The 70677-nt window shown below is 36.1% G+C and overlaps 11 protein-coding genes across 11 annotated transcripts; 6 read left to right on the top strand and 5 right to left on the bottom strand.

The window, feature by feature from the left end:
• Nucleotides 1–10187: 10187 nt before the first annotated feature.
• On the bottom strand, nucleotides 10188–10466 carry MONOS_16276 (uncharacterized protein; the record flags this gene model as incomplete). Its single annotated transcript, XM_067869189.1, has 1 exon — nucleotides 10188–10466. The coding sequence occupies one exon, from the start codon at nucleotides 10464–10466 to the stop codon at nucleotides 10188–10190; it is 279 nt and encodes a 92-aa protein (XP_067735774.1).
• Nucleotides 10467–17734: 7268 nt separating this feature from the next.
• MONOS_16275c2 (uncharacterized protein) lies at nucleotides 17735–18181 on the bottom strand (the record flags this gene model as incomplete). The annotated part of the gene is made up of 1 exon (XM_067869188.1): nucleotides 17735–18181. One exon carries the CDS (start codon nucleotides 18179–18181, stop codon nucleotides 17735–17737), a length of 447 nt encoding a protein of 148 aa, XP_067735773.1.
• A 7962-nt stretch (nucleotides 18182–26143) lies between these two features.
• MONOS_16389 (uncharacterized protein) lies at nucleotides 26144–28247 on the top strand (the record flags this gene model as incomplete). The annotated part of the gene is made up of 2 exons (XM_067869295.1): nucleotides 26144–27363; nucleotides 27761–28247. 2 exons carry the CDS (start codon nucleotides 26144–26146, stop codon nucleotides 28245–28247), a joined length of 1707 nt encoding a protein of 568 aa, XP_067735772.1.
• A 4991-nt stretch (nucleotides 28248–33238) lies between these two features.
• On the top strand, nucleotides 33239–34794 carry MONOS_9374p1 (putative rho GTPase-activating protein 27). The gene is made up of 3 exons (XM_067879868.1): nucleotides 33239–33361; nucleotides 33414–33748; nucleotides 33838–34794. Exons 1-3 carry the CDS (start codon nucleotides 33252–33254, stop codon nucleotides 34620–34622), a joined length of 1230 nt encoding a protein of 409 aa, XP_067735771.1. The 5' UTR covers nucleotides 33239–33251; the 3' UTR covers nucleotides 34623–34794.
• On the top strand, nucleotides 34793–36497 carry MONOS_9374p2 (putative RsmE family RNA methyltransferase). Its single transcript, XM_067879869.1, has 2 exons — nucleotides 34793–35680; nucleotides 35783–36497. The coding sequence occupies exons 1-2, from the start codon at nucleotides 34850–34852 to the stop codon at nucleotides 36401–36403; spliced, it is 1452 nt and encodes a 483-aa protein (XP_067735770.1). The 5' UTR covers nucleotides 34793–34849; the 3' UTR covers nucleotides 36404–36497.
• A 152-nt stretch (nucleotides 36498–36649) lies between these two features.
• On the top strand, nucleotides 36650–39147 carry MONOS_9374p3 (putative nuclear polyadenylated RNA-binding protein NAB2). The gene is made up of 4 exons (XM_067879870.1): nucleotides 36650–36800; nucleotides 36870–36977; nucleotides 37080–38271; nucleotides 38514–39147. Exons 1-4 carry the CDS (start codon nucleotides 36684–36686, stop codon nucleotides 39029–39031), a joined length of 1935 nt encoding a protein of 644 aa, XP_067735769.1. The 5' UTR covers nucleotides 36650–36683; the 3' UTR covers nucleotides 39032–39147.
• Nucleotides 39148–39176: 29 nt separating this feature from the next.
• Nucleotides 39177–39833, top strand: MONOS_9375 (putative 60S ribosomal protein L32-2). Its single transcript, XM_067879871.1, has 3 exons — nucleotides 39177–39207; nucleotides 39269–39337; nucleotides 39430–39833. The coding sequence occupies exons 1-3, from the start codon at nucleotides 39196–39198 to the stop codon at nucleotides 39739–39741; spliced, it is 393 nt and encodes a 130-aa protein (XP_067735768.1). The 5' UTR covers nucleotides 39177–39195; the 3' UTR covers nucleotides 39742–39833.
• A 140-nt stretch (nucleotides 39834–39973) lies between these two features.
• MONOS_9376 (uncharacterized protein) lies at nucleotides 39974–48139 on the bottom strand (the record flags this gene model as incomplete). The annotated part of the gene is made up of 8 exons (XM_067879872.1): nucleotides 39974–42918; nucleotides 43028–43623; nucleotides 43725–44173; nucleotides 44275–46123; nucleotides 46290–47627; nucleotides 47684–47738; nucleotides 47802–47938; nucleotides 48028–48139. The coding sequence occupies 8 exons, from the start codon at nucleotides 48137–48139 to the stop codon at nucleotides 40234–40236; spliced, it is 7221 nt and encodes a 2406-aa protein (XP_067735767.1). The 3' UTR covers nucleotides 39974–40233.
• Nucleotides 48140–49939: 1800 nt separating this feature from the next.
• On the bottom strand, nucleotides 49940–51055 carry MONOS_9377 (uncharacterized protein; the record flags this gene model as incomplete). The annotated part of the gene is made up of 1 exon (XM_067879873.1): nucleotides 49940–51055. The coding sequence occupies one exon, from the start codon at nucleotides 51053–51055 to the stop codon at nucleotides 49940–49942; it is 1116 nt and encodes a 371-aa protein (XP_067735766.1).
• A 4250-nt stretch (nucleotides 51056–55305) lies between these two features.
• MONOS_9378 (uncharacterized protein) lies at nucleotides 55306–55569 on the top strand (the record flags this gene model as incomplete). Its single annotated transcript, XM_067879874.1, has 1 exon — nucleotides 55306–55569. One exon carries the CDS (start codon nucleotides 55306–55308, stop codon nucleotides 55567–55569), a length of 264 nt encoding a protein of 87 aa, XP_067735765.1.
• A 5721-nt stretch (nucleotides 55570–61290) lies between these two features.
• Nucleotides 61291–69687, bottom strand: MONOS_9379 (uncharacterized protein; the record flags this gene model as incomplete). The annotated part of the gene is made up of 3 exons (XM_067879875.1): nucleotides 61291–65006; nucleotides 65103–67299; nucleotides 67354–69687. 3 exons carry the CDS (start codon nucleotides 69685–69687, stop codon nucleotides 61291–61293), a joined length of 8247 nt encoding a protein of 2748 aa, XP_067735764.1.
• Nucleotides 69688–70677: the final 990 nt, after the last annotated feature.

Raw genomic sequence — 70677 nt, 5'->3', positions numbered from 1 at the left:
TGAAACTGCTGATGGAAAAACCGAAGACTTTTATTTTATAATGATATTTGTCAACTGTGAAAAAACAATAGACATTACAAATAACAAAAGCTCATCATTGTTGATACCAAGAAAAGTGGAAAAATCACAGGAACAAGCAAAATCACTTGACTTTTTCACTGAAATAATTGTTTTTTTTTTCATTAGAATATAACATGACTTCTTGTCGTTGAGATATTGCCTCTCCTCGCTGAGTTTTTCACGCGGATCTTCCCCTCACCATCAATCCTTATTATCTATCTCTTTATTTACAGACGCAAATCTTTGTTCTAACTCATTTGACACTATCAACAACACCAAATCAATTGATCCCTCGTTTTCTTTGTCCAATTCGCAGATGGAATTATTTCTGTCGAAGGCCAACTCGCTGAATTCTATCACAAACATCTCCATGTTGATCTGCTTGGCAATCGATCGGTGGATAATGAAAAGATCCTTATCTGCTTTAGATCCGTTAAAGAAAACCGGACTAGGCGAAGAGAAATTTGCAGCGCCTTTTCCTTCTCCGACGACGGAGCATCTGAATGTTTTGGATCGTCCAGGCAGCTCAATGCAATTGCGCCTACTCTGTCTTCACTCGTTGAGCACGTACAGGCATATATCAACGATGAAACAAACGAAAATACTGAATTTTGTTTAATAAATTCAATCAATTATATAATTTGCATACAACAGCGAGCTTTTGACAATTGATTATTTTCTGATGTTCTTTGAATTTTGCTCATTTTTTTGTGCTCATATTAACATATACGAAAGAAAAAACTCAATTGCGATTGTTACGTTCGAAAAAACATGAAATAAATGTGAAAATGAAACCTGTCTGTATTTCTCATAACATGAACACAACAAAAACAAGCATGTGAAAAGATTTCAAGCGAATGACAATGAAAAAAACAAAGAATAAAAAACAATGATTGTTTCAAAATATTTATGGAATAGATCAAATAAAAAAATAGAAAGTTTTGAACATTGCATTTTCGACAAATAAAACTAATTTTTAATAAATTAATATAACGTTTTCTTTCGTTCCAAATATGAAAAGAATTTTTTATCGATGGTCCATATGCTTGGAACTTGCCCAAGTTTCAGTTCTTTTATCTAACCAAACAATTGTTCGAATTCGTGATGTGCAAAACATGGTTTGCAATATTTTTTTCATGTTTTTTTTAACTTTTTTGAATGTTTCAGTGTGTGGATCTGATTGAAAATGAGCCAAAATCAAAGAATGAATTGAAAATGATCAATAAAAAATATGCATACAAATTAATTAAACGAAGCGAAATATTGAAAGCCGCTATCGCAAGACCAACAGATGTTGCAAAAATCAAAGCACAGTCACCAGATAATATTAGCAGATGGTTTACTGAACTTTCAAACATAATATCAGACTATAACATTACATCATCCGACATTTTCAATTTCGACGAAACTTCAATCACTTGCGGGGAATCTTCATCAAAATTGGTTGTTTGCTTCAAAGATCAAACTCCTCCAGCTGTTCCAGCACCTCCAAAAGTGCCGAATGCCACAATTTGCCTCTGTGTCTGCGCCGACGGATCTTCATTGCCTCGTTTTCTTCTTTATCCTAAGAAAACACTCCCAAAAGAGTTACGTTCTCTATCATCATTTGATATCAGATATATTAATTCCTCTTTTGGGTGGATTACGAAGGAAATCTTCAGACATATCATGATCAATTGTTGGATTCCATTTAATACAGAGAAAGAAAAACCAACCAGTTCCCATCGCGCCCTTCTGTTGATAGATAATCATTCAACACATAACGATGAATCTGTAATTGAAGCCGCAGAAAAAAACAACATCATTTTGAAACGATTCCCACCCAACATGACACACTTACTTCAACCATGTGATTCCTGTATCTTTTCTCGACTAAAATCTTCATTGAACAACAAATTTATCATTCCATCTCCATTCTCCCTCCCTTCTTATAGAACACAACTCGCAGAAGTTCTTCCTGAAGCCTTGGCAGCTGCTTATACACATTCAACAATAAAAGCAGCATTCATAAAGACAGGGGTTTGCCAGTTGCAGCAGCTCCTGTGCTCTCTAGAGTGGCAGGAGCACCTATGGAAACATCTGCATTGAAAGAAGATCTTCATTATTCGTCTCAAGATTGGCGTGAAGAACTATTTGGTGACTATTCTCCACAAAAAAGACAAAGCGTTTCTGCTTCATCAAAATCATTAGATATTCATTCTGCAGATAAAGCAAACTCAACAAAATCAACTTCGCCGAACGAATCGATCTGTTCTTCTCCGTCCAATGATCACAAATTAAATCCTACAACAGTTATTGAAAATTTGGACATCTTTGAATTGAAAAAGCAACTTGAAGATGCTGAAAAGCATCTTGCATTTCTTCGATCTTTATATGAAAAAATTGAAAATTCAAAAGCTTCTTCGACTTCTTCAACTTTGAAAACAAAGCATTCTCGAAAAGAATTTAACATTCTTTTGTCAAGCTCTTCTTCAAATGAAGATGAAAGAGAAAGAAAACAGAAAAAGAAAAAGAAAATTTATGAAATTATAGACGATGATGTTAGTGGAGGGAGCGACTCAGAGAAAGGAAGAAAAATGGAAAATGAAAAATCAATTCAAACAGCAGTTTCCCCGGCTTTTAGTAAAAAAGAAATTGAATTACGCAAAAAATATTTTTCTTCTTTGTCGTCGCAGTTTCTTTCTTTCTATCTTTCTTTTTATAATAAAAAAGTTTGGAAACGCGAAATGTTGAGATCAATAAAGAAAAACAAGTGAATAATGTTTTTGCTGTTCTCACTTCTAGCAACAATGGAGAATACTTTGTTCATAGTTATTTGAAGATGGATATTTAATTATTTTTAAACTTTTGCAGAACATTTTAATAATGTCATTTCATTTCAATCATATATTCCTTCTCTTTTTTTGAAGCGAACATGAAGAAATCTGTAGAAATAATAACCAAAATATATGTGTTTAGCAAAAATCTGAGGGGGCGGGTTTGGCACCAGGGTGCGGGTTAAGCACCAATGGTATATTAATTTTTCCAAGTTGAAAAAACTGAAAAAATACTGAATGAACAATTTGTTTAAAAAAAAAGTCATGCACATTTGTGTGAAAAATAGTCAGTGACAAAACCTGGGACATTTTTGTTGAACATTAATATTTCAGATGTGAATACAATTCGCAAATTAATAGGAAATTAATCTTTAAAACATACTTCACTTGCATTCTTAGAAAGGTTTTTTTAAATCATGCTCATCTCCAATTGACAAACATTATTATTTTATTTGATTGATTTTCCATTTAATAAATGAAAAAACACAAATTTTATCACCTCCTTCCAAAAAGCTGTCACCAATAAAGGCCAAAGCAGAATTCAGCAGTTTGGCAAATGGGTGATGATTTTTGAAATCATATCTTTTTTCGGGGTGTTGATTTTTCAAAAATTGAAAGTTTATTGAAAGAAAATATTAATTCAAAAGAGAAAAAGCATGATAATTGTTTTAATATACAAACGTTTTAGTTAAATAAAAGATAAAAATATTTTGAATAAGTCTTATCACTTTTCAATTTTTGTTTATTGATACAGTTATCGCATAAAATACCGGACATCGCACAAAATACCGGACAAGATCGATATCTCAACAACTGCAAGAAGAAAAATTCTGTTAATTTTCCTCAAAATATATCTCATTGATACAAACTCAATTGATGAACGAGACATACAAAACTTACTCGTTTGTGCTCAGAGCAAATTATTTTTTCAATCTCGGAGAAATAGGATTTTGAGTATCTCCGAGATTTCGATATTTATTTTTTCTGAGCACAAACGAGAAAGTTTTGTTTGTCTCGTTTATCAATTGAGTTTGTATCAATGAGATATATTTTGAGGAAAATTAACAGAATTTTTCTTCTTGTGGTTATTGATATATCGATCTTGTTTGGTATTTTGTGCGATAACTGTATTCAAGAAAAATTTTAGCACAGAAAATTTAGTGTGAAACAATATGTTTTCAAAAACAATCACCCAAATATTTTCGAATTTCAATTATATCAATCAATAATTTCTGTTCCGATTTTGTATAGAATGTTAACAAAAACTGACATCGATAATGTTTTCACCATTGTATAATGATATTGTGAATTTATCATCAAAGATACCGGTTTTTTAAAACAATTATTTTTCATTTTTCTTTTGAATGAATATCTTTTTACAAAAGAATAAACCTTTTTGAAAAATCAACACCACTAAAAAAGTTATGATTTGGAAAATTTTTCACAAAATTTATCAACAAAGGCTTTCAAAATTGATTATCTGTAAAAACAAAATGGATGTATGCCTTCTGATTTAGTTAGTGAAAAAGCCATTTCTCATTTATTAATTTTCCGAAACATTGCTTCAATAACAGCAGAAAGAGTTCCTCATCATATGGTGGAAAATACGTCCTTTCAAGCTTTTTTGTTCAAAGCATTGAAAAATTGCTTCGCTCATAACTTTATTTCACTTTCTCAGATTTCAAAATAAGTTCGATTTTCAGATCCGTAAACAGGCATCGTAGAAATCAAAACAAATAGTTTTCCAACATTTCACGAATGACAATAAATGGTCACATTTTTCTTGTGTTTTTTGAAATAAAAAGTTAATGGATAGTGCATAATTTTTCTATGAAAATGCCTGAAATGAAAAATTATGTCCCATATAAGCAGTTCAAGATTTTAAAAAAAGGAAGTGATGGAAAAAATTAAGAATTGTTCAACTGCTCATTTATCTTCCACAAAAAATTATAACTGTTTCAGATATCATTTTATTGATGCACAATTAATTAATTTTGCATATCAGTCTGTTTATATTTTATCACACAGAAAAAGTTATAATGAAAAAAACAATGAATGCACGCACACTTTTGAGTGTTGCAAAATAAGAACAAGACTGGTACGCATATTAATAGAGAAATCAAGTTTACAGATATTTATTAAACCAACATATTTTGTTCAACGTCGACTTCAGTCTTCAACTATTGAAAATATGAGAAGTTGGTTCTCTTTGTTGAAAAAAGTTATAGACAACAATCAAATTTCTTCGCACTTGATCATCAATATGGATGAAACAAGCGTTTCAATTAGGCAGTCGGTTGATGAAATTATTGTTAGAAAAGAAACACAGCATGCTCTGCTTCCAGAAACCCAACGAAGAAAAAATGAAACATAATTAAATACTGTTTGTTAACGAAACATCTTTGGATCCAATCATGTTGCAGCCATTTCAGACGCTTTCAGAAAATATAAAGGAATTGAAGTTCTTCCGATTAAACTGGATGGCTAACGGGAATGACCGGAGGAAAAAAAATGTTTTTGAAAAGATGATAAAAAAAAATTATTAGCCAAAAATTTTCGTTCAAAGAGTCGAACTGCAAAGACTGTCTTCTCCAACTTTGAAAATACTCGATGGCCATTCGTCTCTCCTTTATTTTCCTGTAATTTCTTGGAACAAGGAACAGACAAATTATGTGTTAAAAATGTGACACCATACATCATATTTGACACTGCTTCTGGAAAATTTTGTATTAGAACATTTAGAGAATTGCTTGAAAAGGATATTCAAAGTTCCTTTATATATTTCTATTTTTCTTATCAAAATGCATCTATTCCTGTAGTTTCAAATGGAGTTATTGATTCTTTTTGTTCGATAATTGTCAGAAAATCATTTGCTGTATGTGGAATTTATCCATTTTCACCATTCTTCCGTTAATCAGTGTCTTTAACAGAACACTGAAACTTTTTCAATTATTGAAAAAGTGACATTCTTTTCTTTATTTTCAAGCAACACCAGCAAGTAATTAATGACAGGAGATAATTTTTTCGATAGCTATTCCATTCAATTGGAGAAAAATAAGAAAAGTGTTCCAAACAGCTCAGTTTAAAAACAAGTTGTTTTTAAAATCAGATGTAAAGAAATCATCTGATGTTAAGGACAAAAGCTCCAATATTTCTTTTCCGGTTGAAATCATCGATTTTCAAAACCATGGAAGAAAAACAATTTTACTCGATGATGTTTCTTTCGAACTATCTGATGTTTTTAAAGGATCGAAAAGCGCAACCGAATGCATCAGAAGAAGAGATTATATTACCCAGTGAGAAAAGAAACGAAAAGCACACATCAGAAAGCGAATGGGGATCAATCTTCGATTCCAGTTAACAATATCTTTCGTGAGAAGAAAATTATTCGTTTATTGCATCTTTCAACATGATTCAACGTTATAAAAACAGTGTATTGTTTTCTGTTGCTTCTTAGATGTCTTACATTTTTTTCTGATATTTTAATTGCATTTTTAAGGAAAAGCATTTCATTTTGCTTGTTCTATTGCCAAAAATACACGAATAACTCGATAATCAGTTTATTTTTTCATTTAAAAAAGTGTTGAATTGTCTCAAAAAAGCTGAATGGATTATCCCAGGTTTTGTCCTTGAAAAGTTTTGTCACTTTCTTCATGGTTTGCGCTGTGCTGAAGAAGAAGAGGATGCGAAACATATATGAAGAAAGATAGAAATCCGATTGCTTAAAGGGGAAACAAAAACTATAACACATAAATATCTTTTGAAAAAAAATGATAATCAATATTGAAAATCTGATAAAACGAACAGATGGTTCATTGAAAAGAATTTGTTTGAAATCATTAATCATCTGAAACACTCAATTTCAGCGAATAATCAACAAAATGTGAATTGGAATGAAAAAAAAGTTATTATAATAATTAACATTTTATTCATGAAGGTGCCCAATTTCAAAACAGAACATTTATGAAATATGTGAAGTTGAAAAGATGGGAATTCCACAGATGATAAGAAGCAAACAAAATTGTTTATGATTCTTTGAATCTCATATTTTTTCCATGTATTTGTATTTCAAACAGATTGGCAAATATCATTTCAGGGTTGTCTGAATCGAAACCAAAGGAAGCATATGAAAATAGAAAATGACTTCTTTTTCTTGACAACAGAGTGTCTAATTATCTTCTTCATTATCTTCATTCCCATCAGATTGATTGTTCTTTATATTTTCAAGTTTTCTGAACGTTCTCAATCACAGTGATTTGAAACGAAATTGAAAATGCAAAATTTGCGTTCCTTTATTTTCAAAAACACTTCTCTCAATGAACCTGCATAGATGTTAATGAACACTCGTTAAAAAATTCATTTCTCCGTTATGCAGACTCAAACTCTTTCATTGATCTCTTGTCCATTTGAAACTATCAACACTTGATTCAAAGCCTCTCAATTTTCATCTTTAAGCACTTTTGTATTTGTTTTTCATCAATTTATTCACTTTTCATGTTTATTTACAAAGCATGATTCCTTTTTATTAAACGAGCTTCACATAAACTATATGCAATTAAAAAATCATCGAATTGCATTTTAATCATCGGATATAATCGATAAGTTTATAATGCGTTCTCCAAAGCAATTACAAAGCATTTTCCGTTGTGGATTCTATTTTTCATTATTTCTTTTGTTTTTGTACACATTTTTTGGAGGGATTTTCAATGAAACTTCAATCATCGATTTATCATCACAAGTGAAAAAATTCAAATGTATCTTATATTCGGAATTGGAAAAGTCACTTTTTATAATTGTTAAACTCTTTCACATGTGTGCTCGATTGCCTTTGTATCCAAGAAATATATGAGTTGATTAGGTTGGGCTTTGGCAAATTTGCTATACTGCTTTTTGAATCCAGAAAAAAAAACCATTGGAATCAAAGCCTGGACATTTCGCGAAACCCTGAACCATTCACAATTCAGAAATAAATAACCATCACAGGCAACTATTATTTCCACTTGAAAAAAACATAACACAATTTTGAATGAAAAATACTCGAAGGATAAATTAAATTTTAATCAAGCCATTTTTATTAATTGAAATTATTTCTCACATGAAAAACATTATAAAATTTCCTGATATTTGAGAAATAACAAAAGAATTATTGACGAAACAAAAACACACAGTGGAAAATCAAAAAAGAAATAATTTTACAAATTATTTATCTTGATTTTCCTTTGTGTTTTTTCAAAACAGATTTTTTATTGTTTTTAGTATTTCCATAACGCATCATAGAAATAGCTCAAACAAACATATACAAGTTGCAAAAAATTATAGAAAAATTTTGTTAAAGAACAATTTAAACAAGATCGCAAAAACTTTTTGAAGCAAAGAAAGAAATACCAATTACATTCAAAGAAGCTATTAAAGCGCAATTGATTTCAAAATTATCTTTTAACCGTGCAAATAAGCAGAAAATGAAGGGCTTAAAACAAAAAGGATTGGAATGGAACCTGCTATTTCAGATTCAGAATTGGAAATAATAAAGAATCAGGTTTTATCAAAATTATCTGAGCATGAAATTGTGAGAGTTTCAGATGCCCAATCAATTGTATTTCTGTTTTTTTTGTTTGTATTTTTTTTTGACTTTTGAATTTTCAGTATGTTGAGTTGAAACAAAAAAGTGGGGAGAACACAAACAAAGAGGGAACCATTGTTAAGAAATACGCTTTCGAATTGTTGAAAAGAAGTGAAATACTTCACACTGCTGAAGCGAAACCGTTGGAAGCTGCAAAGATTATTGCGCAATCATAAGAATCCATCAGAACATGGTTTGCAGATTTGTCTGAATTAGAAAAAAAATACAATATCGTTGGATCAGCGGTTTACAATTTTGACGAAACTTCTGTGAGATGTGGACAAGAAGCGTCAAAACTTGTTGTTTGCTTGAAGGATCAGCTTCCTCCTTCACCTCCTGCTCCACAAAAGGTCTCGAATGCAACAATGTGTTTCTGTGTGTGTGCTGATGGCTCATGTTTGAATCATTATTTGCTCTGGACAAACAGGTTGATCACTTCCGAGTTTTAGTATTTTTTCTTCATTTTTTATCAAAGATCTCAACGCTAGCTCCAGATAAATCACAAACTATTAATTCATGACTATTATTATCAATGATTAGTTATTTCAAACAAAAGAGAAGATGAAGCCAACTCGCTTGCGGAGAGCATTAATTCTGATGGATTATCTTGTTACGCATTTCTGCCCTGAAGTGATTATAGCTGCAATAAATTCCAATATGGGTGATTTTTTTTGATATCATAAAAATTTACGAAGTTTGATCAAAATATTTTTTCATTAAGGGTGGGGTTGATTGGAAAATTGAAAATGATGATCATGATAATTGATTGCTTTAAAAATAATAATTATTATTTGTTTGTTGATAAAAATTTGTTTCTCATTATTTTTATTACAAATTTAGAAAAAAACATATAATTCTAATTCAAAAAATATCAAAACTGAAGCAAACAGAACAAAATACTCGTTCAAACGTTATTAAAACATGATAATAATTAGAACAATACGTAATTTATCAATTTCTTATAAAAATTAGTTTTATGATGTTATTACAAAAAAAATTTCAAATTGATATTGAAGATCTTAAAACATTTGTTAAAAATTTACAATATCAAAAACACAAATGGAAAAACAAAATAGAAACACATTATATTTATCAGATATACAACGGTTTGGTTTGTTTTTGTTTAGAAACAAAAAATTCTTTAAATTAGTTATTCTTATAAATTGATCAAACAAAGATATAGAAAAATAACAAAGAGAATAATAAAAATTGAATAGAAATTTGTTTATATTTGTTTTTAACACTAAAAATGCTTTTGTCACACGAACATCTTCATTTTATTTTCCTCCCTTCGTTTCTCCGTTGATTCTCCACATTTCTTCCTCGTCTCTTATCCTTCATCCAGATATCCACACCTGATGCTCCTCTCCTTTTGTCGCGACGCTCCTTTTCCATACGGGCTTAACAAAAAAGCTTTTCGAATGCAATGGTTGATGTAGCAGAAGAGCGTACGTCTCTCGAAAGCTACTCCCTCGCCTCTTCATCATTATCGCATCCTTTTCTGCATCCACTTCAGCTAAACTTGAATTCCTCTCAGTCTCAACCTCTTGGCTCCCTAGCAATTCCCTCGTGGCTATCTGCCCATCTGCTCTGGATGGCTCCGCTTCTCTGGCTGGCTTGTCTGCCCCAGATCAAAGTACAATAATCGGTTTTCACTCCTCCAATAATACCAACATTGTGCGCTCATCCAACTAAGCAGCTCTTGTGTTAATTTGGTAAGGTGATGTGCCTTTGACTGCGCTTCTGAGGCGTACGTGTTCACCAGTTATGTGAGCGAAGAGTCTTCCGAGGGCAGAGTTGCAATGGTGTTCCTCAACTGCGAGAAGTTGTGGCTGCACTTGTCCGAATGCATCCTCAACTTCAACTTCGTCTTGAATCATGTATTCAGGGGAAAGGAACTCTTTCTCCGACACTCCTCCATCCCCGCCCAAATCAACGAGTCCCTCTTTCCCTTCGGCTTCACTCAGCATTCTTTCGCTTGAAACACATCAATCTGCGAGTTTGACTTCTCCCACACAGACCCCAACCCCGATCTCGACTTCAACAAAGTCACCTTCATCATATTCTACAACGCCTACCATATATTTGTCAATCAAGACATCGGCTCCTCTGCGCACCATTACAGCTCCCCGCTTTCACCCTGTTCCTTCATCTTCACAACAGTGATTGAAAATGACAGCCAGAATTGCCTTTCCAACATAGGAGTTGGATCTATCTTGTGAAGTCTTGTTCCTGTTCACTTCGTCACCACCATCTCATTGTTGTTGCATTTCGCAACTTTTGCACCCTTTCATACTGCCACATCTCCTTCCATTAATTCTTCGTGTATTTCCAGTCTTCATTTTTCTGCCTTTTCAACGAATCTTTTGCTGTGTCCTCCTCTCTCCTTTCTCCTTCCGACAAGCATCTTCACCTCAACCACATACTTCTTTGTGCTTGAAGAGGATATCTGAGCCTCTTCCAATCAGATCTTCGTGCTCTTCCCAATTCCTGCGTCTTTCTCTCCAACATCAACATCTCTGCACAAAACGCTGCTTCAATCGAATTCGCTTTTGATGATGAATCCAATAGTTCAGTACATCATCTTATCTCAACGTATATCGCAATTGAAAGCAGTATAATTGTTCTTATTTATCTTTTTGGAATTGAAATATCAGAAAGTCCCTTCAGCTTGATGCACTCCGTCTTAACTTCCATCTTGATTGGAAACCTTATCAGCAACATTTATGACTGAAACAGCAGCATGGCTTTAGTGTATCTCAAACTGCACCATTCTCCAAAACGGAACTTCTACATCCTTTGGGAGTGCAGTCGCGTTTATCCATTAACCTTTAGCTGTACTCGAGACATGCTCAATAAATGGATTCACTCGGCAGCTACAACAAGTATCAATTGGACACTGTATCTGATTCATAAGAAAGTGTCTGTGAATGAAGAGCCTTTCTGATTCATTACAAAAGAAGAACAGCCGAACATAGTCTCCACAGAAACACGTGCTTGTATCAACTGCTGTAAGTTCACTAATAGCCCCGTCTTCCCAAATAATTAATCCGCTTGCTAAAACTTCACCTCCTTCTCGCTGTTCTCTCATTATTGCCTTTCCCTGGAGAGGTAATGGCATGCTCTCCCGCACCTCCTCGTGGCTTCTCAGCCGCGAATGTTCCCTCAACTGTATCACATCTCAGCGCACTTCCACATTCTTCGTATCTGCGCTCCATAACGCTCATGAAAAAGAAGCAACAGATAGAATGATTCAGATATTCAACGTATTCCTTCCTGACACATTGTTTCTTGTTCTGGTTCATCATCTTCTTCTCCTCCAACTTCTCCCCATTTCCATTTGACTTCCTCATTTTTTAAAATCTCAGCAATTTTCACTTACCAATTTCCATTCATCATATCCTGTCAAAACGAATTCTTCTATCTCTTCATCTTTATTCTCTTCATTGACTTTTCAATCTTCTTCTCATTTTCAACTGTTTTTTTTTCTTCAGAAATACCCTTCTTCTTTCTTTCTGTAATCATCCCATATAAAGATGAGGAAAAAAAAAGAAGAAATCCAATCATATGAAATATGTGCTGACAATGATAAAGCAATGTGATATGATGTTTAAGTGCATGAAAAAGAAGAGGAAGAAGCGAGAGAAGAATGAGAAGAAAAAAGAAAAAAGAAGAGGAAGAAGAGGAAGAAGTAGAAGATTATGAAGATTATGAAGAAGAAGAAACAGAAGAGGAGGAAGAGGAGGAGGACGATGAAGAAGAAGAAGAAGAAGAAGAAGAAAAAAGATTGGTGGCAGTCAAAAGAGCATTTGTAATGAAAGTGATCGAAGTTGCATTTGAACATGTTTCATCTTCTGCTTCTTTCTCCACATCCGAAGAAGAGGTAGCAAAAGAGCAAGATATTTGGACATAGCAACATTCAGTTGCCTCACAATCAACTGGCCGTGATGACGATTAGAAGGAAGATGATATAAAAGAAGACAAAATTTTTGCTGCTCCGTTCTTTCAGCAGCCGCTCCTTCAAATTAATCAGATTTGGACGAATAAATTTGGTCATCAAATGGTCCTTCTAAAGATTCTGAGGTTTTCGTGTTTGCGTATCCTTCTCAGCATCTTCTTCCTTCTCTTTCACTCTCACTCTCTTCTTCTTCGTTTTCTTTTCTGACTTTTACAAGTTCTTTGTTAATTTCTTTTCTAATTTCCTTTTATAACCTCCTTTCATCTGCTTTGATGGCAATTCACCTCAATCTCCCTCATTTCCTCGACCTCCTTCATCTTCCAAATCATCATTTCACCTCTTCATTTTCTCCTCTTTCTGTCCCTTTCAATCTGAGCACTCAACAAAATGAATCAGTATTCTTTTGATAAAAAAAAATTCATTTTTCCCTTTTGCCTCTGGCTCAACAGAACTCTTCATCTGATGGCCAGCCCTTCTTCTGTGTGGATGAAGACATGTAGAATAGGAAGAAAGCAAACCAAGTGGAAAAGCAGAGGAAGGAGGAAGAGAAGAAGAATGAGTATGTTGCTGTTTATTCTGTGCCTGTGAATGAATACGGAGTTGCAGTTGAGAATAGCAGAAGAGGCAAAATGAACTTCTGGAGGCTGAGCAAAGTCGCCTTTCCTGCCAAGCACTATCTGAAAGTTGCTGAATTCTTCTGATTGAGTCGCAGAATCAAGTTTATTGTTATCACTCAAGTTGCCAAGCTGACTCATCCCATTCGTTTCTCCATCGCATTTAACTTTTGAAATAAAATTATCAAAAGAGGAAGCTATTTCTTCTGCGCTCAGCATCTTCTCCTCTTTCACCTGTTCTTTGCATCTCCTTCTTCAAAACGCGTTCTGTTCCGCCATGTTGCTTTCTCCTACTCCTGCTCCACGTCTGCCTGCTCATTATTATTCTCCACAAGTTCACATCTCACCAGCTCTTTTAACCAGTGCACAAAACGTGTCAAGTTTTACTGCTCGACCACATGCAGCGTCCGCACACTCATCACATACGCAAGTCGGTTGATCAGACGAAGACGATGGTCTGCATAATGAGGGAGGAGAAGAAAGAGAATGAGAAGAAGAAGAAGAAGAAAAAAGTATGATTTTGAGATTTGTGTGAATGTTTTTTTTTGGATTTTGAGATGATTCTAATTCTTTGTTCTTTTCTTCTTCAACGCTTTCATTAAATGAAGATACTTCAGAATCATCTTCCATCAATTGGTGATGTGTTCTCCTTATCGAAGAAACAGCTCCTCCCAAAATGTTTATGCTGTGATAGAATCGTTTGGGATGGTTGCTGAATGAAGAGAGCAGACGCGCCAAGTCATTTGTGGTAAAATATGTGTGTGGAGAACAGGCTGTATAGATCACTTCGCTGGATGAAGAATAAGAATACGAAAAAGAAGATTTTTCGCTTTTATTTGTGTCAGATTTATCGAAACTTGCAAGTGATGATGATGTTGACGTACATCTTTTGTTGTATATTTTGTGATAAAAAGGCACTCTCTGTTTTTTTGCATTCTCATCCCTTGTGCTCCCTTTGGAGTTCGACAAGTCAGTCCTTTTTCTGTTTTTCCTTCATTTTCCTCCTCTCTATCTCCTTCTTCTCCGTCTCTTCCTCTTCCTCTCCATACGGAACATATCCAATCTGCGAAGCACATACCACAAAGTTGTATATTGCAAACTCACTTGGCTGCATCATCAGCGCTTGTCGCACTTGATTCGCTCTGAAGACGCAGGATGAGCCAAAATCCATTCGAACATCTCGTTCTGCTGATTTCCTTGCATGTTATGGATAATCTGAGCCATCTGTAGTGTCGTTTGCTTCGTTGTTTCCTTCGTCTTTTTCATCTTCGCTCACTTCGAAGAAGGAGACTGAATAAGAAGATCGATTGTGAGAATTGCTGTGTGGAGAAAAAGAAGAAGATAATGATGGTGTATTCCGATGATTTCTTGTATCTATGTCCTGCGCTCGTGACGAATTCTGTTTGTGCTCCTTTTGCTTTGCCTTCTTTTCGGTATTTTGTTCTCTTTCATCATTAAGCCTATTTTCCACAGTGTCTTTGATCACCTGCTCTCGAAAGTGGCTCGATTCACACTCGTAAAAATTATCTTTTTGCAGCTTGCCCAGTTCTTCCTTCTCTTCTTTCTATATCTTCCGTTTTGCACTTTCTTCGTATCTTCGCTTTTTGGGTTCTGAATCACCCATTACTCCTTCTTCCTCTTAATATTTATCTCATCTCCCTCTATCTTCCTCCTCTTCCTCTCCATTTCCATCTCCCTCTTTTCTTCTCTTTCTCTTTCTCGCTCTTCTCATCTGTTTCCCTGCCATTTCTCTTCACTGCTGCTTGTTCTGAAAGATGCCGTGCTTTCCCACTGCCACGATGCCTTCAAGGATGCCAACAACCACTCCGTTCATGAAACATTCGGAGGAAAAATGAGAAGTCGAATCGAAGCTCATCTCCGGCTCCTTCTTCATCACGCTCATCGCTTCTGACCGAGAGTCGGTGGTGGATTTGGAAGAAGAAGAAGAAGAAGAAGAAGAAGAAGAAGAAGAAGAAGAAGAAAAAGAAGAAGAAGAAAAAGAAGAAGAAGAAGAAGAAGAAGAAGAAGAAGAAGAAGAAGAAGAAGAAGAAGAAGAAGAAGAAGAAGAAGAAGAAGATAAGGAAGAAGGAGAAGGCATGTGATGTGGTTTTGCCTCGTCTGTTGAAAAAGGAGAAGTGTAATTATGAGGTTTTTGAAGATCGAAGATTTTGAAGATTAATGCAAATTATAATTAATGGAGAAATTCAATGAAATGATAATTCTTTTTTTCTTCTTCCATTTTTTTTGTTCTTCTTGTAACACTGTTCACCAAATTCATCATTAATTCTTCTTTATCTTCTTTCTCTCGCTGATGCAAATAATAAACATGTGACAATTCCTTTTTTCCTCTTTTTGATTTCATCTTTCAAGCTTTCAATTCCCCTTCTTTCACAAAAAATCATCTTTTCTCAAAAACTATTCTTCGCCAAAGCCCAATTCCAGGCATCTTCGAAATTTCTTGAATTTCATTTGTTCGTCTTTATTTGTTCTTCCCCACTTTTCTTCTTCTTCTTCAAAGCCATATAATCCTTCGCTTTTTCAACATCCTGAATGAAAAAATAATAATCACTTCAAAAAATATTCAACAAACCTTCTAAACATTTTTATATGGAATTTTCTGTTTTATATTCCATTGCACACTGTTTCCCTCCAATAAAAATTCTTTATTCCTTCCATTTTCAAATATTTCTTTTCTGATTTTCTAATCGTCCTTTCCGGAAGTCATTTTCCCATCAAATGCATCGATTTCCCTCTCTTCTGAAAAATGTGAAACTTATGTATTTTCTTCAATTTCATCTTTCTCATTGAAAAATATCCTTGTTTCTCGTCTGAAAATATCATTCCAAATTCCTTCCCAATCCCTTCACCCTGGGCACTTTCCATATGAATTCGCTCTCCCAACTTTATGGTCACCCTGCACAACGAGATATCCCGCCTTCATTCATTTTCATTCATTTCTGCCTCCTGCCCTGAAAGAAAGAATAAAAACGGTCAATAAAAAATAATCATATATAGAAATAATAAATAAATACCAAACTTCCTTCTCTGCCTTTTATTAGCAATTATTCTTTGGCATATCAATCATATAAATATTTTCATTAAAAACAAAAGAAAGAACACCTATTGATTGTCTATGAAAAAGATTTGTTTAAAAAACATGTGTTTTCCTCATATGATAACAAATAACAAACCTCGATGCAACGTCAATGTGAGAAAAATTGTTGAAAGAACATTTTGAAATAAAGTTATGGAATTTTTTCTCATTGAAAAAAGTTCTAAACACACATTTTTTTTAATCATTTTTAATGAATATTGTTGTTTTAATAATTATGAAGCGTATGAACACTAATAGAATATAAGCATTTTCTCGTTCTTGAAAGAACAAAAAAGCGAAAAATTTTCATAGATTTTTGATCTGAAAATTTGAGATACATTTTTCGAAAAAGAGGTCACACCTTGGTACCCCTTTTTTTGACATATTTCACACACAGTCATTCTAACAAATCGATTCATGCGAAAAAAATGCCACCCAAGGTGTGACCCTCGTGGGATACCTTAAAAATATTTTTTCCTTATGATCAGATCCATAATTATTTGGATTTGCATGAAATTTCCTTTTTTTTTTTTTTAAGAAATTTTTGTGTTTTATATATATATTTTTTAATTTAATCTGTTCGTTGATGAGATGATAATTTTTCGTTTCGTTTATTTTTAATGGATAAGAATTCTTAGCTGTATATTCACTCTTAATTGCAATATAAATTTTTTCATTGTTTTTTCAAATCCTTGATGAAATCAGTTGATTTGATTTTTTCACATTATTGTTGTTCATTATTGTTAACAAAAACATTTCAAATAATAAAATTAGTTCGCTGTGCACAATGTTAAAAATATTTCGAAATAAATGAGTTGGTTCTTTGAAACAACAACAAACAAACATAAAAACTGAAACACTTGAAAAACAAAACAAAACAAATAAAAACAATTTCAAAAAACTTTTCGCAACATCAAACGATAAACAAAATAAACAATATTAACGTCTTGTTCATTCAAGCTAACACAAACTTATTCACTTTCAATTTCATTCTCTCGAAATTCTCACTCATCATTATCAAATAACCAAAAATTCTGAACAAAAAAAGATTCAATAAAAAGCATTACTATATCAACAAATTCATGGTATCAAAGACAATTCCTAACAAAAAAGAAAACTTATACAAAAAGTTCAAAAACTAACTTGTCTATTTTCCCTCTGTTTTCCATCCACTCTGCACTTTCTGATATTTCTCTCACTTTGACTCAAAAAGATCAAATCCAACATTGAAAAAAGACAGACACAATGATAAGCCAACATTTCACACTTTCAACAACTCTCCCTTCCAAAAACCTCAGTCAAAGATCAATGAATTCCTTCACAACACTCTCTATTAATGAATCTCGATAAATACATATATAAGCGGGACAATAACCAAGAAATAAATAGGGACAATATTGGGACAATAACCAAAAGAAAACAATCGGATTCTAACTATTGTGTACCTGGGAGGCTGTTCGTCGTATCCAGGTCCGGATAAAGCAGCCCGAAGGCTGCAATATCTAATACGAACAGTCATGTCCAGCACCCTTCCGATCGAGTGCCAGCTGAGCATACACAACAACTAGTTTCTTAATAGGGAACACCATTAATACAATTTTGAGATTCATTAAAAGAAGAAGAGTCAAGAAGAAGCTCAAATCTCCTTGAAAGAAGATCTTGAGAAGATTGAGAAAGAAGAGAAGAGTTAGATGATGTGTTACCAGAGTTGAAGGTCTTTCTTGAACGTTGCACTTTTTCTTTAATTGTCGAAGATTCGAGGGCAACCAGAGAGCGTTGAGGAAGATATCCAACAGCTGAAGCACAGACAAATGAGCCCTTGCGCTCAAAATACAAGTAGTCCTTCATGTGAGGGACTGACAGAGATGGCCATGAAATTTGCTGAGATGGTACATACTCTTCAAAGTACCTCTCATGCACAGAGTTATTGACAGTTGATGTTGATGGAGAAGAATTGGTTGAGGATGATTCAAAAATGTCTTGTTGTGATGTCGAAGAAGCAGATGTTGAAACATTCATATTGTTGTCGAAGAAGTTGATTAAGTCATGAAGTGTGGTGATGTGTTCAGTTGATATGTTGTTGTTGATTGTGTTCACAAGTGCACCAAATTCACTATCGCAAATATTTTTTCCATGGTGCTCAGCGAAGAAGTTGAGTTGAGTGTTTTTCTTTTTCAAAAGTTTTGATTGTTTGGATAGGATGAAGTGAAGAAGGAAGCGATTTCGGTTGTGTGGACCTGAATCGCAGAAGAACTTAAAAGTATGAGTGTCTGAGAAGAAGTGTCTTTTGATCACAGATTCCAGACACTCAATAACAAATCTGTGATCATTTGAAAGGCAGTCGGAGAAGAAGTTGAAAGTTCTTTTAATTTGTTGATTATTTATTTTTTGAAGAGAAATGATTGTGAATTGAGAGACTTGTTGGTAATTAAAGAATTCCTGTTGAAGTTGGTTCTTTCCGATAGGGAGTTTCCATTTCTCTTTGAAGTCGAAGACGAAGACTGCTTCTCCCTCTTTCAGATTGTCGACAGTTGATTGATAATGTTTTCGTTGCATTTCTGCAACAAGTCGATGTTGACGAAGTAATTTTAGTGTATGAAACTCAGCAGAAGAAAGTCCATTTTTGTTTTGAGATGACTTTAATTTGTTTTCCAGATAGTTGAGTTTCTCACACATGCCACAGAGATCTGTGCGCCTTTTCGCTTTCGAGAAGTTAGTAGTGAGTTTGTAGAAATGTGACAGAGAAACTTTGATGTTTGTTTCTTCTGTGAACTCACTCCATAATTTCGTCTTGGGCTTGAAGATTAATCTCTTTTCATTGGGAGAAAAGATGCCCGTTTTCTTTCTTTTATCTTTCAAAGCTTCCAATCCATATCTTGTTGAAATTGACGAAGAAAGTGGAGGAATGAAAGTTGAACGATGAGGTGGAGTGATGAATGGAGACGATGACGACGACGACGACGACGACGATGATGATGATGATGATGATGATGATGATGATGATGATGATGATGATGACGAAGACGACGATGTTGTTGTTGTTGATGATGATGTGTTATTTAAATAGTTTAAATCTAATGTTTCTGAAGAAGAAGAAAAAGAACCACCAAATTGAATTGATGAAAAAGTTGGTTTGGTTTTTTCTTTGAAATAGAATGAGAGCGAAGGAGTGAAACCTTGAGCATAAAGATCCTTCCATTCCTTTGTCCAGTTTTCTTTGTCCAATTCAAGTACATCAGAATCGTTGCAAATATTCCACAGTGCCTCTCTTCCTGCCTTCCTTTTCACAACTGCAATGTAATGCCCATTTTGTTGATCCAGACGCTGAAAAAGAATTTGCCCAACAAGATGATATATGATGATTTCATTATTGTTCTTTTGGAGATGTTGAATACTTTCTGTTAAAAACCCTTTGATAAATGTTCGCTTGTAAACACGATCTGTTTCAATCAGAAGAGTTCGCGAAGGAGCAGAGCTAGCAGAATCAGTGCATTCGTGACAGAGGGCCAGCACGTCTGGAAATGCAGCCATTTCCTCCCATCTCGCAGCACAGCATTTCTCTTTGCAATCGTTGCAATAGACAGCATTTTTTCCGTTCAATATCTCAGTTGAAAAGATAGAAGATAGACCTTTATGAGGAGATGATGAATTAATGATAACATTACTGCAGGCTTCATTGAAATGATTAGAAACTTTTTGACATTTTTGACATTTGAAATGAGTAATGAGCACAGGATTGAAGGTATCCTTTTCTAATATCTTATTAATTTGAAGAAGTTGATGAAGATTTTCAAATGCTTCTATCACATTCTGTTGCTGCCTGCAGCCATAGTTGCAATATTTTTCCCATTTATTAATAAGCGATGGGACCCACGAACGAATTTCATTTCCATCTTTGGATAGTTGATTGCATACACTTAAAACACGAGAAGATATGCTCTTTGTTGTTGATCGTTTTTGAATAAAGATGGTTTTTGTGACATTACAGAAGAGAAGCATTGAAGAAGAGAAGCAAAATAGCAGGTGTTTCCCAAATTCGGTAATCCTTTTGACAGTTTTGATAATGTTTTTGAAGAATCATAAGAATGAGAAGAAGACAGAGAGATGAAAGGAGATTGAATTGCAGGAAGAACATCCATTGCATTGCTGTTTGACATGGTTTGTGCAAAATTATCACAAAGCGATAAATCACTATCATCTGTTTGTGTATTATGTTGAGAAGATGAAGTGTTGATTTCTTTTGAAAATAACGAAAGAAGATTTTGGAATGCTTGAGGAGGAATAAGAGTGGGTGAAGTGGCATATTCGACTAATTGATCACTCACCCACACATCATCGTTGCGAAAGGATATTGAAGATTTTTCGATGTGAGAAGAATTTTTTGATTCTTCTTGTTGCTTTTTGGAAGATGAGGAGGATGAGGAGGATGAGGGGGATGAGGGGGATGAGGAGGATGAGGAGGATGAGGAAGAAGAGGAAGAAGAGGAAGAAGAGGAAGAAGAGGAAGAAGAGGAAGAAGAGGAAGAAGAGGAATATGTTGATTTTTTTGTTTTGAAAAGTTTGTGAATTGGAATTGGTGAAGGAGATGAATGACGTTTATGCTGTGATTTATTTGTTTTTATTTTTGTTGAACCCCTTTCTCTCCTAATTGGAGTACTGATTGGAGCATCAACAGCTTGAGAAGAAGTTGAATTTGAAGATGGAGAATTATTTTCTGAAATGGGATTCGATTTTTTATTTTGTTGAGATGATGTTGAAGAAGAAGAAGATTGTTTTTTATTTGAAGAAGAATTTTCCGTAATTATTTCTTCATCCCACGCTGCTTCGTCAATAAATCTTGAGTAATCTGGCTCAGCTCGCTGCTTTTTTTTTGCTGACTGAAGCGAAGTTGAAGCTTCAGTTGAATGGGCCAACATCCAGTTGTTGCCCTTTTCCCAATCCTGTTCATTTAAGCCTTAGGAAAAAAGAGAACATTATTTAAAATAATTTAAATAAATACAAACCACTTTTGCAAGACGGAAGATGAGGTTTTTGAGGCGGAATAATAAATCCTTGGTTTTTCTTCAGTGTTTGCTTCGCGTAAATAAATTTTCCCTCTGTGACATCATATCCGTAGTCCAGTAAATCGGACAATGATGTGTTGCGGGAAAGCGCTTGCAGCATTGTTGTCTGAGTGTGCAACGGAGCGTTGTTGTACACCACAGACAGGTCTTCCAGCAGCTTTATATGATATTCTGTTTATAAATAAAAATAATTAGCAAATAAATAAGAAAATGACAACAATGACAGTCCATAAATTTTACAATATAAAACTTAACTAAAAAATAATCAAACCGTTTATTGACTTCAACAAATCGTTAATTACTGAAGATGATTGCCTGTAGTTGTAAAATAGATAGACAAGCAATGAATCAATATCATCTCCACCGATGCGTTCAATTTCTTTCCAAAGAATTTTCGATCTAGAGTTAAGAGTTGATTGAGGTTTCAAAAAGACATTTTTGAGAAATATTTAATTTATAATGGTATTTTCAGTATGAAAAAATCATAAAAATTCCGAAGTCATTCACTGTTTTTTTATTTTTATTTTTATTTATTGAAATTCTTTTTTTCTTTCTCACAATTTAATTTTCTCAAAAGACACATAGCAATCCAAAAAGCTCATTAATGAAATCATAAAATCATAAAAAATAAATAAATAAATAAATAAATACAAAAAATTTGATAATCAACAATATTAAATGTCAAACTGATTTTCTTTTTCTTTTTTTAAAATAAATATTGAGTTGTTTTATTTCAGCATAAAATATGTTTTTTCAAAAAAAAAATTTAATCAGAGATGAAAGTTTAGTAAAACATTTTGATTTTTTTATTTTTACTAAATGGACAAAATTGTTAATATATGAATGGATGACTAATTAAAATATTTTGAATTACAGATTAAAATATTTTTTTTACAAATACAACCTTGAAGAAATTATATATTTTTTCGATTTATTCGTTCAAAATTAAATGCGGAAATAATTTTATTTGAACAATAATGATGAAACATTTTTTATTCAATTATTAAACTTTTGGGAAACTACTTAAGATCATTTATTCTTTATTTTTTATATTTATTATTTTTTGAATTTGAAGATTCTTAAAAAAGAAAAAGAAATTCATTTCAAAAACTTTCAACATCACAAATATAAAAATTTCATCCATAAAAACGACTAAACAACAAAATACTACACAAAATAATGTCAGAATGTTAAAATTTTGTGCAAATAACAAATGGAGAATAATCGTCTCACAACACAAAAGTCAGACAATTTTATGCATATTCAAATAATTATGGATCTGATCATAAGGAAAAAATATTTTTAAGGTATCCCACGAGGGTCACACCTTGGGTGGCATTTTTTTCGCATGAATCGATTTGTTAGAATGACTGTGTGTGAAATATGTCAAAAAAAGGGGTACCAAGGTGTGACCTCTTTTTCGAAAAATGTATCTCAAATTTTCAGATCAAAAATCTATGAAAATTTTTCGCTTTTTTGTTCTTTCAAGAACGAGAAAATGCTTATATTCTATTAGTGTTCATACGCTTCATAATTATTAAAACAACAATATTCATTAAAAATGATTAAAAAAAATGTGTGTTTAGAACTTTTTTCAATGAGAAAAAATTCCATAACTTTATTTCAAAATGTTCTTTCAACAATTTTTCTCACATTGACGTTGCATCGAGGTTTGTTATTTGTTATCATATGAGGAAAACACATGTTTTTTAAACAAATCTTTTTCATAGACAATCAATAGGTGTTCTTTCTTTTGTTTTTAATGAAAATATTTATATGATTGATATGCCAAAGAATAATTGCTAATAAAAGGCAGAGAAGGAAGTTTGGTATTTATTTATTATTTCTATATATGATTATTTTTTATTGACCGTTTTTATTCTTTCTTTCAGGGCAGGAGGCAGAAATGAATGAAAATGAATGAAGGCGGGATATCTCGTTGTGCAGGGTGACCATAAAGTTGGGAGAGCGAATTCATATGGAAAGTGCCCAGGGTGAAGGGATTGGGAAGGAATTTGGAATGATATTTTCAGACGAGAAACAAGGATATTTTTCAATGAGAAAGATGAAATTGAAGAAAATACATAAGTTTCACATTTTTCAGAAGAGAGGGAAATCGATGCATTTGATGGGAAAATGACTTCCGGAAAGGACGATTAGAAAATCAGAAAAGAAATATTTGAAAATGGAAGGAATAAAGAATTTTTATTGGAGGGAAACAGTGTGCAATGGAATATAAAACAGAAAATTCCATATAAAAATGTTTAGAAGGTTTGTTGAATATTTTTTGAAGTGATTATTATTTTTCATTCAGGATGTTGAAAAAGCGAAGGATTATATGGCTTTGAAGAAGAAGAAGAAAAGTGGGGAAGAACAAATAAAGACGAACAAATGAAATTCAAGAAATTTCGAAGATGCCTGGAATTGGGCTTTGGCGAAGAATAGTTTTTGAGAAAAGATGATTTTTTGTGAAAGAAGGGGAATTGAAAGCTTGAAAGATGAAATCAAAAGAGATTGACGCATGCTTTGTATTTTTAGTTTGAGAGAGAGAAAGAGGATTGAGCTGAAAGTGAAAAGGATTCAGAGGCTATTATTTGCCAGAAAAAACAAAATCCTGAAGAAGAGAATTTTATTGAATTTCTCAGTTGATGTGAATTGACACTCATCTTCTTTATTTCCAACAATTAATCATCTCATGCCATTTATTCATCATCTTCTTTTTCTTCTTTATCATATATATCAATAACATATCATACAATTTCTTCTTGTTTTTTTCTCTTTCTCCACCTCATCCTTTTCTTCCTCCTAATCCTTTTCTTTCATTCAATACACCTTTCATTCACCGCCTTCTCTCAACCAACAGATCTTCCCTTGTTCCTTCTTCATTAGCTCTTCAATATTCTCCTCTTTCTCATCTTTCATCTTCTTTCAATTTCCATTTCGCCACTCAACTCTTTTCTCCTTCTTCTACCTCTATTCATCATCTGTGTCCAACGTACATTTACTCATTTAACACATCGTGCACTTCTTCTTCTTTTAATTTTTCTTATTCATGTTCTTTTTCATTTCTCGTTCTCGTCATCAACATCAGCATCTTAATCAACAACCACAACTTAGCTTCAAAACATCCCTCAAACCTTCTTCTTTCTCTTCTGTTATTCGTTCTTTATCAACTCCTTCCATCTCCACTTCTTCTTTATCGTCTTCCCTTTCTTCACTTTCTCCTTCTTTCCCTTCTTTCCCTTCTCTCTCTTCTCTCTCACACATCCCTTCTCTCCTTCATTCTTTTCTCACTCAATAGCTTCTTTCTCATTCAACTTCACCTGATTTTCCTCCTCCTCCGCTGCCTCTTTTTGATGAAGACAACGAATTTTCAAACATTCGCGCAAGAAAACTTCAATTGAGACAGAACAGACTGAGATGGGGGCAGAAAAACAAACAGATGTCGAACAAAGAGCAGAGGATGATGGCTATTTTCACTGGAATGTATGAGAATGGGAATGGTGGGAAAGATGGAAAGGGAAAAAGAGAAAATGCTGTGAGAGGAATAACACGAATAACAGCAATGAGGGAGAGAGAGAAGGAGAAGTGGAAGGAAAAACTCAAAGAGAGAGAAAGAGGGAAAGGAAAAGAGAAAGAGAAACGAGAGAAATTTCCTGGTTTTAGACTGTTAGGCGATTGGGTAGAGCATCTTGACACAGACGAGGCAGTCGATGAATGTGGAGTCAATCCATTGACACTCGAAAACTACTCATCCTTTAACACAATCAACACATTTGGCTTTCCTGGCTATGCAACCAATCTCATTGACGATTTCCTCTTTGAGCAAGTGCTGAACAACGGAGATGGCATTCTGCGAAGAAGATTCGGTTCGCTTGCAAACAGCCTCATTTCGAGCAGAGAATTGTCCGTTTTTCAGTCAGATGCGATCTGAATCCATCTTATGTGCCTCGAAGACAAAGACAAAGAAAAAGCAATCAGAATTCAACACAAACATTTTTGACTCATTCAATTGCTGGCATTGGCACAGGCACAGGCACATCTCCTTCTTCATTACCCAATGAATCTTTTCTTTCTCTTCCTCAATCATCTTCTTCTCCCTCTCCTTCATCTTCCTCATCTTCTCCAGCAGTAACTGACCTCTCTCTCCATCCCAAACCACCTCATCGTTCTGAGATTGCCATGATGAGCCGCATAAGAACAATGCACTGTCTACTCCACCGGAGCTATCTCAACCGCTGTGCACAAGTTGCTTCTGCTTCATGTCCACCGTGCTCTTCTTAATCTACTTCTTCCTCCTCGTTGCTTTGCTCTTCCAGAAACAGATTTCTGACAAGCGAAGAGCAGCAGATAAAGAGGATGAAGCAACAGCTCAGAGGAAGAAGGAAAAGACAATATTTTGTTCTCCCTCCCGATGTATTTGATGCAATACAGCTGTTTGCAGAGTTTCGGATGATGGAGCGATATGCAGAGAATCTGGAGAAGAGGAAGAGAGAAAGAGAGAGAGCGAAAGAGAGAAGCAAGGAACGAGAGGAGAGAGGAGAGAAGAAAAAGAGAAAAAATAAAGTTGAGGAAGGAATTAAAGCATGCAAGTGATAGGGATAATAGCTTCAATGAAAATGAATATAAAGCAAAAGCAGAAGAAAACGAGAGTATATCATTGATTAGAAGAAATTCTCTGAAGAAAACATAAAAAAATGAAGAAAGTGAATTCCTTTCCGACAGCTCCATCATCAGTGATGAAGAAGAGCGAAGAGAGAAGTGTCACAAGCAGAGAGAGAAACAGAGGCTGATGCGAAGGTATTACCAGGCGCTTGAGCTTCAACGAGATTCTGTTGTGAATGAAGTGCTTTTGAAGGTCAGACCAAACCTTCTGCTTTCTCCGACGCCGATTGATGAATCGATAAAAAGACCAGGAATGAGTGTGAATGCTACAAAAAGTGAGGGGGATGGCAAAGAAGACGGAAAAGAAGAGAAAGAAGTGATTAATTCTTTGAATGAAAATGGAAACAAAGAAGAAGTTGAAGGCGATGAAGATAGCACGAAAGATGAGGAAGAAGAAGATGATGATGACTCGAACAACGACGAAAACGAAGAAGTGATTTTGGAGGATTCAATGAACAAACCCAAATCAGTTGTTTCAAAAGAAAAGAAAATAAAACATTTATCAAAATCCAAAAATAATTATAACAAAATGAAGAATAAGAAGAAAACAGAAGCTTGCAACTTGACTGGAATAAACGAAGACGAAGAAGACGACATTCGAGAGAAGAAGCTGCGGGAGATTCTGACAGCGTTCCGAAGAAGAGAAGAAGAGTTTGACAACGACGACTGGTGGGGAATAAGCTCAGGGGATGGATGGCTGTATGAAGAGGACAATGCAGACGATGAGAGTATTCTGAAGCTGATGAGCTATGAGAATGTGGTGAATGTTGGGGGAATTCTATCAGATGACGAATCAACTGATAGTTTGGAGAGCGATGCGAGTGAAAAGGAAGGAGCATATGATGATGATGCAAATGATACTGAAACAAAACAAAGTGCTTCGATGAAAAAGAAAGGAAATGAAAACAATGAAGCTCAGGAAAGTGTTGAAATACTTCAAAAGAAAGACTATCAAACAGAAGCAGAAAAGAATGCAAAAGCGAAAGAATCAATTCAAAACGGCAAAAAAGACGAAACGCATTCAGATGAGCCAAAGCCAGAGCCTCTTTCATCGCAAGCTCAGCAGAAACAGCAGCAACAACCACAACAACAGAACACAACAGCAAATACCTCTCCAACACCATCACCTTCTCCACAGCCTAAGCAATATACTTCAGGACGAGGCGCCTTTGGAACGATACACTTTACGCGAGGGAAGCGAATGGACGGAGGATGGAGAGGAGTTGGAGGGAGAGCGTTGATTGTGTACAGCCAAGAGATGGAAATGGTGAGAGGAGCTGTTTGTGCACCAACAACGCAGCTGTCACATACCGTTGGAGGAGGTGGAGGTGGAGGAGGAATTGGAGGAGGAGGAGGAGGGGCGACGTTGGGTGTGATGGAGATGAAGGATTTGAACAAAGAAGTGACAAGGGCGATGCAAGATGAGTTTCAGAATGAGAAAGGGAAAGTGGACGATGAAGAGGCGAAAATCACGTTTAATTCATTGGAATCAGATGATCAGAGAGAGAAACTGCTTCGGCTGATGAAACTGCAGGAGATGCAGAAGAAGAAAAAGGAGAAAGAAGAGCAAGAGCGAAGAAAAATGGAGAAAATGGCGAAGAAGATAAAGGAAAGAGACAAAAATCTGTTTAGCAGTATCCAAGGAGTATTATAACCACATCTTGAGACAGGCACGCCGACCAACCAGAAAGAGAACAAAATGTCCAGCGAGGCCCAACAAGAGGCGAAAGAAAGCCAAACGCCATCTTTGACAAGAGAGCGGAAATTGGACTGCACGCTGAATGATTAAGCTTATTCTGTCTTTGAAGATTTGAGCGATGAATTGGATGTGCCCCGCCGTTATGTGCGTATCAAAAGCGAAAAAAAACAGGCAATTTGTGTGGAAGATGCGAAAATTGCCTGTGTGTGCAGCAGTCGACGCGAGGCAGACGAGAACAAGACTGGATCTAATGAGTGCGCTGAAGATCGTTCTTAAGCAAAGACGTGCGGAACTGCAAAGAGGAAGCATAAGTGACACACAGAAAGGGAAGGAAAGGAGAAGGGAAAAGATAACCGCAACTGTTTCAGAAGGAGAAAGGGATAAGAACATTCAGCTAGAACAACGTGCCTGGAAGAAGAGATGCGCTTTCATTCTCAAAATTGGTATCTTTCTCCGCTTTGCAGAATTCAACTGCGGCGGATTCGATGAAGAATATCCTTCACTCAATTTGGTAGCGCCTTTTAATTCAGCTGCTGATCTTGCTGCAAGTCCAAACATTGCTCTTCATCCTCTTTCTCATTGTACTTCATCACTTGTCAATTCGTCCTTGTTTATGAACATCCAACAACTATCTTCTCCTTCTCTCAGAACATCTTAATCTCCTTCACTGCAATTCCAAGCAAAACTTCTTTCTTCTTCTAATTCAGCTATTCCAACCCCACTTCCGCTATCACTTCCTGCCTTAACTTCTTCTTCTTCTTTTCTTTCATTCAACTCCCCTCGAATTCATCGTCAGGCCTCATCTTTCATTTCTATTCAGAAGCACAGATAATTATTTATTCTAACACAGAATATCAGCAGAAATTATGTGATAAAGAAGACAGTGTTTCGTTGATCCAAGAAAAGCGTATCTGATGGAGTACAATCAGAAAAGGAGGAAGATTTTGCCATTTTTATTTGGAAGCTGAAGCATTTGCAGTGAAAACAGAAAGAACATTGAAGCTATTGTTTTATGAAATGGATGGGCTCCTAAATAGCCTTCGGAAGATTTCACAGCAGCGAAACCAAGGCGAATTGTTGCAAATGAAGCGAGGAAGAAAAGGAATTGAGAGGAAAAGACATATTTGAAGAGAAATTATATGAGACACTTGCTCTAATTGGATACGAAAAAGTTGAAATCGGAAAGTTGAGGAAATAAATGTTTTTGAAAATCTTTCTGATTTGATTGAAGAAATGCTATTTGAAGAGAAGAAATAGATGATTCCTTAAGCAACGAGCTTTATTTTCATTTGATGAAGAAGCCAAATCAAATGGAAAATGGCAAAGTTAGATTTTTTTCGGAACTTAGTTAAACTTCTCGAATAATTAGTGATGATATATGCTCTTGTTGAAAAAGCAATGAAGGCACAAAGATTTTTCGATGATATGGAAAATTTAAAAAATTAATGAATGGAAGAAATTTTAATGAAATTAGAAAATGTCAATTGTTATCAATGATTTTTGCATCAGCTGCGCTGAAGGTGAGTGTTTGAAGAGGAACAAATGTTGAGCTGAGGAGGGTGAGGGAGGAGTCTTGGAGGAGGAAAATGAAGCCAGTGAGGGAATACTCGATTGTGGCACATGGTATCTGTCCTTATCTTCCACAGACATCGACATCAGTTCCATTGTTGAAATCGGATTTATCCAATGTTCCACGATTTTGTTTAACGTTTGATGAAGTTGATGAAAAGAATAAAAGGAATGGAGATTTGTTGGCTGTGCAAAGGTGAAGAAAAAATAAAAAGAAAAATAACTCTTAATAATAAATTGGTTTCAATAATTTTGTTTTCTTCTTTTCTGTTCTTATTTTTAATTTTTTCTTTTCAATGTTTTGTTTTTTCCAATTATGAATTTGCAATTTTTTTTGAAGTTTTATTCGTTTGTTTTAGTAAATATTTATAAAACTTGATCAAAAAAATTCTTTTCCACAAAAAAAGTGAAAAAGGTATGTCTTTTGGGGGGGGGGGGAATAAAACAAATTTATATTACAGAAATTAATGCTAAATGCTTGCAAAAAAACAATTTAACTCTTTGATCAATTAATACCACAATAGAATTTATATTTTCGATTTTTGATCTTTTTTTATGATGTCAAAAAAAATCACCCATATAATAATTAATTATTTCCCTCCGAATATGACTCAGTTACTACAACCTTGTAACAGTTGCATTTCTTCCACATTTAAATTAGTGCAAAACAACTTGCTTCATACACCATATCCATTTCAATTGCAAACATACAGGTTTTCCTTTTCTCGATTTCCATGAGATATAACAGCAGCAACAGTTCAGCCTTCCACAATCAGAACTGTTTTTTGAAAACAGGCGTTTGTCCTATTGCATCAACTGAAGTTCTATCACGAGTTTGTGAATCTTCAAAACAAATCTCTGGAGAAAAGAAAGTTATCAAGTCATCTACAGATCTTCAATCAGAATTGTACAGAAAAATTTTTCCGACAAAGAAAATGGATAAAAAAACGAATATTGATGAAAAGTCTGCAATAACACAACCTAGTTGTCCCAAATGCACTGAGTGCCTTCAAAGAGAGCTGGATATCTTATGCAAACGTGTTGCACAAACAAGGAAGCAATTGGAAGATGCAAGAGATTCAAAGGATGATGAGGATGAAGGCATGAACGTCATGAAAAAAGTGAAAGTGACAATTGTGAAGGAAGAAGACTCAATTTCTGATATGAAGAAATCAGAAAAAAGAAGAAAGCTAGACATTCTTCAAAATGATTAAGAAACATTTGAGGAAGAGGAATAAAAAGAATCAATCATCAAAATCAAGGGAAAAGCAAAACTTTTAACAGCTTCAAGGGTTAGACAAATTGGCATGATAACAAGATGCTTATCTCCAACAATCACTCAAAAAGAAAAGGAGGCTCGAGAAAACTACTTCTTGAAAAAGAAAATACAAGAAGAAAAAGATGAATAATGAAGTGAAAAGTGATTCATCATTTGTTAAATTAGTTGTGAGTGTATCTTTATTGTTGTTAAGAAGTGTTTTTAGGTGCAAAGAAACAATTTATTAGGTTTTTCAATAACGTTGAATGGTTTTTCTATCATTTCATCAGTTTTGAAACCGTTTGAAAACAAACATGTCAGAATTTCATTAATTTATTGTTTAACAAAGGAGAATTTCAAAAATAATTCCAAAAATTGAAAAAAAAAAATAAATGTTTTGTTTCATTTAAAGTTCTGGGTTTCGAGAAAGGTTCAGGTTTTCACACCAATGGTAAAGAAGGAATTGAAAAAGATGGACGGATAGAACACCAAATGGAAAAACGGATGAGTGAGATATTTGATAAAAATTCAAAGCTGGAAGAATAGGAATTAGAGAAGAAGAAGATAAATAGAGAAATCAAAAGCTCAAACAATAAATACTGATAAAATTAATTGATGAAAGAAAAATGAAAATTTATGAAATATGAGAAAAGATGCACCAAATGCAATGTTAAGAAAATGGAAGAAAAACAGTTAAACCCACTTTTTAACACTTTTGATTCACATATCCGAAGAGGCGTGAATGTTTATTACCATTTGAAATATCCAATTTCTTCTTTACTGTGAAGGCAACAGAAAAGAATAAGCGAAAAGAAAGATAATGTCTAAAATGGCGATGAAAAAACACTTATAAAAAGACTAAGGAAATATCAAAGAGGAAAAAGGAGATAATGAAACAACTATACGAATGAAAAATTGACGCATTCATAAAGAAAAATTTTGAAAATGCGATGACGAGATTGTTCAATTATGAACTATGAAGAAAGATAGCATATAGAAAATTTTGGATCAGAAAATTCAACGCTACTGACCGAATCGAGAAATTTGTAAAAACGAATCATAAATGAATCATGAGTTCATGATTTTTTTGTAAATGAAAAACAACCGTTAAGAATCCAATACACAAAGGAAGAATTGATAAATGATAGTAGAGAAACAGATTGCAGTTCTCAATAACAATGGTGTTTATTTAACATTTATCAAACGAAAAGAAATCAATATTTTATTTACAAAACACTTTTGAAGTATTTTCATTTGCAACATTGATATTTCTCTTCGTGAGGAAAATGGTATCAGACAAATCTGTAAAGAAGACAATAGATATTTATAAAAGATTAATAAAGAAAATATTTCAAAAGTAATAACGACATTTTTGCGTTTGGTAGTGAAACATTTACAGACCATTTGATTAACATTCAGATAACATCGCATGGGATTTTATGGAGTACGAAAAACAAATTCTGTTGAAAATTTCAAAGAATAGAAAATGCACGTCAGCGAGATGAGTGGATAAGTGATAAATTTTCATTCGATTCTAAAAATTGAGTTGGATATAAAGCTCGCAGTATTGTAAAAGAAAGAGATGATAGAAATGAAGAAACAGTGAAAGCGGGAAATTTTGATTTGCACTTATTCATTCAGCTTCAAATGTTGCGAAAACCATAAAAAAAAACAATTGTTGCACGATATTCAGTGACTTATTTTAATAAAGCTTTGCCGAACAACTGATCCCTTCAATAACAAATAAACTGTTTCTATTTGTTTGAACTGGATGAACTTCTTCTCTTCTCGAAACGATTTATAAATCAAATTCGTTTGAAATAATTGAATATACACATAAATATATGTGTAACTTCCTTTGTGAAGGTTTCATAAATGTGTTTCAGCTTTTTTCCAGTGAAAAACGGCAATATTCACTAGTTATTTATTTAAAAGGAATAACTCCATTAACAAAATGGAAAAGAAAATTATAAATAGAAATTACATACAAAAATGATTCACCACAAACATGATTCAAGTTGGGTGTTCATTACTCTCGATATTATTTACTTATGAATTCCTTTAAAAATCTTCTCAAAAGAAAAAAAGTTCGATGACGTTTCAAATTTTCGAATTAAAATTGAAGTTAAAATATCTGTTGAAAATTCAAAAATAATAAATACAATGAATCTGAAACGAATAAATTTAAAAGAATCCAAACTCAAAAATAAAAATAACCAATTCATTGATCAAAAATTCCCATCATATAATAATTAAATCTGACAAAGGATGGCAGATTCTTTTTCGAGTGGAACTGAAGGAGATTCTTTTTCAATTTTTATTAGAACAGTTGCAGGAGAAATGCTTAATGTTTCTGTTCAGCCAGATACAGATATACTTGCCATTAAATCATATTTGCAGGGAGAAACTGGAGTTGAAGTTTCAAACTGTTCTCTAACATGCAATGCTCAAGATCTTGAAAATAGCAAAACATTTCAGGATTATCATATAGTTGAAGGTTCAACATTAGTTCAGTCCATCACTTTGCCAGGAGGAAAATGCGTCTATTGATAAGTTCATATGTTGCTGAAATTTCGAAATCATTTCTCACAAATAAATGAAAAATTCAAGTTATTTTAAATCATTGGCTTTTTTTGAATCGATTAAACGATTTTCAGGATATTTCTATTCTATTCTTTTCTTTTTAACATCTCATTGCTTTTAAACATGTGCTATTTTTGTTTCATTTTCCAATTAAATGTATTTATTTTTAAAAGCAAAACTCCTTAGAATCATTATTATGTGAAAACAACACCTTATGATAATCAATGATCAATAACCATAAGTTACTTAAATATGACAGCTCATGTTAGAATCAGCTATGATTATCAAGCAGCTGACGAACATCAACTTTCTGTTGTTGAAGGAGAAATATTAGAAGTCGTTGAGCCAGATAATGAAGGATGGTTTACTCATAGTACAATGTTTGATGTTCATATTATTTTTTCCAATTCGCAGGATGATGGCTAAAAATAACCAAGGGAAAGTTGGATGGGTACCTACTTCTTATTGCGAAGAATGCGACTCAACTGCTTCTCCTGGAAAACCTCTTCAAGTTAACACACAATCAACTCATGAAGAAACCTCCAAGTTATCGACTCAACCAGCAAATACTGCACAGATTCAGAGCGAAAACGTACAGAATTCACAAAAAGTTCAATCACATTCTTCAACTGCTGTTACTTCTTCTGCAAAAGCTGCTGCGACCCTTGCAATGATTCAGTCACAAACAAAAAGGGCAGAAACGACTATTGCACCGAAAATTGAGAAAGCTCCAATTATTTCTTGGAAGGGTGTGCTTTTAATTAAAAATTAAATAATAAAATCGTTAATTTTTTATGAAAATATATGCAATATTCCCTGTTTTTTTGGTTTTAATCAGGAAAATATTCGATGACAACAAAATTTTTTGGCACAATGCTTTCTGACTTTGTCGAAGCAGAAATGACGCAAGTTCCAACATTTTTCTGGAATGCCACCAATTTTATTGAAAACAAAGCAATAAATCAAGAAGGGATATATAGACTGTCTCCTGCTGTTGACAAATTAAATATTATGATCGAACAACTAACCAAGACTCCTGATATGATGTTTCCTCCATCAACAAATGCGAATGTTGTTTCTCAATTGGTTAAAAGATTTCTCAGGGAACTTCCAGATCCACTTATACCATATCGCTTTTATGATTCATTCATTGAAATAGATAGCATTTCTGATCCTGAAGCAAAAGGAGAGGCCATTTTATCAGCAATAGCCTCTTTTCCAACTTGCCATCGAGATCTCCTCATCGTCTTGTTCAACCACATTGCAATCGTCGCGAAACACGAGCATGAAAATAAAATGGGATTAGCTAATCTTTCAACTATTTTTTGTCCATGCATATTTCGCTCACTCTCCATGACTCCCACATCCCTTTTGGCTGGCGCAAAATCGCAAAACGGACTATTTGAGTGGATGGCACTGAATGTTTCACGTATCGTAGAGCGCTTTGGAATGCCACTACCACCAATTACTGTTTCATTTGTCGGTCCATCGTTGTATGCTCCTCCTTTAAAGGATATATTGAATGCAGCAAAAAAGAAAGCGGAACAAGAAAATGGTTTTGTTTCTATTCTATTTCCTTCTCCACCAACCTCCATACCTGAACCAAGAAAAAAAATTGCTTAATATTTGAAGATTCAAGCACATTAAAAATTTTTCCTTTTCAAATTCACTTCGTTGCTTCTATTACTTATTCCATCTTTTGAAATATTTTCGTTTCGTTTATTATTGACGTTTTGTTAAACGTTTCAGTTCCAAAAATTATTGATCAAAAATAAATCAATAACGGAAAGATCAAAATTTTCTGTCCGTTTTTCTTCATTCTTAAAGAAAGTTATATTCTGACTTAATAAATGTCAGAAAGTATTTCACTTGTTCCTTCGGTTCATAAACATGAAGAAACCGAAAAGCATACATTTTCAATTTATTATCCACAATTAACTTCAGCTCTTCCTGCAGAAATTTTGAAAAGATTATTTCCAACAACAAAAGATTCTTTGAAATCTCTTAATAGATCGGAATTAAAAAAAGAAATGAATAAAGAATTAAAAAAAGAAGAAGAGGAAAAGAAAAAGAAAAAGGCAGAATTGAAAAAAGCAAGACGACAATTTGCTGCAGAGCAAAAACGTTTGCATAGAGCCAAAGGAAAACATGGAAAGGTTTCTTCCACTATTGATGCTGATACTTCGCTCCAAAAAAAGGATGTATGTGACGATAAAGATGAAGAATGTTCTGAAAACGATTCTGTTTCTTCCAGTCTCGACGATAGCTCACTTGAAACGGATAATGAAGAAACACTAAAGGAAAAAAGTGAAAAGTGCATCCAATTTACTGAAATTCCTCAAGCCCAATCTTCGTCTTTGCTTGAAAAAGGTGATGAACAGAAAGAGTTAACAAGTAAAACTTCACAATCTTCTGAATTAAATTCCACAACGTCTGAAACTCAATTTGTCATTTCATTTCCTGATGCAATTTTGTGGCATCGAGCGGTTAATGTTCTTCGATTCACTGTTGGTACACCTTTGATATTATTCAATAAACATGTAACAGTCACATGTTTATTGCATGATAAAACGTTTCAAAGCAAAAATACTGTGGCTGTTCTCGTTCAACAAGTGGAAGTTACAAAACCCATTTCACCAAAGATAACACTATTCCCTGCACTCGTTAAGAGAGAGACAATGGTGTGACTAATCATATTTTTTCTTGTTTTTGAAAATGTAATAATTATATATATATTTTTGCATTATTGTTGTGTCCGTAAATACGCACACGCTTTTAAAAAGGAAACGATTGCGTACTATTGTGCTCAGATGGGATGCCGCACTGTGCAACCAATTATTTCTCTGAAAACACATCGTTCCTGGGGAGGCACGAAGGAAAAGCGAAGACTTGAACTTCTGGGTGTGTCTGCGTGCGAACAGAGTAAAAGCTTTTATCCTCCTTCGATTAAACAACCCATCCATTTCCATCAACTGCTTGCTTCAATCGACTTTGCTGCTCATCCAAAAGGGGATTGTGCTGACCAATCACCAAAAGCCGAAGGTGCACGCGATAATTCTGCGAAGCAGTCCTCTTCTACCAAGCCAAGTTCTTCTACACATCAGCCTGCAATGCCTCCTCCTTCTTTGGTTCCTCCTGATTCTGTGTGTCTGTTTTTTGAGCCGGAAGGTTGCCCTCTATTGGAAGCTCTTATTGCTCTTCATCGGCGTAAGCCAAAGCATATCTCACTCCTATTTGGTCCTGAAGGAGGACTTGTTGATGAAGAGCAAAATGCATTGATGGCACGCGGTTGGGTTAGGGTTGCTCTGACTCCAACAATTCTTCGTTCCCAAGAAGCTGTTGCAGTGGCATTGGGAGCTGTTAGATCTGTTTTTAATGATAAGGCTCAAAAAACTATTCCGTAACATCTTGAATATTTTCTTAAGTTCCTAATTAATCATTTCATAAAGTGTTATGGATATAGCATTATGAGTCAAAAAAAAAATGTTGTTTAACAAAGTTTATATTGTTGAAATAAATGAACAAATGAATAAATAAACTTGAACTGGAATCGATTCTTCAACGTAGGTGAAAATCTTTCCATTTAAAAATAAAACAAAAAGAATTTATGTTCAATTACACTATTCTTTCGAAAAAAAATTACTGCCCATATATTATATTTCAATTGTGGTGTTGACGATCATTATGTCCTCAGAGACAATCACACCTCGTCCGCTTACGGACGCTGAGATTTTGGAGCTAACGGAGCGAGTCAAAGCAGTTCAGAAAGATTATTATATGGATGGGGATACTGATTTTTTAGTTTGGCGTCAGTGTTTTTTTCTTGTTACTTTGCCAATTCTTTTGTGATTGCTCATATTTTTATGAAAGGACTACGTTATAACTATGGTACAATTAAATAAAACCATTGAAAGCCTCCACGAAAGCTTGGAAAGTGCAATGGAAGGAGATCATCTTCAGTTTGCTGCATGGCTGCAGGTTGTTGACACTTTAATTATAATGCACAGAGCCTGACAACTGCCTACACATTATCGTTTTTTCAACAAAAACAAATTTATTATTTAACTTTTTTAAAATTAGAGCACAATAATCGATATCATTTCTTCTGAGCAACCTCAAAATTCAAAACAAAAAACTTCACAACCTCAAGAATGCGCATCAAAAATTGATGAAAGTGCAAAATGCTGTGAGCACGCAGATGCTTCGCGTGATGAGGCCATTACCGATAAAAATTCTCAATCTATAACCCTTTCTTCTTCTTCGAACACTTCACCAAAAGAATCTGAGCAAGTCACACATTCATACACAAAAACCACTTCACAAATCACCAGCGAATTACCAAAAGAATCCAGTCTTTATTCGAAAGAAACCAAGGCGCCAACCACACCTCCTCCACTGAAAGAATCAATATCTTTAACTGAAACAACAGAGAGTATCGCAAAAACTCCTTCACGCACACTTCAGCTCACACAAGTTTCTTCGCCAGAAAGCGAAATTGAAAAGAGAAAAAGAAGATTTAACATCGAAACAAAGAGTTCAACTTCTGATGCACCAATGACAAACTCCAATCAAGGAGCTTTGCTGAACATGCCTAAAAAAAGGCTTCTTGGGTTAAATTCAGCACATCAAAAAAGAGAAGGAGAAGGCGAAGAAGAGCAGGATGGAGAAGCAGACAATGCTTCAAGCAATTCCCAATACATGCCTCAGAAAAGGATAAGGCAAGAAGGTATGCTGCTGAAGCAGTTGCCATCGCCTCCTGCTAACATGACGTCTGCACAGCCAGGGCAGGCCGGCCAAGCCACGCAATACCAACACCAGCCGTTGCGTTCGCAGTACCCTTACTCCTCACCGCCACCGCAGCAGCCTGCGTCACATCCACCGCAGACGATTTCTCTGCCTCCGTATCGGCAGAGCCAGCCTCTGTTCCAGGACCACTTCCCAACACAAGTCCCGCGCAAAGGAACAACTTCGATGCAGCTGCCACAGAACACCCAGATGCGCACAAGCACAAACTCTGCTTTTCATCCACAGCCAGCTGCTCCTTCGACTGCTGCTGCACAGACAACAGCTGGTGCTCTGCCTGCGCTGCCTACTCAAACTGCTCAGACTGCTCAAGCTGCTGCATCACAGGCAAGTCCCCAGATGCAGCACACTCAACAGCATCAGGCCACGTATCAACAGCAGCCGCTGATAAATTCAGCGCAAAAACAGCCTCTTCAAACATATCAACAAACGGCGCCGGCTCATCAGCAGTATCAGCCTGTTCAGAAATGTTTGTGAAATTTCTTGTTTTTTTTTATTTTTTTATTTTTTTTTATTCATTATGCTTTTTTCTCTCAATCAATTTTTTTTCCATGTTCTATTCAATTTATGCTCATCTTCAATATCAATACACTATTTTATTTCCTTCACATCAATATATATTCTTTCAATAAAATAAATCCCTCCCCCTCCTCCTCCCTTTTTTCCCTTCCCTCTCTCCACTTCCCCTCCCCCCCCCCCCCCTCTCATCAGCCTCTTCATACTGCCCCCGGGGAGCCTCGTGTCGTGTGCCTGGCTGTCCAATGGTCCATCCAATTCCTCCCTGTCGCTATCAGGACATGTGCACCAACCCCAACTGCTCTTTCAACCACAACCCGCCCTGCCGCCTCGGCGCCTCCTGCACTGTGCCGTTCTGCCTGTTTTCGCACTACGCGACGATGGAGGAGAGGCCTCTGTGTTATTATGGCATCAACTGCACAAATCCGAAATGCACGTTTCGCCACCCGCCTGGCCATACTGCTCTTGCTGCCTCGTGGAAGCAGCCACACTACCAGATGCAGAATCAGCAACAAGCCAGTCAGAACGCACAGCCGGCAAAGCAGATGCCTTCTACGACACAATCTTTTACAGACCAGCAACAGACTAGTTCGACAAATAATCAACCTGCCTCGTCAGCTCAAACATACGATGCTTCTTCTTATCAATCTCCAGTTCAGTATCAACAATCATTACAACATCCTATATCAGCTGCCCAGCAACAAAGCTCATGAAACAACACATCACCACAATCAAATCACTTTACATATATGAAAAATTAAAGAGATATATCTTTCTATTTTTAGTTTTGTTTGTTTTTCGAAAAATTTAACATATTATGATCAATCCCATCACATTATTTATTTCGAAATCCCCTATTATTTTTATTTGATCAAATATGGCAAGAAAAGTTCGAATTTCTCAATAAATAAAATCAAAAGATTAATTCTTTTTTAATTGCCTTTTTTTAGCTCAAAATTGTAAAAAAAAAGAGAAACCACTTCCCCCGCTTTGAGTCTGATAAGCTGAAAACAGTGAAGGTATTTTGTTGAAATATTATTTCATCAACATTCAGCGAAATTGCAATTTGATATTTTTTATTCTTTAACGAATATATTGATTAAATTTTTAGCCAAGTTGGAGAAAACCACGTGGTATCGATAACTCTTGCCGAAGAAAGTATCGTGGCTCACTTCTCATGCCAAAGATTGGCTATGGAAGTGCCAGAAAGACAAGATATAGACTTCCAGATGGACATTACAAGTTTGTTGTTAACAATGCACACGAACTCGAGATGATCATGATGCACTCAAAGAAATATGCAGCTGAAATTGCTCATGGATGCTCTGTTCGTACGCGCAAACTCATTCGTCAACGTGCAGCAGAGTTAGGAATTCATCTTACCAATGGAACCGCACGCCTTCGTAAACAAGAGGCTCATTAAACACTTCCCTGTTCACTTCAGTCAATTGTTTATTCAAAAAATAATAAACTACATTTTTTTTTGTTAAAAACAAATTGTGGAATGCAAATTAGGAAAATAATGCAAAAAAATTTTTGAAGTAATATAATTGGTACATCATCCTTTTATGAAACGTTGGAAAGTTAGCGTCTTGAATCGTTCTTGATTGGAGAAAGTCAGTTTAAAATAGAGTTGCTTTAAGAAAAATCGGCTATTTTTCAGTGAAATCCATGTTTCATTTACGATAATTCCAAAGTGACTGTTAACTTGAAAAGATAATACAAGAATGAAATCAAAGAATAATAGAAGAATTCAACATAATTAACCAAATATTTCAAGAAAAAGAAATCTGAGTTGCTTGATAGCGATATGAAAGTTAAGAAAGTGAAATGAAAATTTAAAAGAAATGAAAATATTTGACGTGAAAGTGTACGAAAAGCTTTTCGTTGCAAAATATTCGTAATCAGGCTCGTTTTAATTCTCTTCAATCAAAACTCCACATTTTTCGCTTCTCTCTGCAACAAATTTTACTCGAATCTTCCACCATGCCTCTAAGCCGTCATCATCAGACCCATCACTTCCGCAAATAAACACAGAACCTTCTTCAGCTCCTTCTTCAAAATGAGTAACAATTTGTAATGTAAGCACAATTGCCTGTTTCCCCTCCAGCCGAATGCTCATTGCAGGAAGAATGAACAAACCAGTAGAATCAGTGGTAATTCGGAATTCCTTAGTAATTGAATATGGGTTCTGAAATTCCATGCGAATCCACTCTTGGTGCATTATTTCAATACTTGTACTGAATCTTCGAAGTTTATCTTTTCTGCTTTCAACATTTGTTGAAGTATGGATCAGATATGATCTTCGAACAATTCCACTTTGAGTGTCAATAAGATTCGCTAAGCTTGTTCGCTTCCCTGGAAGATATGTCATAATCCCATACATCGGCTGCACTTGTACACGTGGATGAAAAGAGGAGTAATCGCTTGGTGATAGAGCAGTGCTATTATCAAGAGATGTATCAATTGGGGAAGGAGGTGGAGACAATTCTTGGATCACAGCAGCGTAATTTGAGGGTGATGTAATGTGCTCTGTCATCATCACCTCCTTAATCAATTCGCAAACAGCTGCTTTTGAATCGAAATCACTACCTGTATTATCGATGCGAGATCGTCGATGCTTGCCAGCACCTCCATCCTCAAGCATCAAATCTCTTTCCCTCCTTCGTTGCCTTTCTCTCTCTTCTTTGATCAGCATTGCTTCAAGTCCCATCTTTCCGAGAATATCAGTAAATTCTCCCATTTCCACTTCAACAGAAATTGATGGCACGGAATACACAATTATTTCCCAAACTTCGAACAATGACCCGCACAAATCATCATCAAATACAGCAAGTTCAAATCGATACGGACGGAACGATGATGGCATATGTTGTTGTTGAGCCGATAGATCCTCCCGTTCAGCTCCACTTTGTTTTTGCTGATTCTTTTTCACCGAGCAGAACGAGAAGAAAGATGGAGAAGGACAATTCAAAAGAAGAATTTGTCGTGCAAGCAGCTGAGTTGCGCTTGATGTTGACTGAATGCCTGAAGCAGTGCGGCTTGATCCGGAACTTGCCATTGCCATAGTTACAGCATCTCGTTCAAGCCCACTTCCAGCTGTGCTCATGAATGAACTCTGGGAAATAACATCACTCTGTCCTCTAATCTCAATTGATGTTCCAAAGTGATCAGGAATCTTGCACAAAACTGCTTTTTTGAATTGAGGAGGTCTTTGACTGAATTGAACTGTTCGAGTGCTCCGGCCAGCATTTCCTGCTGTCGAAAATGAGACTACTCCTCTGTCACCTCTGTTCATATCAACATCGGTCTTGTAAGAAGGAACGGAAGTCATTGGTGAACTTGCCTGAGAAGAGAAAGAGCCAGAAGATGTGAAAGGAGGTGGCAAAATGATTCGCACATCGGCAGATTTTCCTTCTTGTGCATAAACTCTAACTGTCTTATCAACTGCGTGACCTGAAGGCAGTACAAGTACATGACACTTTGTGATAGTGTGCCTTGTTTTTTGTTCAGTAACTGTAATTTCAATAATACGTGGTCGAATACGAGGAGAGACACAAATTGGCTCTCCAAATGGATCTTGAGTTGTTCCAAGAGTCACAAACGGCTGCTTTGCGATATCTTCAACATTTCTTTCATCGAAATCGTCATCGCTTTGATTGTCATCGGTGTCGCTATCTTCATTATCGCTATTTGAATCGTCGTCTTCATTATTTTCGTCCCATTCTCCGTTTTTCTTTCCTTTCCGATTCAATGACATTTGTATCTTTGGCTCTGAGAGTCCAAGATAAGTTTGTTGTGCATTTTGAACAACATCTGATAGAGACATTCCCTTCCCTTTTTTCTTCAATCCTTTTCCTTTTCCTTTACCATCATCCTCTACTATCCCATCTTGCCACATTCCCATTGCAACTCCACAATCACCACAGCACATTGACTGAAATACAAAGCCAAGTTGCTTTGTTTGGTTAGCTTCAACAGAGAATATTTCGCTCTGTCTCCTATTTCGTCCTCTGTCCCTAAAATCAGAACGCCCATTAAGCTCGCTGAGTCCTCCAGACGCAAGAGTCGTTCGCGAAGTAATGTTGCCTCTTCCAATTGAACCATGCATTGCCATTTCTGTCTCTCTGCTTAACAACGGTTCTTTTTGGTATTGAATCCCATAAATATTAGAAGCACTGTTGGAGTCTTTGATTTGTGATTCTTTTTCATTCGACGCTCCGAGATCAAACATTTTGCGGTATGCAAATGTCTCTTCTTCATTCAATACGAACAACTCATCTTCTTCAGTTCCTTTGCCATCATATCGGCGTCCATCTTCTCCTGAACGGAAAGCATCATCGCCAAATCCAAGCTGTCCTTTTGCAGCTGCAGTTTGAACAAGTGAAATTGCTGCGGCTGAAGTGCGTGTTCGCATTAGTGCTTCTTCCACTGCACGTTTCAAGGGCATACGCTGAATGTGAACTTCAACATCAATCTGCTCGGATTGCGGATTCGTAAGAGGAATTTCAAAGAACACTGGAGCTGCAAATGAAGGATAAATTACCCGTGTAGTTGATGAATTGTGCATAAATAGTGCATTGAGATCACGTTGCTTATGCTGAAAAATTGAATTTAAATTGAAAAAATTATCCAGTTCAGAAAAGAAAAAAATGGAGAAAGAATATGAAAAGTATGATGAAATTGTTTAGGTTAGGACAAAATCAAACTTGCTCTCTGATTCTTTCTGCTTCGCACATGGCGGCATAACTCTTTCTCATGTATTCGTCAGAAACAGAAGGATCTTTTCCTTCTTCTTCTTTCAAAGGCTTTGGACGATCTCCAACCCAAAACTCCTCGTATCTCTTTAATTTCCCTCCTCCCACAACCATCGCTTTCTTCTCTTTTGATCCAGCCCCGGCTAAAGCTTCTTTCTCTCTTTCAATTTTTTGATGTCTCAACCATTCCATTAGCTTGCCTCTGTCGAATCGGTGCTGTACACGCGAGTGGGATGCTGTTACGACAAGCTTTCCGAGGTGCTTTTCCATCGGAGGAGGATGCACCATTGGCTGAGTCAAATAATCTCCACTGCTTTTCGCAAATTGTTGTGATGCATTCGAAAACGCTGCAGGTGAAGGAGTTGCCGAGCCAACAGCAAATGACACATTCGGAATGCTATCACTGTTTGGTTGTGCAGTTGCAGTTGAGGTTTGAGGAAACATTGAAGAAGCCATGTCCATCGTGTAAGAGAGAGAAGGATGCGAGAACAGAGATAACGAAGGAGCCCACAAATCAATTGTTTTCGTGAGGCATCCTTCTGTTTGATCTGAAATTGTGCAGTTGCAAATAAATAAAATAAATAAAAAATCATTTAAAGATTAGAGAGATTATTCAATAAAAAAATGTGCTTTAATCATTTTTCCAAACCTTTCTTTCCAATTTCCATTGCCATAAGAGATGCCAATTCTCTGAGCGATAGATAAGCCACAGCAAAAAGCATCTTTTTTCTTGTGTCAAAGACTTCTATCTGAATCGAGCGCGAGTCCAAATAATCAGGAAGAGTAATGGATGTATTGCGAGTTGTTGGTAGTACATCACCTTCGAGACGATATGGAAGCAACGATGACATAAGAGCGGTTGACGATGCAGAAATTGACGAAGAGGAAGAGGATGCAGAGGAAGAAGCAGTTGATGGTGAATAAGCATGATGCGCTCCAATTGGTGCATTAGGCTGACGAAGCGTTCCTGCTGAAGTTTTCCAGCCTGCTGTGCTAGTTTCAGTTAGTCCAAGGTTCGAAGAAGCAGAGCTTGTCCGAATGATTGGCAAATTGTACATGATGTGAGGATCAACCACAACAGAGCACTCCAAAGGTTTACTAAAATATGAAACAAATACATTTATCATTTATTATGCATGTCAAAGAATAAATTGAAAAAGTTGATGCTGAAGTAAAATATAATAAAATAATTCACATACCCTGTATCATTTGTGATTCGAATGCTATTTCCCGATTCGAAGTCAGAATCCATCCTACCAACTCCAATGCTTCCTCTTCTCCTGTCATCCATCAGTCTTGTTTGAGCAACACCTTTCTCAGACCATATTCTTGGAAGGGAAAAGAACTTGAAGCTGAAAGAAACCCTATCAGGAAATGGAATAGATCCCTTTACACCGCCCTGTCGCATTTGCATGATTCCATCTCGAATGAACCCTTCAAATCTCAGTTTCAGCATTGAGCACAGCCCATCATCATTAATCTCGTTCAATCTCCTCCTTTTCCATGCAGTAATTGAAAGTCCAGCAGTTGGCTGGGGAGATGGAGGCTGGGCAACTATTGATGCTGAGCGTTGCTCTCCAAGCGTAACTGTCTCTGGTAAAGGCGTCTCTGCTTTCACAGGTTCAGGCTCTTTCTTTGACTTTTGCTTGCGAACTGTCCATGTCGGAAGGACATAAGCTGGGAATCGATCGTAATACTCGTCAACAAGATATAATTTGAACTGAATCAGCGGCTGAACATCATCTGCTGTTTGAGCTGTTGGTGCGTCCAGAGGGCCAGAAAGATACGTTGGATCAGAGGATGGATGAAGAACATTGAAAGGAAAAACGATTTCATGCTCGATGGTCACAGACCTTCCGCCCAATCCGCCTCTTCCACCACCACTTGCATTTGAGGCAGCGCCTGGTCTCTTGACGGCAGTGAGCTGTCTGTTTGGAGGCAACGGAGGCATTGCAATTGAATCGGCAAGTTCTGTTTCTGTTGGGCATGGGAGAGCAGACGACATTCCATCACCCATCCCTCCGCCGGCTACATTTGATGATCCACCACCTGCTCCGCTGCCAGATCCAGCTCCTCCTCCACTTCCAGAAGAACTGCTGCCTGAGCCATCCGTTATTCGCTTTACAGCCAAACCTTGAGCACCAATTCCACTCATTGGCTGAGCAGAAAAGCCCCTTGTCGGATCAAATATCCATCTGCCTCCAGAATCAGGGAAGAAGATGTTGATGGCAGGCGTGTTTCTAATCCTGCATTTCACATCGTGTGGAGCGGGAATCCGAAACTTCTTTTCTTTCGCAATTTTTGGAGGAACAAGAAGATGCTGACAACGCATAAGCATCCGCTTTTTCATTTCGCGCATTCTTCTTTCCAATATTTGTCGTCTTCTTTCAGCAACAACAGCCGGATCGGCAAGAGGTGACATACCGCTCATTGAAGAGAGCGTTGCGCCTTCTCCAATTGTCTGCCCTGGAGATCCAAACATTCCTGACCCTTCTTCTCCATCTATGCTGCCAGACATAAACATCTCTTCTGTCAAGAAGTCATCAAATCCATAATCTTCATCCTGACTTCCATCATTTTCAAACTCTTCCACCTCTTCATCTTCCTCTTCGTTCTCCAACTGATCGTCTTCCTCTCTTCTGGCATGCACAAACGAGAACGGACGGAATTCAGACCATCCAACCCAAAGCATGGGATTAACTTTTGCTGGCATGGGGAATTTGGACTTTGCCAATGGACCGTGCCCTCTTTCCTTCTGTTTCTCGGCAAGCTCTTTCTCGTCCAATTCAGTTGTGAGTGGCATCTCAAGCTCATAAACAATGAAGAACAACAGCACTGTTTTTGGATGCGGATATACAGCTTGGATGATGATTGGCTTCTGAGATTTGTTCATCTGTAGAACAGAAAGTGAGTAACGCCTATTTCCTGATGGGCTCTGAGCAGTTGGCCCTTGAACAAGATCGCGCTCAATCACTTCTCCAACGGGGCGAGAGCCATTGTGTTGCATCACATACAGCTTTCTCTGGAGAATGGAGACACCGCAGTCATCTGAAAAAAAAAAAAAAAAAGTAAAAAAAAAAAAAAAAAAAAAAAAAAAAAAAAAACCATGAATGTGAAAAGCAATCAACAATTTAGATTAAAATTGATCAGATCATAAAGATGGGAAGAAAACAGTTAATTAACCATTTCAGTCTAATTAATTATAAGCGCGGACCTCTTTTCAAGTCTTGCTCGCAAAGTCTCGTATGGTTCATATACAGTTTTAGCAAGTCATCATAACCTGTGGGGACAATAAATTTCAGGTCTCCAAGACGCAAAGAAATCGTCTCCTGCTTCAGAGGCTCAACAAGCGACGCTCCAAACAACCACGGACGATGCAGTACAGATCCACGTGTGGCTAAATATCCCTTCACTAACCTTCTTCTTGCATTGGATGAAACTATTCTTCCTCTTTCTTCAATGCCCTTGTCAGTTCGCGACTTCTGCTTTTTCCCATCGAAATCTGCTTCTTCATCCCAAAAGCACTTATCCACCCAGCTTTCAGATCCAATTGGAGGAACGCGTTTCCCTTCAAAATCATTGATCTCGAGCTCATCCTCGGACTCACCTTCTTCTTCATCCTCATCATCGTATCCGTCGTTGCTCATCCCAGATTCCTTTCTTTTCTTCCCTCCGTACCCGAATTCATCGACAATATCTCCATAATTCTCTGGGTCATTGAGCGAGTTATCTTCGTCGTCTTCCTCAAACTCATCTTCTGTCTGCTGTTGAAGCTTAACTGTCTTTTTCTTTCCTTTCTTCTTTCCTTTCTTCTTTGATTTTCTTTTTGTCAAAGAATCCATAAGCACTTGCCTTTTGTAGATTGCTTCTTTTAATCCTTCTTCTTTCAGAATTGTATCATAGAAGCGTTTTCTATCAATAACATCTCTTCCAATCTTCTTCTTTTTTGCAATGGGTGCCTGCTTTCCTCCTTTTATTGTGGACTGACCCTTCATCTGCCCTCTCCCAGCTGAAGCGGGTCTGATTGTTTTCCCTGATGCTGACATTTTCCCTGACATACCAGCAGAGCCAGGTGATGAAGACATGCGAGCTCTACTTCCTGAAGAAGGTCGTGCTGGAAGCGGTGGCTTTGGCGACATTGACGGACGCGAATACGGAGTCATCATAACTGTTGATGAACCAGGGCTGGCAGACACACGCCTATCGCTTGACATTGAAATATCTTTGCCTTTGATCGTCATGGAAGAATCTGAGAAATTGTAAGATGCAGCAGTCTCGCGCATTGAAATTCCTGTAGCAAGCCCATTCGAAGGTTCCCCTCCTGCAGCAATGAAGCTTTGCTCGACAAGTGGTTGATTCTTTGCAATTTCTTCTTGGAAAAGAACGTGAAGCATAAATTGGACATGAGATGAAATAAGTCCAACCGGCGATTCACTTCCATTACGTTCATCAAATATCTTGTAATTTGGTAAAATGTTGCTTGCTCTCGATAGTTTTGAGTGCGTGCACAAACACATTGTTACAATTGATCCATCAATTGAATGGAATAAAGCTAGAATGGCCAATTGAAAAAAAAAAAAATACGAACACATTATACAAAATACAAACAGTTTGCAGAAAAGTCCCCACAAAGCATTATTGCGCGCGGTGTACCGTAATTTAGCTTTGATAAAGTTAGAAATAAAAAAAGCAATAAAAAATAAAAAATTAATAAGGAAAGAGAAACCTCCTTTGTAAAGTAATATTTCAAAAGAGAGAATTGAGAGCAAGCAGATATGTCTTTTATTCCTGAAGCAGAGCTTATTGCAACTGTCGTCCATCCAAGTCCAACCTCTCGAAGAATGCGATTGTACTTGTCAGTTACTTCAATTGAAAAACATCATTTTCAACATTCAAATAGAGATTATAACAAATGATTGATTTGATAATTTCAAAATAAAAATGAAACAAACTTATTGCAACAAGTTCAAGAACAAGATAAATTTCATCATTTGGATCAATAAGAAAGTAAAATAAGTCATTCATTGAACATTGATAAATGTCAGTTGCTTCAGCTTGAGGCATATGCAATGGACCTTCGTAGGTTTCTCCAAGCCACTTTTTGGTGAGTGCATCATAAAAAGAAGCATGAAAACGGTAAAATATATACTCAGTATCCAATTGTTCCCTCTTCGAAATTTACATAATAATTCATATGGTCAATCTAAATTTTTAAAATTGAATGCAAACAACTGCTTGCTGTTCGAGTATCCCTTGTATGTCTTTCAAAAATAAGCAATATCCACTCATTACAAATTGATAAAAAGATATTATGGCAAAAATTTAAATAAATGAAAAATATTGTTTAATGATTATCTCTTTATAAACAAAACGAATAACATAAAAATATTCATTCGAACTTTTTTTCGATTTCCAAGTTTCAAATTATTATTTTTTTTCAGTGAAGAAAACATTCAAAATTTGAAAAAGAAAATAATTATCATTAATATTCTTAAAATGAACTATTAATCATTTAATTTCAACAAATGTGTAAAGGAAGCAATTATTCAAAGTCTTTCTTTTGAAATCTTTATTTATCCAATTCTTTCGTGTAAATGTTCCTTGGAATTGATCAACAATATTATTTTCAAAGATTATTTGATTTTTTTAACGAAAAAAAAAAAAAAAAAATAAAAAATAAAAAAATAAAAAAAAAATAAAAAAATAAAAAAAAAAATAAAATAAATAAATAAATAAATAAATAAATAGATACAATGCAGATTAAAATGGGAAATTTGAATTAATAGAGGTTTTTTAATAAACCTATGTTAATTTGAATAAAGACCACTTAATTTTAATTAAAGGCTAAAAATTAAAAATCAGTGTGAGATTTTGAATAAGAAAAGATCATTCAAATTAATAATCATTAGGGGAAGAATGAATTTTTTGAAAACTTTGTTTCGACTTTTGTTTTAATTGTTGCAAATATAAAAGCTAATTTTTCATAATTTTTTGTCAAAAATAGTTGTTTTCAAATTCATTAGATAATTCTCGAATAAATTGTTTTTCTATCAACTTCACAAATATATTGTTAAAAACTTTTACTTAAAATAACAGTCAATAATCTTATTGTTATCTCGATTTGTAACTTTTTTAACAATTCAATAACTTTTAATTGAAAAGAATGTCAAATATTAATTTCTTTTCATCAAAATCAATCAATGCAAAAAACATTTTGTAATCAAAGCGTATAAATAAAAAATGAATTCCTTCACAAGCAAGTCAAAAAGCGTTCATGGAAAAAGAAAGCAGAAATCAGAAATGAATAAAAAATCAAACGATCACCTTTATTCATTATGTAAATTCTTGTCTCGGAAATGAACATGTTTTCAAAGAACTAAATACCGTCAAGTTCCTTTTATCATTTTTTGATAAAAAGTAATTATCTCTGTGAGATTCAGCAAGCTTTCAAAAACGCTTCGAAAAAAAAACTGTATCGAAAGGGCTGATATAAAAAACTAATCAAAAAAATTGAAGAAATACCATACAGATATATTCGTCCTTTCAACCGATTTGCTAAATAATTCTTGTTCATCAAGGTTTTTAATGAACATGTTTCTTATTTAAAAATTATATAATTCAAAGAAATCTTTCGATCGAAACGTTCATCAAAATTTCAAAAAAAGAATAGATTTATTTTTAACATTGAAAGGAAATTTTTACACAAAAACATACAATTTTTGTGCTTTCAAAAACTATTCACAGAAAATGAAAAAAATAATGTAAAAAGTTACTTGAAAATAATATTTATCATAAATAAATAACAACCATTCCTCATTCAACAATTGATCTTCAAATATTTGTCGAGTAATAATCAAATTCATATTATTTGGAGGCTTTCCTTATAATTTTTCTTTCCATACTTGCCCTTGCATTTATTTCTTGAATCAATTTTCTTTCCGTTTCTTTTTTATTAGAAAATTCAGATACTTTTCTGTAAAAAATCCCATCATCTGCTTCTAAAGAGTTGTTATCGATCACAATGTTCGTGAGCCAGCATGCGATCTTTGCATCAGCTGGAAAATCTTCTCGTGGACCTGTGTATTTTTCTGACATTCGAAGCCACAGTCGTTTCATTCGACCGAAAAACCACTCTACAGGTATTCTATGTTTTGCAACTTTCTTATTGAAAATTTCCACTTCTTTAGCAGTCATAACGCTCATCCCAGCTTTTGTGAATAATGTTTCTGATTGAGTTGAAGTAGTTGCAACTGATGCCGGAACGATGAAAAGATTGTCTGCTGGAGGAGAGATTGATGAAGATGAAGAAGCAGAAGGAAAAGATAATAATGGAGAAACAGATAAAGACATAAATGAAGGTTGAGAAGAGAGAGAAGAAGGCTGAGTAGAAGAGAGAGAAGAAGGCTGTGTTGAAGAGAGAGAAGAAGGCTGTGTTGAAGAGAGAGAATAAACGGATTCAGATTCTGAACGTTGAAATTCTTTTTCATTCAAAGTTTTGTTTGCTTTATGAATTCTTTTGATGGGAGTTATTACATTGATATCAATGAAATGGCCTTGATATCCCTTATCAGCCATTATTGACCAGCTATCATTTTGATTGCACACTGAATTTCCAAGCTTTTCTTCTTCTGTTTTTTTTAGGTATTCGACATACCTATGCTTGCCACTTCTGAAAAGTGTAACGTCATGAACACCTCCAGGAACTGATTCCGAAACAAACAACGCTTTGAATGGAGGCCAGGCTGATACGGCAACTTCAATTTTCATGCTGTAAGAGTTGTGGTGTCCATCAAACAATTGCCTTGCATCATCAAAGTCTCCTACTGGAACTGAGCATCTGACCGTTGTGGCATCAACAAGCAAGGCAACAGACGGAAATTCTTTTGAAATGAACTTTGGAGGTCTGGGCGGATTTTTGAAAATCTCGTCCAACACTTTAAGTAAATATGGCCTGATCTCCCGAATGCTGTTGCTGGCCATTGTTTCCGATAATCCAAGAAAACCTGCGATGCCTTTAACAGTCGTTTTGCTCGATAACCATTCTAAGCAAACAATCAATTGATCGTGGATGGAAAGAATTTTCTTTTGCCCTCTTTTCGGAACTGAGCTTATGTGAGATGAAATTAAATTTCCCAACTCGATTATTGTTTCTTTTGAAATTCTCAGATGTTCATCCTCCTTTTCTTTTAGAAATACATCAAACAATAAGCCGTAATGTTCTTCTTCATCTTCACTTTCATCTGAACATAAAGTTTGCTCTTCGATACTAGAAATTTGCGTATCTCTTTTCTTTCTTAATGATTGAAAATCGGGTTGGTAACTCTTTTTCGGTCTCTTTCTTGATGAAGATGATTTGATTTGAAAATCCGGGATTGGAGTATTTTTTTGTAAATTAAATAACTGCGAAGATGTTGGAGAAGATTTGAAAAATGGAGAGGAACAATTTTTTTCGCTGTCTATTGAATTTTCCCTTCTTTTAGTTAAAGAATCATGATCTCGATGAATTGCAGCATTTTTCCGTTTTATTGGAGTCAAAATCATCGATTCTTCTGAAGAATGTGAACTTCTTTCGTTTGGTTCAATTATTAAACAGTTTTCTTTTGCGTTAATTTCAGTTTGCACTGATTGAGATGAATTTTCGCTTCTCTGAACTAATCTATAAATTGCGATGAAAATAAATTTCCGAATTGACAAAAAAAATAAAATCACAAACATTCTGTCTTGAATCTCATCACTTGAATGCGATGAACCGAAAAATACCTTGCCGTAAAGTGGAGAAGTTTCTGTGATCATTAACTCAGAAAAAGCGTAACTAATATTGGGAGTATCTCGAAAATAACCATTAATATATCAAAAACAATTCCATTGCTTGTAATATTCTCAAAATGATTATTTGTGCGTGATTTGATATTGGAGTCATTTTATCAAACATCATTTATTTTCGATAAAATTCCAGGAAAATCATTTGAGCTTTATTTCTAAATCTCATAAATGTAAATCCAAATGAAAATGCAAGAAGATTTTTTGAATGCAGAATGCTCGATGTTCAAGCTTTATTCAGAATCGTTTCAAATGATATTGAGAAATTTACAGTTATATAAAAGGTTCACTGCTTTTTCAGGATTCGTTCGCCGTAAACTTTTCATCGTAAATGCTGCAAAATGGCTTGCCATCTGTTGAAGCCTTCCAATAAAGCGATAGTTATTTGCTGCATATTAAAGATATGATGCGATTGGCAAAAAAAGAAAACAGATCATTAACGTCTTCGGCAAGATCCAAGTATATGGACCATCAATAAAAAATATTTCTCATATCGTGCACGAAAGAATTAGTAATTATGATTTATTTAAAATTAGTTTTATCTGTCGAAAATGCTTTATTATAAACTTTCTATTACAAATTTTGATCTATCCCATTAATATTTTCAAACCATGCTTGTTTTTTATTCTTTGATTTTTTTATTAACCTGCACATTTTATATTTTCACATGATAATTGTTGTTGTGATAATATTTTGAGTAATTCAAATAAGTAACTTTTTCACATTTAGCAATATATTTTCGAAAGAAAGTTGCACAATTGAGTTTTTTCTTTTGCACAGGTTATTTCGAGCACAAAGGAATGCACCAACTTCAAAAACCAGTTAAAAAATTATTAATTGCAAAAAGTGCACAGAAAAATGTTTATTGAATAATTGATTGAAATGAAAAAGGCAACATCAATATAAACATTGTATTATTAGATGATATCGAAGCTCAGTTTTATTTTGAGACCAAAATCTTTCTCAAAATTACATCTATAAAATTGTTAAATAACTTGTTTATTATTTTATTAGCGAATACCAAAAAAACATTTTAAAAAAAGAGAGATTCATTAACAGCAGTTTATCTGCTGCACTTCTCTTCATTCTGCAGCTTCATCAGCTGAGCATCAAATCTGTGCATTGTGATATTCCCTCTTCGGAGCAGCTTCGAAATCTATGTTGTTAGATGCTCCTAACAAAAACTTGACACAGAGGGATGCAAAAAGGGAGGATCGATGTCTTTTGAGCTGAAAGGTGCAGTTGGGCAACTGAAAATGAGGAATGCAGGAATGACGAACAGCATCTGCAGCAGTTCTGAAGGATGTGGTGGAGAAATCAATAAGATGTGTATTTCTGACAATAATGATAGACATCCATTTACAGAAAAAAGTGTTTAGGCAAAAAAAGAATACAAAAGAAGAAAAATGTTTCCTGCAGCGAATGATCTGGGAAATGGTTTGAATTTTGAATTGTTTGAATTTGCTAAACAATTTGAGGATAAAGCCAATGTGCTTGTTGGGCCTGTCAGGAGCTATTTCAACGAGGCAGTTGATCTGAAGATGAATGTGGAATATTTTCTGAGCGAATCTGTTCTGCTTTAAATGAATCTGTAAATTGCGAATTGCTGTTTGGATGGCTTGACATCCACATTGAGTGATAAAGGCTGATCAACAAAAATAGAACTGTTGCTGGAACTAAGCGTCCATCTGAAAGGAGATATGTTTAAACGAATAAGTTCTGTGAATCACTGAATTTGATTGAAACATAAAAGAAACGTTTGTGGAACAACATTAAACTGCTTGGAATATCCAGAATATTTTGATACGCCATCTTCGGAGAAAGCGAAGGCCCTGCCAATCATATTTCAGCTGATTCGGTTTTCTTTGAACAGAGTGAGTGTGGAGAAGGATCTTAATATTATCTGGAGATCGATTGCTGAGCAGATAAACGAGGCGCTGTTTGTGATGGACTTCATCGAGTTGGCATTTGACAGAAATAATGCCATTTTAGGGATAAACATCGTCTTTGTACCCAGTTTCGCTTTGGCGCATCGCTCTATCTTTGGCGTGATGTACAGAAATCTGATACTTGGTGACTGCACAATCACGTTAGAAGATCCAGTCCAGCTAGCAAATAATGTGGTCTGAATTATGAATAATTGTTTCTTTTTTGCCCTATTTCTTTCTCAGTAACCCACAAACACGAATCATTTCGAAAACATAAGTGGAAGCTTTTGCAGTCAAGCGATTTTCTCTCCCTTTTTTAGCTTTGCCATTTTCATCTTCGTCATCTTCATTGTTGTTTTTATTTGTTCCAGAAGCATTCCACTCATTCATTGAAGCTTGTTTATGAACCACTGTCAATTTGAAAAATGCCAACTTCAAGGAGCTTTCAATAATTGTTGTATGTGTTGTTTCCGAACATTTGAAAAAATCATCAAGCACGAGTCGCACCTCTTTCATGTCACACATAGGAGCAGATATTTGAACACTTCATTGACTTGGATTTCTTTCAAAATACACATTGACTGAATACAAATTGAAATTTCCGTCAATCGATCAGAAATTTCTCTAGATCAGAAAAATCTGAATTGATTTCAAATAAGATGATTTATATCCTGATTTTTATAGAAAAATAAATCAAACATTATTGAAACACAAAGATTTGTCATGTTTTGACTAATTGCATTCTGAAATGATATTGTGAAACTATTGAAAAATTGCATAAAGCAAACATAAATAAATAAAATCTATTGAATTCCTTTATATAAGATGATAAAGCTCCAAACCTTAAATTTTGAAATAAATAAAAAACAAGCATGGTTTGAAAATATTAATGGGATAGATCAAAATTTGTAATAGAAAGTTTATAATAAAGCATTTTCGACAGATAAAACTAATTTTAAATAAATCATAATTACTAATTCTTTCGTGCACGATATGAGAAATATTTTTTATTGATGGTCCATATACTTGGAACTTGCCACGTCTTCTATTTCAAAGAAGATTTCAATAAATTAAGAAATTGTTTCAATAAAATGAACAAATTCCAAATCTTCATGTGAAAACGTAGGAATTCTATAAATTAATGTCAAGCTAATAATTTATTTGGAGAAGCATTTTGTTTTATTTAAAATTTTCATAGTCAAAAACAGTTCACGTTATGACATTTTCCAAATGTGGTGCAGAGTTCCGATTAAATACTCGAATATTGTTGATGATATTACGATAAGCTCGATTACAAAGAAGATATTTTTTGATGAATTGAATTAAACTTTATTAAGTTAAAATTAAAACAGAGTCATTCTGGTCAAACACATTGAAAAGTTATTTGATGCTTGTAAAACGATTCGTTGTTTGTTGGTGAAGCTATGGTGAATTGATGTTGGTAATTGTGCAGTGTGGTTGAGGGCGAGGGAGCCAACAGTGATGAAGAAGAGGGGTGTGGTGATGGATGATGAAGATGGGGTTGTTCCGGTGATGGTGGTAGTGTTGAGGTTGAGGGAAGGGGAGTTATCTGAGAGGTGGAAGAGGATGGGGGTGATGGGGTTTGTGGAGTTGTGTGCGATAGCGAGGGCAGAGATTGTGAGGGAGCCCTGTGTCTGTTGGAAGAGGGCAGAAGTGGCAGATGGATCTGGTGAAGAAGATGTTGAAGAAGGAAATGAAGAAGAAGAAGAAGAAGAAGCTGGTTGAGGAATTCCGCTGGAGGCAATGGTGGTGGCGGCTATTCCATTTCCTGTGATTCTTGTGTCAACCGCGCTGAAAGTGAGTGTTTAAGTGAGGAGGGTGAGAGAGGCATCTTGGGTATCTGCCATGCGAACAAGAGCAAATTCAATTGTTTCATATGGACTGAGTTGTGTGATTCCACAGAGATCGGTGTTTGTTCCATTATTTGACACGATTTTGTTCTGGGCGATGAGTGGGAGCCATCCATTGTACTCAACATTATCAGCCGTTCCTTGATTCCACACTCTTTTTGTTGGAGTTGTTGAACCGCATTGCTGGAATGGAAATTGGGCTACAGAATTGACACTGAAAAACACATCGTTTCCTCTGCCATTTTTGGCAGTGTTGCCATCGAAGAAGCAGAAAGTGATGAATTTTACTCCATTCATCCAAGAGTAAGTTGAATAGAAGAAAATGGCAGCACCACCATAATTGGCAGATGCAGTCAATATGTTGTTAATAAACTGACAATCATTGATCAAAAATTGACTTGGTTTATTTTGTGGAGGATAATTAAATGTGAGTGAACCTGTTGAATCACCACCAGAATTTGAGATGCATATGCATTTGGAAAACAGGAATTTGCAAGTTGAGTTCATGTTATACACTTGAAAATACCAACCAGTTCCACACCAATCAGTTATTGAACAACTTTCCACTCTGTTATCTTGGAATGTCCAAACAGAATTTGATCGTGGCCCACTGACATAAGCAGCTCCTGCATGATTGGCTGAACAATTTGTAATATTCGATTTTGTGATATCTGTTTTTAACAAATTTGCACAGAATAACGCTCCACCATGATCACCAGTTGAACAATCGTTGAATGAGCAAGATGTGATTTCGAGATTTGCATTTGCACAATTAACATAAAGTGCGCCACCAGATGAACCATTTCCAGAATTATTCCATTCGCACCATTCAAAGCGATGCTTTTTCTGTACGAATGAAGTCAATCTTCCTGGCGTTTCTCTTTTGTTATCTGATCCTTCGAGCATCATAGAAGCATTTGGTGTAGAACTTGTTTGGCGAAGAAAGGAGGTGTCAAAGGCAAAGAAAAAAGTGTCGGAGCTGAAAATAGAAGAGAAGATAGAACTGTTGATGATGGTTTGAGCGTGCTGGAATATAAATCTGTTAATTTAGACGAGAGAAAATAAATAGATGGGATTGTCGAAATTTTGTTTGCACTTTCGAGTAATACGGAGGATAGAGAGTGTTACAAATGTGGGATATCCAAAGGCAAAATGTTTATAGAATTTGGAACTGAAAGAAAATTGTGTAAACTGCAAAATTAGAAGATAAATATCGAAAAAGAAAATTTTGAAATAATAAAAAATGTTCTTCATAAAAAACGAAATCTCGATAAAGAACCATATATGCCTTTTAACATTCAGTGTTTTATATATTTCTTGTAAATGATTTTTAATATTGTCTTTCAACATGGCGAAAAATGAAAAAAACAATATTGTTTGAAAATTGCTGTTGAAAAAACGAAAAAAGCAGTAATTACCTTATGAGTGCTGAACAAAATGGCACAGAAGTTGTCATTGGTGCTGCAGTTTTAAAGAAACAGCTCCAAATTGCGAAGAAATAAACTAAAAATTTGATGAAGCTTTTATGATTTGTATATTGGGAAAAATGAATTTTTAATTGTAAAAAACCATGCACGTTCACATTATAAAACTGGAATTTTCGATTGCATTAGTAAGAATAGCTTTTTAAACGAATTATCGAATTATTCCATTTTTTCCAAGAAGATTATTGAAAGATCAAAATTTTTGCAAAATTGGAATCAAAATTCACTTCAGTATTTTATATCAATCTTTCATGCTAATAATATGACTCAATCATTTTTCATGTTTTAAACATTCAATTCAAAATCGCATGTGTATTTTAAAAATAAGCCAGTCAATTTAAATAAACAGGGGTATTTTTAAATAACCCCCAAAATTTTAAATTATTTTTTCAATTTGAATGATGTGATATAATCTGCATTGTATCTAATAAATAAATAAATAATGGATGAAATGCGAATAAACAGTTTTTTTTCGAATGATCTGACTTTATTCGAATAAACCCCCTTTTAATTGAATGAGAGGTTGTTTATTCAAATAAACGTCTGCTTTCTCGAATCAACCATGAAAGATTTGAATAAAAAATTTGGAGATATTATTATGGAAATATTGTACAAGTTTTCATTGTTTTTCATTCTTTATTCGCAATTTATAAATAATTAAAAACAATTGATCAAACATTTTTTTCGTGAAAATTAAAGAAAAACTTTTTTATGAAGATATTAAATGAAAATTTTCATGATTCACAAATTTATTTTAATTATTTTTCACATATTTTAAAGGTTTTTTGTGGAATTATCATTTTTGACAACTTTGATCATGACATAAGTTGGAAATATTTCATGAAAATGAAGATTTCTTTTTTTTCTTGCATTGGAACGATGATTTCAAATAGAAAACGTAATGCACCAAAATGACTGATAATGTATATTAACATATCCTTCTTTATTTTGCCCTCATCTTGTTTCACAGTCATTATTTTTTGAATTAGATTTTTTGAAATTATAATCCTTAATTTTTCGATTATGATAGTTATTTAACAAAAAAGCCGTTTGCTTTTTCGTTCACTCATCCAACTGCTGTTGAGTGAGCAATGTTATTTATTCCTTATTGAACGTTAGCACGAAAATAAAAAACCAAAAGAATATGCAAAAATTACAGATTCCTTAAACATCTCAGGCAATTTAATATAAAGAATAGTTTGAAAACTTCTTTTGATGAAAATATGGACATGTTTATTGTTTATTTGCTTTAATTCATTTTTTTTTCATTGCGAAAATATCCTTCATATTCTTTCAACATTGCTTTTGATTTTTGAAAACTTAGAATCACATTTTGTTTTTCTGTCGACTTTATTTTTCGATACACACAATCAATCATTCATGTGACTGTGAAATTCATCCACCGGATCAGAACAGAGATGTTATATTTTACCCGTTATTAGCTGCTCAAATTTTTATTCACAGAACCGCACTTTTCTGCGCCGCTCGACCCGCACCCCTCCACATTTGTCTTGTTCACAACAACTTCCAACCCACCTTCTTCCCTGCTCCAAATAACAGACGACTTGTTCGCTGTTTGCAAAACACCTACCTAAGCCGATCTGAAGATGGTAATTGATGAAGGGTGATTGGGAGAGCTGTTAGAATTGCTTGCTGCTTCAACAATGGAGCATTTGGACAGGCTGCATGACGAAATTCGATGGCATCGAATGTGCTCGAAGATCCTTCATACAGCATAAACATCGACCACGTGAGATCGGTATTTGTCAACTCAAACAGCGTGCAGATTAGACTTCACCATTCCACAACAGCAAAGAAATAAGCACCCAGCTCGGAGACATTTGTGTGTGGTTCAAAAGCCAACTTGTCCAGAGTCAATGAATCCTGATTGCTGAGAATGATTGAACTAACTTCGTAAATGTACCCATCTGATAATTGGATAGAGATCCATGAATGAGAGGGGCTACAAATGTTCGGCAGGAATGGATTGGAACCCTGGCTGTCTTCCTGGAACAGCAGCGTTGATCTTTCTTCTTCCAAACAAGTGTTAACTGGTATATGAAATTCGACAAGTCTGCCGGACAGATGAAGTGTGCTGGGCTGCTGATGCAGAACGTTATGTGCACAGCCTATGCATCCATGTGCTCAAAGCCAGACATATAGGATCTGCAGGAATCGATCCGCGATTCACACGAGGCAATGACAAATCCTGCATCAGACACGTTGATCTCGCTGGATGTGAATGGAACAAGGAAGCGGGACAGATCAGCATTTACAAATGTTTGATCGCTCTCCACAAACGTTTGCGGATCATAAACAAACAGTTCGAATAAGAGGTGGAAGGTGGCTGAGGTTTCACTCTTTCTGAAGTTGAAGCAGTCCACATATATGTTTCTTCCTTTGGCTGAATCGTTGCTCGCAAAAGTGAATGCCTCTGAAAGGGATGTTGCTTTGCTGCATCTGTGTCTGTCCTTTTCACACACAGAACATTTCTTCTGTCTGCTTTGTTATTGTTCCATCCGTGGTTGAACTCTCACAAAGCTGCGCTCAAATGGTGTTCGCTTGGAAGAATCACTCCAATCAGTTCACTTTCATCGCAATCCAAGGTTCAGCTCTCCAAAAATACACTTGCGTTCATCTTCACAGATCTTCAGATGCGCAGGAGAGATAAAGAGGGAGCAAAAGCATAGACACGCACACTTCCGTCTGTACACTGCATCCTTCAGCACGGACAAGTGCGCCTTTAACCTGGGAGAGCTTGCTGGAGCAAACGTCTTGCTATCAAGCAGAAGTCGATCTCGAGATGAGGAGGAAGACATGAGTCGGAGTTACGAAGAAAGGAATTCCTGACAACAGAATAATCAGTCCAGATGAAGCTCTGTATATCTGTGATTAGAACAGCACAAGGGTGGGTTCCAACGAGTGTGACAGAAGAAAATTATAATATTGCCTTTTCAGAGCTGCTGGAGGGAACTGATAAAAATTTCTGGTCAAACCCGTTTTGGACAAGCTCCGATTCCTCGAAAGCAAGCGTCTTGCCTGCTGAACCTAAATTAATGTTCAGCATGCATCACCAGAACGATGCTCAAAGACGTATGTCTGAACCGCACCCCAGGATATCGAAGCCGTTTGGAGGGATACAGGAGCTAGAGAACAAGTCATTTAACATTCCCATAATCTCTGAATAGCATAAGAAAAAATGAGAAAAAACTCATTTTGTTGAATATATCAGAGTTTTCCCAGCAATTCTTCAGAATTTTACACCGCCGTTTTAATGACACTTATCGAATTTTAATTTTTCATTAAAGAATTACTTTTTTCTCAATAAGTTCATTTGAACTGATGTTCACAAACGTGCTTTTGAACACATATTAAAGTCAGTTGTTCGTCGTATGTTTCGTTTTATCAATAGTGAGAATTTCTTTCAGGAAAACTATTCTTAAAATTTTTATCAATTTCAAAAAGGAGCTAACATATTTTTATTATCCGATTTTTCAGATTTTTAAAGTGAATTCGCAAAATGAAATGTGAAATGAATGAAAAATGTTATTAAAATATTCAATTCACATTTTAAAACATCTTTGAAACATCAAAATGTTTTGCATTATTTCGCATTTTGATCGAAAAATCCCATAATAAAAAATAACTCAAATAAAGGGCTCAGTTCTCAAATAAACATGGTTTGTTCGAATAAACTGCCTGTATTTGAAATAAAGGCTATTTATTCGAATAAACCATCTTTATTCAAATTAAAATGCCTTATTCGAATTTCATCCAATAATAATAATAATAATAATAATAATAATAATAATAAAAATAAAAATAAAACTGATTAATGCACTGTTTTATTCCATTCAGAATGTGGATTTGTCTTTTCATTGTTGATGAATAAACAAAAAATATGAGAAGAAAACAGTTCCTTGATAACTTGTTTGAGTGGCACCTCCTTTGCAAAGGAGTGTTCTTTCTGTTTTTTGAAAGTTGCATACAACCAATTACAACACAAAGACAAAGAAGAATGAAAAGAATTTTCACTCTTTTTCATTTTTTCAAATCTCTCCAAAGTTTGTTCTTTTTGATCCTTTTCTTGTGTATATTAGCAAGCAACTGACTCAACGAGAATCATTGATAAAATGGATGCTTGTTGTTGAACACGATTCGCTTCCCGACCTGCCACTTTCATTGATTCTGTGATCCCCATCATAGCCAGAATTAAGTCCTATTGCATCAGAAACTGTGAGCATCACAGCTCCAGCTGGAAAGTGCTGGATTAACTCCCGCTTCAGCTCGTTCAGAGATGGTCTCTCCTCTACTGACTGTTTTTCGCACTTTCCTATCAATCCACAAAGTGAACTTCCTTCAATGGCTTTACAGCCCTGCCTTTCTCCATTGGCAATCTTCTCTCCAGCAACCACAGCTTCAAAGTCTCCAAACGGGATTTTCAGCGTCAAGCACTCCCACAGCATCATCCCGATCGAGAATGACACTGACTCCTTTGTTGCCCCCATCTTCTTGTTGATCAGCAGCTCAGGTGCCTTCCACCTCATGCACTCTTTTTTGAAGTCATCCTCATCCTCAAAGGCGGATGAGGGCAGAGAGTCATCATCATCATCATCATCGCTGGCAGAAGTCACAACAGTTGATGAGGAGATGGAAGAAGAGTCCGAATCATCAGACAAAAAGTCGGAGTGCATAACAATGCAGATCACTAAGTGCTCAGAGAAAAGAATAATGTGGGGACTCAGGCTGACCAATGATTGGAGTGGATTTTCAATTTCATCAAAGGAGTGGAGAGCAAGGTTGGCCACCCAGAACAGGATTTGGGAAGCTGTCATCTCCCTTTCTTTCAATGAGCCGATTTCCATCTCTTTCTTCTCGTTCCTTCCGTGTAATAACATGAACAGCGAATCTCTCAAGTCAACAATCAGCTTTTCATGAGGCGAAGAACATGCCATTGCATCCACGAGATTTGACATTGACGAGGTGGTTGGGCACAGACTCTCTGATCGAACAAATGTTGAATCTGAATCAGTTGTCGAAGTGGTGGAAGTGGATGAAATGGATGGCGATGGTGTTCTCTTCTGAATCTCTTCTTCTTCAACCTTCTCCACTGCCCACTCCGGAATCTTGTCTGAATCTCTCCCAAGGATGTATTCAGTTGACCCACTCTCAGCCAGCAAATGCTCGGATGATTCAGAATGTCCCAGGCTTTTCTCATAAACTCTCTTCTTGATCCCCTCCTCATTCTTCTTCTCTGCCTCTCTTTCTGCTCTCCTCCACTGTTCCTCTGGTGACATCTCCATCGTCACCATCTCAATCAGCTTCGGATCCTTCTTCACCGTGTCTTCCACAATCTCTTCCAATTCTTCTGTTCTTCTCTTCTGTTTTCTCCATCTAACAGCCAAAACTACAGATACAATCAGAACAATCACAAGAATAACTGCCATGATTATAACAATTAGCAACCAATAAGATTTTCCTTCTTTCCCTCCTTCAACAAGTTTTTCATCTCCTTTTCCAATGCTTTCACTCCTGTTCTTCACAATAAATCGATCTGTTGATGAAGGTGAATCTCCTTTCCCAAACACAATCCACACACTCACTTCTGCTTCTTCTCTCGCTTTCTCCAGTTCTGAACATGAAACAAACGAGTGAATCTCATTCTCCGAAATATAACCTTCTTCATCAATTTCCTCTCTCACAATTTCCTCTTCATCCCCATTTTTCATGCTCATCTTCACTGACAAATCACATGGCAGAAGCAGCTTTCCCACAATCATCAACTCCACATTCCCATTTGACTGAGAAATATTCTTCACCTCTTCCAAAATGGGGATGAAAAATGATGATACTCTCTCAGAAGTTATTCCTCCTAAGTTGCATCCCTCGTCCAATATCCACAGAGATGAGTTATCTTTCAGGCCATCTCCCCCTTTCACGCTCGCAACATTCAGCTCCCCGTTCCCTGTGCAAATCACATTCCTTCGAGCTGATGGATATCCTTCAATCTCAGGGTTGTTGTTCTCGAATTCTCCCTTCTCAATCTTCATTCTTCCTCCATTCACCCACAATCCGCCTGTCTTGCTCCTCATAATTGTTGTTTCTTTCATCTCCACACAGCCGATTTCAATATCAACCAATGACCCATTCCATTTGCATAATCCCTCTTTTATCTTGTTTCCTTCGTTCACTGCATCTGCTTCTCTTTCTCCATCAAACACACAATTCACAACCCTCACATTCTTGGAATTCCTGATCTGCATCATGCTTCCCTTATCAACAAAATTCACACATCTTCCAAATGAGCTGTTCAGCACACTCACCTCTTTCTCAGCTTCATCCATCCCAATCACACACCCTTCCAACAATACAGTCACATTCACAACTCCCATCTCTTTCATCTCAACTTTCGCTTTCACTCCAACACTCACAACATCTCCCTCACATTCGATATTCGATATTCTTGTTTCATCAATTGTCACATCAGATTCTTCATGGAATGAAAGCACCGACATTGTTGAATGAATATCCCTGAATGTTGAATCAAATATCTTCAGCTCTCCACTTTCCACGCTCACAACTGAACTGTTCAACTTCATGAACTCAATTGTTGTTGATAATGAAGAGAAGAATTCACATTCCTGTATTTTCGTCATTCCATTCTTCACTTTCATAAGATAAGTGTGAGTTGACTCAAATCCATCTTCAAACTGGAATGAGCACCTCTCCACTGAACATTCATTCACAAACTCCATCACACAATCATTCTCACCTGATTTCTCAATCTTGCAGTTCAACCGAACAATCCCCTGTGTCTTTTTCAATGAATTCACAACCAGATCCCCAATCACACACTCCTTCCTCACAAACCCTTCTCCATCAATCAGAATCCCATTCATCACCCCTTCCTGGATGTGCTCAACCCCACAGTTGATGCTCACACATGGGTTGCTCTGTGCCCCACATCGTCTGCCATCACTCCCTGTTCTATTCACAAACACCTGCTGGCCATAATAGAATGTGATTAGCGGAATCAGATCAATTTCTGTCTCGCTCTCAATATCTCTCCCACAGATCGAGTTGTTCGAGTTCAGCGACTCCTGGTTGTAGTTCAGGGCAAACAGTGTTTCGTTGATCTGGTGCTCAATCGAGTGGCATCTGACAAATATGTCTTTCCCCACATGTGCCTCATTCATCACAAACAGGATATTCACAATCTTGAAATTCAGAGGCGGAATCTGACTTTCATCATCCATATTAACATTTGGATCGGCTCCATCGATAAACAGCCCTCCTCCACACCCTGTCTCACTCGAGCACTTGCACATCGAAAACGAACTGCTATTCACTTTCAACACTGACTCCCCACTCTTCAGCACCACTCTCATTCCCCCTCCTTCTCTGCTTAAACCACTCTTGCAACTCGATATCGAACACTCATCCATCAAACACTCCACCCCATCCTCAAATGATCCCACATCAATAACACTCGCTCCTATACCTTCTTTTGTGATGTTGGCAAATGAACACCCCACAACCCTCAAAACTTGTTTATTGATGTTTGAAATAACCTTCTTTTCTCCACTCATTTGGTCTTCCTCTTCTAGCATCGAAATCAGACTTCTTTTCTTCACGCTCACAAATGAAATATTCACATTCTGAAGAGTCACCTCAGTTGCATTTGGGCTAAAGGCAACGAACCCTTTCAACTCTGAAATCAAATTCAATGAGCATCTCTCGATCAAAACACTTCCTCCATTCACTCTCATCACACAATGTCCTGCTGTCTCTGTCAGGCCTGCCAATGATCCAAATGAGCAATCCGTAGCTTACAAATGTGTGTTTGTTCCTGACGATTCAATGAAAACTGCATGATTGGTGGTAATGCTAGGTTTTGTGAATGATATATTCATTAACGACAAACTCATATTCGATGAAATCAATGAGTCATCGCTCAAATCATTCTCATCTTCATCACTTATCGTCACATCTGTTTCTTTCTTTGTTCCTTCAATAACAACTTTTGGTGACTCTGAATCCGGTGAAACTGGTTGCGAAGAAGAAGAAAAAGATATATAATGGCTCAATAACCCAGATTCCGCAATGATGATGTGTGCTTCGCCTTCTCCAAGTGTTGAATATCTCAGTGATATAAGATGATCAATCGATGAGCATGGTGCTTTAGAAAACCCACACCCACTGAAGTCTCCTCCATTTTCTTTCGAAACAAACCCATCCCCACTCCAGTTCCTCCACAAATACACAACAAGTGGAATTACATATCCCTCCTCTCCTGTTGTCTTCCTCTCCCATCCACACAATTCATCCAACGATCCCAACTCCTCTGAACTCATTTCCCATTTCAGGTGCTCCTTGTCCACAATTTCACTCAGATTCCATCCTGATACAAACACATTCTTCCCTTTCCACCCATCACATCCCTCAAATCCCATCCCTTCCATCACAAATGTTCCCATCTCATCTGCCAGCTTCACAAACATCCCTCCTCCCATTCCTCTCCCTCCATTCTCAGCATCCTCTCTTGGCACTTCACACCCAGATAATTTCACTCCTTTCATTTCCAACCTCCCTCCCTTCCCCACTGATATCTTCATCCCTCCCCCTTTCATCCCACTCCCCCCTGAACACACTGATGACAAATTGCATCCTTCAATGTTCACATTCCCATTCACACCCATCTCCATATTCAAACATCCTCCTCCTCCTCCACTCCCACCTGTCACTTCCACTTCACTCACTCTGCTGTGATTCATCTCCAATTCAACTCCATTTGTGATCACTATTGGAGACTTCCCGTTCATTCTCACTGGCCCTTCCATCACAAATCCATTCACAATCAGCCTTCCTCCCTCAATACAAATCACATTATATCCAATCAATTCTTCATTTCCAAATGAGACTGAACAGCTAGTCATTGTGATGATTGATAACGATAAGGAGTGGATAAATGTACTTCTCCTCCCATTCATATCTTCATTCAACACAAATGCCAAATTGCACGTCTCAAATGATTTTGTGCACTCAATAAGGTTATTCTGGGTTATCGATCCTTCATCCCTCACTAACACTCTTATCCCTTCTTCTTTCCCTGAAACACTCACATCAAATGAAACAACTTTCATTTCTCTGTTTATCCATGATTCTGAAACAACTTCAATTTCATTCGCATTGCTGCTCGTTCTCTTGTTCGCACAATAGTCAATCGTCAAACACCCAAACTCCTCAAACCCACAATGGCTATGATCCAGTGCCCTCTCTCCTCTCCCATCAACTCTCAACGTCGAGCCAATTGAACACAAATACACAAACAGCGGAATCACTTCCCCTTCTCTCCCATCATCATTCCCACACAACTTCACAACATCTGTTGGAATAACACTCGAATCAAAAAATGAAAATGAACTTCCATTCACTTTCGACTCCAACAACACACCACTCCCACAATGAACAAACACATCCTTCCCATATTCAGCTTTGTTATTCTCTCCAAACAAACTCTGAATTCCAGATTCCATTTTCATTGAACCATCCCTGCTCTCCATCAAAATCATCATCCCTCCCCCTCTCCCTTCACTTTTCCCATCTGAACTCTCCCCTGAACCCTTCGCCTCACACCAATCAATCATACAACTCCCATTCACAACAACACTCCCTTCCCCCTTCACAACAACACTCATCCCTCCTCCTCTTCCACTAACACACTTGCACCCCTTCACAACACACGACTCAATCACAATTATCCCATTCTTCCCCTCATCTCTCTCTGCTCCAACCACTCCACTCACCCATCCTCCATTTCCACTTCTCTTTTCAATATTGTTTATATAGCATCCAGAAAAGACAACTGATTCCACCCCTTCACCAAACTCAATCAGCGAATGTTCTCCAAATCTCAAGATCTCTGTGATCACCAATCCCTCCACTTTCACTTTTCCCCCAATCACATTCACAAAAGTGTATCCAATGGAATTCTCTGATGAACAAACAACAGAGCAGTCAGTGAGTGTGAGGAGAATGGAATTGGTTGTGATCAGAGATGATGATGCACCAGAAAGAGCAGATGGAATGCAAAACGTGATGTTTCTCACTGAGCATTTGCTCTAAACCTCAATCATCCAAGATGACTTAAAATCCTCTGGGGCTTTCACCCCAACTTCCATCCCTTTTGTTGCACATGAAATCTCCCATTCGTTGGCATCGGTCATTCCAATTGCCTCAGCTAGCTCAAATCCTGAATCCAATTCGATCTTCTTGTTTGTGTCTGCATATCTCACCTGCGCTGCATGGGTGATGGTGGCACACGGATAATAGTCAAACCCACAGAACCACGAATCGTATCCACCCAGCCCATCCTTCCCCTTCCCCACATGTGCTGCGCTGGGATATGAATCCAAATACACATTCAGTGGAAACAGCCCCATTGTTGTGTCACTCCGATCGTATCCCATCTGTTCATTGTATTTTGAATTGCTATGTTGGATATTCAGCTTTTCTGTTGCAATTGCCCATCTCGCTGAATCGCTCCCATTCACAAACACATAATTCCCACCCAATGAAGCAGTGCAACCTGAAAAGTCGACAAACACAATTGAGAAGTCGTGCGAGTCATCTGCCAGATGAAGCATAACCCCGCCGCCATATCCACTGCACTTGCATCTGTTGATTGTTGTTGATGTTTCAGCTTGAAGCTTGCTTGTGTCTGTTTCCATCACAACTTTGATCCCCCCTCCATTCCCATTTGCACACTCACATCCTTCCATTGTTGTATTCCATACCACAAATGTCTCTCCAGCCTTCACACTCTTTGTCATCACAACCCCATCTCCTTCAGTCAACTTCACATTCGTCACCTTCACATTCGCCAGCACGCTATCTCCTGATGCTGTGGCTGTCAGATACAGTACAGATGACGACAATGAAGAAGAAGAAGAAGAAGATTGATTCGGCTCAGAGAACAATGGTTCTGACACATTCATATTTATGATCTCCGCATCAATCATCGACAGCTGCGATAGATGAACCACAAACACTGACGACGACATCACATAGTTTCCTGTTTTGCTCGTGGTGATCACAACATCCTCCAATGAGAGTGACCCACTTCCATCAGATACCACAGCAACATTCGGCGAAGGATTTGTATTTGAGTTGCAATCAACCTTTATGTGCAATAAACCCAGATGACCTGTTGACACACTGAACAGCGCCCCAGCTGATAAAAGTGCTCCTGTTTCAATCGAACTCTTAATCCTCCCTTTCACAATGACTGAAATCTTTTTTGTTCCAATATCAATTGTTGCTGTTTCGCTTATGTGATCCCCGCCCATCAGTGTGATTGATAAGCTTATCTGTTCCTCACACATCTCAAACGCCTTATTCACTGTTAGACAAGGAAATGTTTCATTTGTCCCACACAACTCAAAATTATCATTCCCATTCACTGACACATAAATCGTCTTGTCCTTCAGCCAATCCTTTTTTGATGTCTGATCATATTTCCAGGCACCTGCATTCGAGTAATTATATCCATAACACACTCTCTTGTCATCTGCATTCGTTGTGGAACATTCATGAAATGGATAATCTGAAGTCGAAATGACATTGTAATAATCATAATATATCACATCATGCCCATATGGTATGGATGTCGTTCTGCACTTGCATTCATGGAAGAATAAGAAATAAAAATAATGCCCATCTTTTGGTGCTGTTGTCATACGTGGGTCTACACTCATCCCTCCTCCATTTGACGATGCATTGCATGAAATAAACTGAATGCTCCTCATTTTGAACTGATTGGGAACAGTTACACAACGCATGCCTCCACCTTGCGAATTTGTAGCTGAGCATGAAGTGAAACAGCAGTCAAACACACACACGCTCTCTCCTTCTCCACTTTCATTTCCAACACATCCTATTCCAGAAACCTGAAAATTTTCGAGATGAAGCCCTCCGCCATAGCCAATTGCTTTGCAATTCTGGAATTCGCATCCACTGATCCGAACACACGCATAAATCGAAAAAACACACAGCCCCCCTCCAATCCATGTTTCAGAGGAACAGGCACTGAATGAGTTGTTCTCAATCTCAACCGATTTGATATTTGCGCACATAACTCCTCCTCCAGCATAAAATGCCGCACATCCATTAAAAGAACAGTGAGCGACAGATATTGTTCCATCCCCTTTGCTGTACATGTAAATTGCTCCACCATTGGAAGCATCATCAGCGTAATCACTTCTTGATCCAGTTGCCTTCGATCCATCCCATTCACACCAAATGAATGAATTCGTTCCATTATCTGTTGTATTCTGTCTCCCTGGAGTCAGCTTGTTATATGAAGTTCCTTCGCATTTCACATTTCTTGCCCTGCAACATCCAACAAATGAGATGTTTGAGGCTATCAGAGAAGCCAAAGGGTTGTTCAGAGAGGGGATAATTCCGCCATCATACACATTACAGACTGATGAGAATGAGCAGCTGCTCATCAAGCTTAATGTTTGAGATGACGCAGCTGTTGGTGGTGAGCATTCATTATTTGCTGTTGAGATGTTGAAAAATGTCAAATGAGAGAGGCATTCAAAGGGTATTGAAAAGGATGAGAGGAATGGGGCTGATGAGGCACAAAAAGATGAAAAATGAGAAGAACAAATAGAAACAAAACATTTTGCTGAAAACTCTCCTTTTTGGGATTTTGAAGAAAATAGAGATGGAATGGTCTCCAAAAACCCAATTGAAGATGAAGTGAGTGAAATATTCGTGAATATCCCACATCCACCAGTCAAACAAAATGGAGACGTTTCACTCAAAATAAAAATACCACAATCATCCAATTCAACAGAACTTCCATTCCCCGCTTCAACAACATTTCTCTCATCACGTTGAATCAGCCCCAATGATTTGACCTCAATTGATGAATTAATCAGAACAAAACATCCTTCAATCTCACTTTCTTCAAAATTTCTTTCAATTTTCATCATTTCTCCTTCATCATGAAATTGTCTATTATTCATCATCGTGACTGAATTTCCTTTCCCAATTCGGATATTTCTTTCATCTTCCATTTTTTGATTTTTTTTCTTTGATTTTTCTCGTTTTTCATCTTCTTCAATTCCACCATCATTCCCTTTGACATTCATTTTAAAAGCATTTCCATCTCCATTCCTATTATTTGGAAGGCCATCAAACAAAGAGTTGCACAAATAATCTGATTTTCTATCATTTATTATTTTCTCCACCAGATTTGTTTCATCATTTGTGGAGCCATTGCACAGGCACTTCACACATATTATGCACATAAGACAACATGTTCCCGACAGCATGGGGACTTATCCACGCAAAAAATACACTTTTCTTTTTTTCCTGATTTCCTCTTTTTAAGAATGGGCACAACATTTTCAAAAAAGAAAGAGAGAAAGAAATCATCTTTTGTTCAAATGTTAAGTGAAATATTTGATTTTATAAATAGTGCTGAATTT

This window comes from Monocercomonoides exilis, assembly GCF_001643675.1.
Source record: "Monocercomonoides exilis strain PA203 chromosome Unknown scaffold2-2631571, whole genome shotgun sequence".
In the NCBI taxonomy this organism is placed as follows: Eukaryota; Preaxostyla; order Oxymonadida; family Polymastigidae; genus Monocercomonoides; species Monocercomonoides exilis.
This window is presented reverse-complemented; position numbering and strand designations above follow the sequence as displayed.

What these genes read in the sequence shown, in the direction of transcription:
- MONOS_9374p3 (XM_067879870.1), top strand. Translation starts at nt 36,684, where the DNA reads ATGTCCTCAGAGACAATCACACCTCGTCCGCTTACGGACGCTGAGATT. An exon ending in ATGGGGATACTGATTTTTTA is followed by an intron (nt 36,801 to 36,869) that starts GTTTGGCGTCAG and finishes TTTTTATGAAAG; the next exon opens with GACTACGTTATAACTATGGT. An exon ending in GTATCAGCCTGTTCAGAAAT is followed by an intron (nt 38,272 to 38,513) that starts GTTTGTGAAATT and finishes CCCTCTCATCAG; the next exon opens with CCTCTTCATACTGCCCCCGG.
- MONOS_9375 (XM_067879871.1), top strand. An exon ending in ATAAGCTGAAAACAGTGAAG is followed by an intron (nt 39,338 to 39,429) that starts GTATTTTGTTGA and finishes TTAAATTTTTAG; the next exon opens with CCAAGTTGGAGAAAACCACG.
- MONOS_9374p2 (XM_067879869.1), top strand. Translation starts at nt 34,850, where the DNA reads ATGTCAGAAAGTATTTCACTTGTTCCTTCGGTTCATAAACATGAAGAA. An exon ending in TCGTTAAGAGAGAGACAATG is followed by an intron (nt 35,681 to 35,782) that starts GTGTGACTAATC and finishes GCTTTTAAAAAG; the next exon opens with GAAACGATTGCGTACTATTG.
- MONOS_9374p1 (XM_067879868.1), top strand. Translation starts at nt 33,252, where the DNA reads ATGACAGCTCATGTTAGAATCAGCTATGATTATCAAGCAGCTGACGAA. An exon ending in GAGCCAGATAATGAAGGATG is followed by an intron (nt 33,362 to 33,413) that starts GTTTACTCATAG and finishes TCCAATTCGCAG; the next exon opens with GATGATGGCTAAAAATAACC. An exon ending in TCCAATTATTTCTTGGAAGG is followed by an intron (nt 33,749 to 33,837) that starts GTGTGCTTTTAA and finishes GGTTTTAATCAG; the next exon opens with GAAAATATTCGATGACAACA.